This window comes from Lissotriton vulgaris, chromosome 5 (assembly GCF_964263255.1).
Source record: "Lissotriton vulgaris chromosome 5, aLisVul1.2, whole genome shotgun sequence".
Taxonomy (NCBI): Eukaryota; Metazoa; Chordata; class Amphibia; order Caudata; family Salamandridae; genus Lissotriton; species Lissotriton vulgaris.
This window is the reverse complement of record NC_141693.1, coordinates 1,000,682,190-1,000,754,278: the sequence shown is the minus strand read 5'-3', so window position 1 is coordinate 1,000,754,278 and position 72,089 is coordinate 1,000,682,190.

Here is a 72,089-nt window from a genome sequence, read left to right as displayed (position 1 = left end):
TCTTTTGAGGCGAGATATGAGAACACGTGGCCTCCAGCTGTGACTATTCGAGGATGGGTGGTATGTTTGCCGGTGAGAGTCTGGCTGTGCAGAGTTGATCGGGAGGTGTGTGGAAGTGTATGCGGTTATTTAAGTATGAAGGGATGGTATTGTGTGGTGGTTTGTATATGTGATGAGCAGTTTGAGTTGGGTATGTTTGTGGATTGGGAACCCATGCAGTTCTCTGAGGTGTGGGGTGATGTGGGTGTGACTTTACTACATTTACTTGGGTGGACAGGTCGATCTTATCTTCCAGGATAATTCACAGATTTCTTGGGGTAGGTTGAGTATGAGTCTGAGATATGTTGTACAACTATATTTTTTACATCAATATGTTTTTGTAAATATTTTTGTATTTACCTATTTAAGTATAGGGAGTCGATATTTTTGTAGTTCGACAACACAAGGGTAAAAAAAGAGTACGGCACCAGAAGGGTGAGAAAAAGTGTGAACAAGCAGAAGTGCAAAACAAACAAAAGAAGGGCGAGAGGGATTGTGGGAGAAGAGCAAAAGGCAACAGAAGGGTGAGAAGGAGTGTGAGAAAAGAGCAAAAGGCAATATGACAAGCAAAAGGCAAGAAAGGCAAAAGGTCAAAGTCCAAGAGGGGTGAGGTCAACGATAGATGCAGCACAGGCAACGAGAGAGAGCATGCACAGGAGAGGAGGTGGGAGCCTCAAGGCTATGAGGGCCTTGACCTCTTAGAGGACTGGTCCATTTACGTCAGTGGTCTGGGCACTTGCTCTATCTTTGGCCGAGAGTTTTGGGGCTCACATCTGAGCACACTGATTGCACTTACGGAGTTTCACTGAGAAGAAGGAAAAGGTGAAGGGTGGAATGCTTGCATCAATTTCAGTCCCTTATAATTAATGTAGTATGCATTCCAGGCCATCATTGTTTTGTTCAATGAGCTACAGATGTTGAGCAACCATATGCAAATCAACCTTAAGCCTTCTGAAGAAAACAGAAAAATACTGTCTTTTGCTCCTTTAACCATAAAATGCAGGCCAACACAAGAAGGCTGGGCTCCCTCCCCTGTGAATGGCAGCCTTAGACCTGCATTGTGAGACTGGAGGAAAAGGGTCTGCTAGAGAGCCAGGCTCGCAGCATCATTTAATTGCATTTGAATGTGTACCTTCCTCGTGTGCTGCAAATTTGGGGAAAATCATTGTCCACAGGAAAAGGTATAATTCAAAACTATTGATTGAATTGACATCCCGTTAATTAATTAAAGAAAATGTACTTTATAATTGCCTATGTTTGTATCAGTAATAATTCATTTTAGAACTTTTAAAGGCTGTAGATGGGGTTGATAGGGATCTTGCAGCCATGACTCAAGGCAAACACCATTGATCTCTTTTAGCCTACATCTCATTACATTGCAGAATTGTACATTTAACAATGTAAATCTGGATTGAAAAATCCCAGAATGCTAATCACTGCCAGAGAAAACTTTAAGTAATAATGCTTTGTTAGTGCAGGAGTCTGCTGTCCCTTTCATAGGTTGACCGGTGGTTTATAATCATTCAAATAAAAAGGGAAACATATCAGAAATCAGATTTATCTAACTAGATCTGATTATTTAAATCTGCAGTGGTTTGAGTGATGCCTTTAATAGCAGTAAAGTTGTTTTCAACTGTTTTACTTGCTTTATACAGCGGCGGTTCCTCCGTGGGAGCGGAGAAGCATTGCCCACACACTGCTGGGCAGAAAGCATAAAAAATGAAATGGTAATACAATGAAAGGGTTTGAAGGGGAGGAGCAAAGCTTTGCACACATTTCCAACCACATTTCTTCCCCATTTTTCAACTCCTGAAAGCAGGAGGAAAACGTAAGTGGAAATGGGCTCAGAATTTGGAAACTATTTTTGGGAAAGGGATCTGTAATTTTTTGATCTACCTGTTAGTACCCATTCCAAAAAATGAATGAGGGATGGACTGTAACTTGGTGACAAGGCCAAAATTGGCCTCATGTTTCAGTCCTCAGAATGAGGCCTTTAGGTGGTTTACTTGGTGTTAGCTGGGATGTAAGTCAGTAGAAACTTAAATATTTGCAACCTACTGGCCTAGTCCTCAATAACATCATTCCATCTTTATTAAATGATATAATCTTAAGCAAAACACTTGGGGCAGATTTACTGTGGACCTGCGTTCTCCTCGTGTGATGTAAGTTTTCGCACGGCAATGCTTTGCATGGTTCAGTAAATACAAAATAACATAAAGCAGCACATAGCGATTCCGTACATTACTTTGAGTCAGGCAGGCAGGCATTTGATGGGTGGAGAATGAGGGTCCCAATGTTCACCCATGTATTTTGATGCAAACCCAGATTTACAAAGACTTGCAAGCCTGAGTTTGAGCCAAAATAGTGCGCGTACCCAATAGAGGTGTAATAAGGAGAAGTATCTTTATTTGTCCTCGTTATGTCCTCTTTCTACATGTGCTGATTTCTGCAGCACATATAGAAAGAGGAATATACACCTAAGGATTTTTTTGTGTGCAGGAAGGTGTTCATTCAAAGAGAGAAAGAGAGGGAGGGAGGAGGAAGGTAAAGAGAAAGCAATCAGAAACGGAGGAGAGAAGAAAAGAGAATAGATGAGTGCAAAAAGGGTGCTTGGAGATGAAGGGAGCAAGGCTGATGTGAACATTATTACCAGGATTGCTGTTGTTTCCCAGTCTCAATCTGGCGATGATTACCCCATGCTACAGTTACCTATGAAATGCATGAAATAATCTCAGCCCTGGTAATTACTCGGGCCACATCCCAGTCTATTGTTATTTTAGACACCATGTCGCCTCAGTTTGGACCCAATCATATGCAAATCAGTCTTGATTCTAATCCAAAGGTAAATGTCCAGCCCGAACGCCCAGACCAGGTCCTCCCTGAACCGGAACACAAGCAACCTAGGAATTGTTTCACCCTAGCTAGGGGTCATCAGCCAGGTATAGCTTGCTTCCAGTGACACAAGGTGCGTAGGATACACGCTCTGGGCTTACCTGTCCCACTTAGGGTAACACACTAAAGCAGTAACGTAACACTGCTTCAGCCATTGCCCTGACACTGCTTCATCCATCCCCAGGCCTAGACTCTATATCATGGGTACTCATAAACATTTAAAGAACGGCCTGTGGTGTGATCAAGGGCGGCTCTGATACCAGCAGGGTGGCAGTAGGGGGTCCAGGTGGTATAAGGGGGTCATAAGGGAAGCAAAGCATGTACATCTAGTGGCTGAATTGCACAATGTAAAACTAGAAAATCATCAAACCCTGCTTTTCCCTTGACCAAACTCTGTGATCCTAGTCATTTTTTACCACTTTGCGTCTTTTTTTTCTTCATTATGGCATGTAGGAGGACCCCAAAATGCACAAGTTAAGACTGATTACTCTGCAAAACCTTCTCCTGTGTTTGATTATAATGTTGTCCATGTGTATTTGTAACTTAGGCCACCCACAGGACACCTGAGTTGCCTCCTGGTTCACTATTGCCATTCTTATCGGGGTGGGGAGGGGTGGGGTGAGGAAACATGAATATTTCTATGTTCATTGTTTGAAAACTATCACCTAAAAAAATTCTATCACTGCAGTGTATGGTAATATACTTCTGCATGTCAATGAAATACACTTTTGGGAATTTTGTTGAAACATAATCCTATATTTATACATTTGTTACAAGATGTCTTTAAAAATAAAGATGGCAATGTGTGAGTTATTCACAGTGCAAATCTAAAATGTAGCTATACAGGTGACTGGTGCAACTGTGTATTTGTTACATTTGTTTGGACTCCAGTACTCAGTACTCTCAGTGTAAAAACCATAAATTTTTTAAATAAATAAAGGTGTTCATAAAGTTAAGAGGTGCAGAACACCATCATACTTAATGCATAACTTCAGTTAATTTGCACATAAATGCTTGCCTGTTTATTTAACATTTTTTTCTTTATATTAGTGCTCAGCAAATAAACAGGGCCTCATGTAAAGGTGAAGAGGGCGCAAGCAGCCCCCAGCCCTACTTAGAGTATCACTGCCCTGTGCTGATGTCTACCAACTTCTCAAAACCACTTGTATCTTCCCAAGATATTGAAACAAAAGATAAGCGGGATCGGGGGCGCACCGATGGGCGAGTCTTGCTCTACTCGGACTGCAAACGCAGCAGAGAGAAGATGGGTGCGTAAAAAGTAATGGCTGCCCTCCTACTTGGCAGGAGGGGGAAGGTCGCCCGTGTCGCTGCTCACGCTGCTGTTCTGTAGAGTTTATAAATCTGCACTCCTTCACCACGGTTTATCTTTAATAGGCTCAGCTCTCAACTGCTGATGACTCCCTTGAACTCGTAAATCATTTTCTAATTTATAACATGAATAATTGATTTTGCCTCTGTAGCCACAACAATAAATCTCTCTATCACACGAGCATAAAAAATCATAATAATAAAACAGATCAGGATGTTCAGACATCGATTAGCCATGATGATGCCCAGTTTTCTTTTAATTCATGTTATAAGCTTCGCAGGCGGAAAGATAAGCCCATTTTCAGAAAAGTAATTTCCTGACTCGCCGCCACACCTTGACAAACTTTAAAAAACAGAACACTCGGGTTAAAGCGCTGGTTATATCCTAGCCCGGTACTTTATTTTGTTTAAGTCAATGCAATGACATGCCATATTTCATTTTTCAAATAATGAACTGAAAGTTTGGTTTTGGCATACAGCAGAATAGAGGAAAGGGTACTTTAATGTCTCAAAACGGCGGTATACGCAACATTTTTTTTCTTAACTACACTGGGACCAGAGTCGGCTTTAGTGCTGGTACGGTGGCGCCCCGTGCGCCATTCTTTTTTTGCACACCTCATGACTTCTTGAACGAATTCGCTCACAACCACACTCCAACAGCGCTTCTCATGCATTTCATTTGTTTTATAGAGCTACTCACACCAGTGTAGAGTGTCAGAGCACTTTACATCACACACATTACACATGTACAATGAAACATACAAGTGTAATTCAGTCTATTGGAAATGTTACATAAGACAATGTTGGTTACAAGGTGTAGTTGAGAAATAAAAGGAGGACCCCACACAAGTTAATTGGGGACTGGGGGGATAGTAACTTTAGAAAAGACTTAGGTGTCCCCTCAAGAAAGAAACCACACAGGTTGAGTATTTTACCCACGAACTAGCATGCCGTTATTTCGGCGGGAAAGGTAAAGTTACAAGGTTCAAGATAATAATCTCTAAAAGTAAACTACAACTGGGGAGGCAGAGTCTATGAGTCAACAATGTAATATTTCGGCAGTGACCAAGTTTTCAGTGAATAGCGTATATGGGATAGTATTTCTTAAAAGCATTTTTAAACATAAATATTTTAAATTCAAACATAAACATTTAATTTTTACGAAAATGAATTACCCAAACAACAACGTTTTGATTTTTAAAAACAAGAATCACAAGTCTCTGACTTTAAAAATCTTTTTTATGAAATGTATAATGGTGTTTTTTTAAAGATTTTGTATATTGTATGAAAATTGATTGTGAATATGTAATAAATGCATAACAGAGGTTAACGAAATTCTTGGTGTGGAAAATATCTTTTTAAATATTTCTTAGATTCACTACAAACGTTGTTGTTTGGGTAATTCATTTTCGTAAAAATTAAATGTTTATGTTTGAATTTAAAATATTTATGTTTAAAAATGCTTTTAAGAAATACTATCCCATATACGCTATTCACTGAAAACTTGGTCACTGCCGAAATATTACATTGTTGACTCATAGACTCTGCCTCCCCAGTTGTAGTTTACTTTAAGAGAATATTATCTTGAACCTTGTAACTTTACCTTTCCCGCCGAAATAACGGCATGCTAGTTCGTGGGTAAAATACTCAACCTGTGTGGTTTCTTTCTTGAGGGGACACCTAAGTCTTTTCTAAGGTTACAAGGTGTAGACATCGCATTTCATCCATACTAGTAGGCAGCATATTTTAAGAGTTTTTCGTCTGAAGAAGCAAAAAGTCAGGATTTAAAACTTACCCCAGTGATCAGGTTGGCTTTACTAATAAGAATATATTTCTACCCTTTTTAGCAACACTATGAAAGACGGGGGAAAACACATAACAATAAATCCCCCCACCCTGGCTCGCACCTGCGGTCGTCACAGGGCAGCATATGCGTGGGAATCGCCAGCCCCCCTTACCTGCAGCTGTTGCGGGAATCTGCCGGCACCCCCTGCATCCCCCCGGACTTACATATAGGCCGCCGTGGACGGCAAACACCGGGCCCGCCATTGGCGGGCGACGGTCTAGCTACGCCACTGATAATATTCTACCTATACCATGCAGTTTGCACTCATCTCTTCCTTGACAGTTTATAGGTCACTGTGCTATATTAGGAAAATAGCTTATAAAATGCAAGTAACAAAAGCATCTCTTTGACAAAAACAGTAGCCTACTGAGCTATGCATATAAAATACAGTTCTGTGATCTGCATGGTACTCTCTTTGCAAAAGGCATATTAACCCTCTGCGCTACTTTATGATGAGTCACAACTGCCACTAGACAAAACCCCAATCTCTGTCCCGCAGGAAAATTAATCACCATTTATCTTTACATTTTATTATTGCCTGAAAACGGTTGGACACACAAGAAACTCTGCAGCAGATGATTTAAAACCCATAAGTTATTTCTAAACACAGACCCCTGAGCTCAGCGCCTGGTACAGCAGCACCAGTTGCCCCTCCCTAAAGCCAGCCCTGACTGGGGTTAATTCACAATAGCATTGAGTCGCATGGAAAGAAGTATTACAGAATTATTCTTTTAAGCACTTTTGTGTGTCTTTGTGAATCGTCCCCAAACTTCCAACTCCCTATCAGTATAAATAATAATAATCCACATTTGTAAAGCGCACAATCACCCGTAAGGGTCTCTAGGTGCTGGGGGCCGTCGGGAAGATTAAGCAAGCTATTGCCCAGAGTCACATGGTACTCGGCTAATCTTCCGCCGGTGCCGGGGATCGAACCGTGATCCCCAGATTCCAGAGTCAGTCGCCCTAAGTGCATTGAGTGTTGGGGTTCAGGGGGGGCGGGTGCCTTTTGTCTAGACCCCGTTCACTGGGTTTTAGTGATGTTGCCAAGTGCATGTACGAATTTATGGACGCTCCCTTGGGCTCGCTTTAAATGGGCCTGCCCCCTGGAAATCGGTGCTTGGTTTCTTTGATGGTCCCTTGCCTTGTGATTTCCTGTTCCTGTTTCCCTACCTTGTTCCTTCTCTGTTGCAGTTCACGGCTGTGGGCCTCTAGAGGGCTGGGTTTGGACATCCCTTCCCTTTTTTCTGCGAACCTTGTTTCTTTTGACACTTGGTGTTCCTGTGCACCGTCAGTGGGGACCTGTTTCGTTACAAGAGACGCCCAGGAATACGCGGCTGCATTTCCCTTGAGAGCAGGGCGTTCCGACTTCCTTGTTTTTTGTAGCCAAACCACCTTGTTGTGTATCTTGTGGGTGGTTTCACGAAGGAGCTGAATAACAGCCGTTTTTTGCGCTACCTTCGTGTTTTTAGATATAGGTTTTTTTTGGGTGTCTTCTTAGTTTGTTGGACACCTTTTTGCCCCTATCCTACCCTATTCCTTACTACTTCTTGTTGGGTCCACCCCCTTCGCTATTCTCGGTGTCTTCCGAGGGGGCGTGGGTGGTCTGGGGGGACAAATGAAACATCCATGACGAAAAGCAAACAATTGTTTCCTGTTTGAGCTACTCCTGAGTTGTGACTGGGGTAAGCTGGGAGGTTGGTGAGTTCATGTGTGTACTTGGCACGTATTGGGTTGGTAGGGTGTGTCTAATCTTGTCCCTCTTTTCTTTTCTGAAGGTTTCGACTGGGGTCAAGCAGTCCGCAACCAGGGGATCCGAAGAGACGCGCTGAATTCCCCCTGACCTTGTTTTTCCCTGTTTTGTTTACCCACCCTCTCCCGGTGTCGTAGTCTCCATCACCCGGAATATGGTTGTGGGTGTTGGGGAGTCACAGCGAGGGTAGGGGATTGGGGCATTCTTCACTCCTGCGGTGTTTGGCTGGTTGGCAGGCGGAACAGAAAACCAAGCCCACGAATTGATACACCACCCGAGTGAACAATGGACGAAGAGGCAACAGGAGGGGTGTCTTCTGTGCAGGATCTTATGCAGGCCTTAGCTATTATGCAGGGTGAGGTTCAAACTCTTAGACAAGAGAACCATGAGTAACGGGTGGCATTGAGTAGTGTTAGCACTAAGGAGAACACTAGGGGCAAAGGGAGGGATCCCTCGGGAAAAATCAAGACCCCAGTGATACAGCCTGCTACCTTTCAGTATGAGAGAGGTGGGGGTCAGAGTGGGCCTCCTTTGTCTGTTACCGTTAACACTCCTGTGCCGGTGCCTCTCGCTGCTCCTGAGAGATTTTCCGGGGATAGCAGTAGATATGCCATTTTCATGAATCAGTGTCATTTGCACTTTATGTGTCGACCGGCTGCATTTCCCGATGACACCACGAAGGTAGCGTTTGTGATTTCATATCTCTCGGGTACTGCAGCTGGTTGGGCGGTCCCCTTAGTTGAGGGTAACGACGCCGTGTTGAGTAATTTTTCGGCGTTTAAGCTCCAAATGCATAGTTTGTTTGCTAAGCATGCGTTCATGCAAGCAAGCGATGCAGAGTTATTAAAGCTAAGGCAGGGAAAGCAGGAAATTCTGGTGTATGTGGCCACCTTTAACCGCTTAGTAGCGGAAACTCAATGGCCCGTTGCTAAAAGAACATCCTTGTTTTATCAGGGCCTGTGCGAGGAATTAAAGTATATAGTCTCGCAGGTAGTGGACCCCCCCCAAGGATTGTGTCGAGTTCATTGATCTGGTTGTAAAGCTCAACCATAGGTTGCACGAGAGGAAGGGGAGAGGACTAGAGAGTTCCTCACCATTTCACTGTGTCAGCTTGCTTTGCGTTTTCGTCTAGTAGTAGAGCATCTCTGTCAGTGTTATTGGACTGCGGAGCCACAGGGAACTTTATGGATATCAGTTTGGCTGAGAGGTTGATGGTTCCGTGTGTGATGAAGAGACAACCTGAACCAGTGAGGGTCATAGATGGGACAGAACTGTCCTCAGGGTCAATTGTTCGGCAGACAGAACCTTTGTTGATGACCTTTGATAACGGGCATTCTGAGACCGTTTGTTTCGATCTCATAGCTGCACCAGCGTTTGGAGTGGTGCTTGGGGTGCCGTGGCTACAGGCTCATAATCCTAGGATAGATTGGGCACGGAGACTGGTCACGCTAGATTCGGAGTTTTGTCTTCTGCACTGTTATCGTGAAGCGACCGATTAGGTGACTCCGTTGTCTTGTGCAGCGAGTGGAGGTGATCTGATTAAGCTGCCTTCTTCCTTTGTTGCTTATAAGGAGGTATTTGATAAGGACCAGGCTTGTGTCCTGCCTCCTCACAGGGTTTTTGATTGCCGTATCGATTTGGTACCGGGGGCTGTATTGCCCTGTAGTAGGGTGCATGCGCTGTCGGAGCCGGAGGAGAAGCACTTACGGCAGTACTTGGACGAAATGTTGAAGTATGGGTTCATTCGATCTTCTTCTTCGCCTGTATCTTCCTCCATCTTTTTCATACCTAAGAAGGAGGAAGATCTCCGCCCTTGCGTGGACTACAGGGTGTTGAATAAAGTAACGATTAAAAACAAGTACCCATTGGCTCTCATACCGGTGTTGTTAGACTAGCTGCGACATGCTAGGGTTTTTACGAAGCTTAACTTGAGAGGTGCTTACCATCTCATTCGCGTCCGTGAGGGCGACGAATGGAAAACGGCGTTCCGTACTAAGTTTGGTTTATTTGAGTACTGTATTATGCCTTTTGGTTTATGTAATGCCCCGCTGCTTTTCAGTTCTTTATAAATGAGGTTTTGCGTGAATTTTTGGATATCAGTGTGATCGTTTACATTGACGATATTTCGGTTTTTTCCCAGTCCCTTGAGGATCATGATACCCATGTTTCACAGGTGTTGTCTAAGTTATTGGAACACCGTTTATTTGTTAAGTTGGACAAGTGCACGTTTGGTACAACACACGTTGAGTTTTCGGGTTTCTTGATTTCGGTGGATGGTATAAAGATGGATCCCCGGAAAATTGAAGCCATTATCAACTGGCCCATCCCTGCATGTGTCAAGGATATACAGGTTCTTCTTGGATTTGTCAACTTCTATAGGCGTTTTATCAGCCATTTTTCGGAAATTGTATCGCCTATGACTTCTTTGTTGAAGAAGGGAGTGGTTTTTGATTGGACGCCTGCGGCACAGTCAGCGTTGGAATGCTTGATTGGGCAATTTGCATCTGCACCAATGTTAATGCATCCTGATCCGGCCCTCCTGTTTTACGTTGAGGCGGATGCATCTCAGTTGGCAGTTGGGGGTGTGCTGTCTCAGTGCGATGGCGTGACAGGGTTGATGCATCCCATCGCGTTTTTCTCGAAAAAGTTGTTACCTGCTGAGCAGAACTTCACCGTGGCCGAGAGGGAGCTGTTGGCTATAAAGTTATCTTTTGAAGAATGGCATCACTATCTTTGGGGGGCTCGGCACCCCATTACGATCTATACTGATCATAAGAACTTGGAGTTTTTTCGTTCTGCCAGGGCTTTGACACCAAGGCAGATGAGGTGGGTGTTGTTTTTTAACGAATACGATTTCACCATCACGTATAGACCCGCAGCCCAACAGGGGAAATCTGATGCTTTGTCCCGGATTTATGCAAATCCGCCAGAGGGAGGGCGGGTTGATGAGACCCATTATATGATACCAAAAGAAAAGATCGTTGGTTGTGCCTCCATGGACGAATTTTTGGTTAAATTTCAGGATGAGATGAGACAGTTGGATCTGTCTCCGTGGTTGTCTGAACCAGGGTTTACGTTACGGAACAGGTTGTTGTATCAGGCAAGCAAGCTGTTTGTGCCCCCTGAGTTGCGTACACTGGTTCTTACCTATTGTCATTCTTCATCTTTGGTTAGACATCCTGGGGTCAATAAGACCAAGGAGTTGTGTTTGTGTTGGTTCTGGTGGAAGTCCTTAGCCCAGGACGTGCAGGTATTTGTGGCCTCATGTCCGGTGTGTGCTATAAGTAAGTCCTCGCACATGTCCCCGTCTGGGTTGTTGCATCCTTTGCCAGTGCCTCCCACTCCCTGGCATACCATCAGTATGGATTTTGTGACCGATTTGCCACCTGATTCGGGGTTTATGACCATATTGGTAGTAGTTGATTTATTCACAAAGACCGCACATTTTATTCCCTTACTTAAGCTGCCTACGTCAAGAGAGCTGGCTGATGTGTTCATCGCGCAAGTGATAAGACTACATGGAGTGCCTTCTGCCATTGTTTCGGATAGAGGGGCACAGTTTGTGTCACACTTTTGGACGGCCTTATGCCTGTCTCTCAAAATGGATGTAAGGCTGTCATCAGCCTATCATCCACAAAGTGATGGGCAAATGGAACGTACCAACCAAACCATGGAACAGTATCTGCGATGTTTGTTAGCGTCGTTGACGGGCAGTTGGGTACATGCCCTTTCTGTGGCTGAGTTCGCCTATAATAACAGTATGCACTCAGCCTTAGGTATGTCGCCGTTTTACTGTTCCATGGGGTTCCATCCTAAAACGATTCCCATTCAACAATCTGAGAGGGTACCTGCTGTGGACTCCCATAGCAGGGATTTAGTTGCCATCTGGAAGAAAGCTCAACAGCAATTGTTTGAGTCTAAGAGGGCCATGAAGGTACAGGCAGATAGGTATAGAAGGCCAGCTCCCCTGTATGCAGTGGGTGATAGGGTTTGGCTCGCATCGGAAAATCTGAGATTGCCGGGACCGAGGAAATTACAGCCTCAGTTCGTCGGTCCCTTTGTTGTCCAGAAGGTGGTGAATCCTGTTGCAATTAGGCTGACTCAGCTGGATGATTATTGCATCCATCCGGTGTTTCATACATCTTTATTGAAGCCTTATGTCACAACCACTCAAGATTTGCCACCTCCCCCTCCTCTCTTGATTGATGATAATGAGGAGTATGAGGTTAATGCTGTTTTGGACTCTAGGAGGAGAAGGGGACCGTTGTATTACCTTATCGACTGGAAGGTGTATGCCCCCGAGGATCGCTCCTGGGAACCTGCGAGTCAGGTGCATGCAGCCCAGTTGGTGCGTTTGTTTCATCGTCAGCACCCTGGGAAGCCTAGGCCAGTGGGAAGGCTTTTGGGGGGGTACTGTTGGGGTTCAGGGGGGGGCCTGGTGCCTTCTGTCTAGACCCCGTTCACTGGGTTTTAGTGATGTTGCCAAGTGCATGTACGAATTTATGGACGCTCCCTTGGGCTCGCTTTAAATGGGCCTGCACCCTGGAAATCGGTGCTTGGTTTCTTTGATGGTCTCTTGCCTTGTGATTTCCTGTTCCTGTTTCCCTACCTTGTTCCTTCTCTGTTGCGGTTCACGGCTGTGGGCCTCTAGAGGGCTGGGTGTGGACATCCCTTCCATTTTTTCTGCGAACCTTGTTTCTTTTGACCTTTGGTGTTCCTGTGCACCGTTAGTGGGGACCTGTTTCGTTACAAGAGACGCCCAGGAATATGCCGCTGCGTCTCCCTTGAGAGCAGGGCGTTCCGACTTCCTTGTTTTTTGTAACCAAACCACCTTGTTGTGTATCTTGTGGGTGGTTTCACGAAGGACCTGAATAACGGCCGTTTTTTGCGCTACCTTCGTGTTTTTAGATATAGGTTTTTTTTTGATGTCTTCTTAGTTTGTTGGACACCTTTTTTCCCCTATCCTACCCTATTCCTTACTGTTTCTTGTTGGGTCCACCCCCTTCATTATTCTCGGTGTCTTCCGAGGGGGCGTGGTTGGTCTGGGGGGACAAATGAAACATCCATGACGAAAAGCAAACGATTGTTTCCTGTTTGAGCTACTCCTGAGTTGTGACTGGGGTAAGCTGGGAGGTTGGTGAGTTTGTGTGTGTACTTGGCACGTATTGGGTTGGTAGGGTGTGTCTAATCTTGTCCTTCTTTTCTTTTCTGAAGGTTTCGACTGGGGTCAAGCAGTCCGCAACCAGGGGATCCGAAGAGACACGCTGAATTCCCCCAGACCTTGTTTTTCCCTGTTTTGTTTACCCACCCTCTCCCGGTGTCGTGGTCTCCATCACCCGAAATATAGTTGTGGGTGTTGGGGAGTCACGGCGAGGGTAGGGGATTAGGGCATTCTTCATTCCTGCGGTGTTTGGCTGGTTGGCAAGCGGAACATTGAGGGCCTAGTCCTTCCTCTTTTGACTAATTGTGTCTGACAATTCCAATGTTATTCCCATTGTAGATGTTTTGGGGCCTAGCAGGACATGTAGACATGTAAGACTACATAAAGAGTGCTACTTTGTATACTCCAAAATTTCTTTGTGAATAGGCTCCAGAATCCTTTTGAATATACCACAAACTCCTCAAATTTTCTTGTACAAGCACTTTAATACATACATGCATGCTTGTCAGGCTTTTTTCTACACCTTTGAATGTCTCCAACTGCTTGCTTTAGCATATGTACCATGTATGTAGTTCAGCTTTGGTATTCCGGCACGTTTTACATTTCTGCAGATGGGGGCACTTTTAATGGCACTTTGTTGTTGGAAGAGGAAAACAAAAATCAAACTTCACAATTGTAAAACTGCAGTGGAACTTCATCAAAGTAGGTTTCCAAAATAAGGCAGGTTCAGCGACCAGGCAAGCAACATCTGTTGTCATTGTTTAGTTTATTGGGTAATGCAACAAGTGGCATGAGGAATTATCCATTAGCAACATACTGCCCTTTAAAAATCCCAAAATAGGTAACCATTAGATGCAATCAAAATGAGGTAGTCTTTCACACTTTGACATGGTTAGAAGATTATTTTGTTGTAAGAATTGTGTGTCAACTTGAATTTCAGCAGTACCTTCAGATATATGCATTATATTGCTTAGATCTCTCACCCACATGGAAGGTTGAACCAGAAGCCCGTTGGCCCTCCCATACCCTTAAAAGTAATTATTGATTAAATGTATTTTGTTGATAAGAAAAATATCAAGAATTGAATTGATTTTCACAGTTCATTGTCTATTGGATTACTCTCTCTCTCTCTCTCTCTCTCTCATGAATCAATTTATGTTGATCTTTAGACAGACAGATGTACCCCGGCACTCAACAATATTACTTTTTACAATTGAAACACAAGATCTATGTATTCTATTGATCGCTCAAATCACAAGATACGACAATATTTGGATTTGTACTGGGGTTCTCTCAAATTTGATAATCAGTGTGACATTTAGTCAAAACATACTGGACATATATTCATACAAGAAAAAGATTTTTGCATAAACATTTCATATTCATACAGTTATATTTTCAAGGTCCAGTTCTTGTTGCTGGAAGAACAGAATAGCATAGTGAAATAGAAACTTGACAGCCGACACGTGTTTCGTTACATTTGTAACTTCTTCAAGGCTGCAATAATAGCAATAGCATTCATGATAATTGATTTTATGGGACATTTAGTAAATACATATGAATCAACCCAATACCGTTTTATACAAAATAAGTAAAGGCGAAGTCCCAAGTGAAGAAGATCTCAGAGTGATGTGGGAGAGTACAAAAAAGCTGTAGCCTTAGTGAAACGTGTGCTTATCAATGGATAGGCCATTAAATATTTCTCAATAGGGATAGTAGGACTGGTGGAAAAATAGAACTTAAGTGTAGTAAAATCTAGTAAGGGAAAGTAGATGTATTCAGAAGGCAACATGCAGAGCAAGCTACACCAGAAAGTGAGTACTATTCATGGTAAAAAGCTATTCTTTTAATAGAGCGTGCTGGAACCCAAGCCCAATATTATACGGTAAGGAGGGTCCTAACCTTAGCTACGTAAGGAGTGCGATCCTCAAATGTTCATAGAGAATCCACCAATGTTGTGTGGTCTTTTTAACGAAAGAGAGTAGCCAAGAAATAAGTCCTAAGACATAAAGGTAAATAGTGACATGTAGCTGGTATGTCCTTAATGACTAATTAAGAGAATATATGGTGTAAATAAGCACCTTATATGTGCTGTTTGAAATCGTTAATGTTTTTCAAAAGTTGTGGATGAGCCACAGGGAGAAACCGTTTTAGCAGTTCATGTGGTCTTGACTTCTCAACTGAGATTATAAACACATAAGTAAAATACAACAGTGAGTAAAAGAAGAAGAAAAGAACCTTCAGGCATTCTACTATTTAGTACAGTTCAATTTAAATTACTGTGAAAAGTCACTCACACATTAAAGTGCTAGGCAGAGCTAGCGTAGGCTATGGGCATGAACTCGTCAAAATGTATGCGTCAATTCGCCAAATAGGTAATCCTCCATTCCTAATCTGTGCACAGGTTGTCCTGATAATCAAAATATGAGACATATGTGCAAAATGATATCTCAAAGTTTGCGATTGGTGCTCGAAAAGACATTAGTGCTAATGTGTCACTTATGTCAAAATGCTTTGTATGCCTGTAGGTTGCATGATTAAAAAAGTAGAGGTGCACACAATGTGCAACTGAAGGGCAGTGATAGGTCCTTCTAGATAAAAGGAAATTCCATAAGTTAGATGCGTACATTTTACATTGTATAGATATGTTACTTCATTATCTATTTAGTTCAGTTTAACAAATGCGAGTACCAAAGTATAAATGCCCCAGTATCTGTAGGGGTACAAAAGGGGGTGGTGATGGACGGAGCATCTGAATCAATCAAACACTCACACCCAGTCAAAAGATATGGGTTTAATCCATCACCGTTCTTTAGCCCACTCTACCACCCCAGTTCAGACATTGCTATATGCAAATCAGTCTGACCCTGTGCCTCATGGGAACAGTCCAGCCCGAACTGCCAAGCCATGTCTTCCCTGGACCAGAAACAAGCTTCAGAGGACCGGTTTCTGGCATTCCAGCCGTCTTCAGCCCGGCTTGCTTGAATCCAGTGGCAAAGTGAGCAAGGGACTCACGTCTGAGCATACTCTGCCACACTTATGGCAGCCAAAAGCGGTACAAAAGGGGACATTTAGGAGAATTCACCAAATATGGTGCAATCGTTATCTGTTTAATATGGTTTGAAAGCCTGTAACAAGGTATGAAGCACCCAAGTATCTAAATGAACATCATAAGAGTTTGCCAAGTAAGATAAGGTTGATCATACTATGTTTATTTTATTTATTTATTTAGAGTTTTATATAGCGCGAACAAGATCTTTGCAGATATCAGAGCGCTTTACAGAAACAGTAGGTAGGAAAACAAACTTTTGAAAACAGTGTAATATACGGTAGGGAGTGAGTTGCAAAGTAGGGTAGTACTTGCACAAGAGTATGCACACTAATAACAATCTAGAAGCAATAATATTGAAGCCGTGCAATGACGATTCGAGTAAGATTATAGCACCCCAGAGGGTGAGTAAACACACTGTTGAGAACGGAATAATAGGCAGTAGTGAATGGATTGCAAGTTAGTAGAGCACTCAGGTCACAGTGTACATCCCTAGTAAACAATCTGGAAACAAATATTAAGGCATCCGTGCTATGATTTTAGTCCAGTAGCAGTCGTATAAGAGTCTAATATAGAAAAGCAATCAGGTAGCCGGTAGACTAGGAGCCCTGTACTGTCATTGATCCAGTAGCAATAGGGTTCAGGTGAACTTAGCCATAAGGATGGCTTTTACCTCTTTCTTGAAAAGTACAGAGGAGGGGATAAGCCTAGTTTCTGGCGGGAGTGCATTCCAGATCCTGGGTGCCATTCCTGAGAAGGAGCGTTTGTATGTTTTTTCCTTCCGGACTCTGCGAGGTTTCAGGAGGAGATTCTTTGTGCTTCTGTTGGATCTTGAGCCTCCTGATATAGTCAGTTTGTGAGTGAGGTAGTTGGGTGCCTTGTGGTGTACGGCCGAATGTGTCATACAGGCAATTTTCAGCTGTACTCTGGCTTCAAACGGCAGCCAGTTCAGGGCTTTTAGGTCAGGGGATATGTGCGAGTGTTTTCTTGAACCAGTGATGAGCCTTGCGGCCGCGTTCAAGGAGGCTCGTAGGGGCGCCGTTGTTGTTAGGGGGAGCCCGCTGAGAGCCACAATTCCGTAGTCTATGCGAGGAATGACTAGGGCTTGTACAACAGTTCGGAAGTCCTTGGGTGGTAGGAAGGGTTTGAGTTTTCTCAGCGTGTTGATTTGGAAGTTGGCACCCTTGGTTGCTTTGCTAATATGCTGCTGCGTGTCGAGATTGGAGTCAAGTGTGATGCCAAGGGATTTCGCCGAGTCCACGATGGTGGGGTGGACATTTAGTGCGGTTAGATGATTGAGCCAGGTTTGGGTGATGGCCTTTTTCGCAGGAGGTGAGATCAGAAGGAACTCAGTTTTCAGAGCATTTAGTTTAAGGTGATTGTCGGCCAGCCATGCTTGAGTGTTTCTTAGTGTGGCATTCAGAAGTTTGATGTCTTCAGGGGATTGAAGTTTGAGGTAGAGCTGAGTGTCATCTGCGTACATATGGAAGTGTACATTTGATGCTTGAAGCAAGGTGGTGAGTGGTTCCATGACGAGGTTGAACAGTGTGGGCGATAGGGAGGAGCCTTGTGGGACGCCTAGTGTTACGGGCACAGGCGAGGACAATGCATTGTTGATCTTGAACTTCTGAGACCGGTTGTGCAGAAAGGAAGTGAACCATTTGAGAACCGTCCCAGATATGCCCATTCTGTTGTTTAACAGCTCCAGTAGATTCTCGTGTTTGACCGTATCAAATGCGGAGGAGAGGTCAAGGAGGATGAGGAGGCAGGACTCGTTGTGATCAAGGATTTGGAGGGCGTCATCAATTATGTGTGTCATAGCCGTTTCCGTGCTATGTTTTGCTCTGAATCCTGATTGGTGAGGGTTGAGGAGGTCAAACTGCTCAATGTGTTTTGTCAGTTGGAGTTGTACACATTTTTCTAGCAATTTGGCCAGAGTGGGGATGTTGGTGATAGGTCGGTAATTGTTTAGGTCGGCCGGGTCGGCTGTGGGTTTCTTGAGTATAGGCGTGACCTGCCCTATTTTGAGGGATTCTGGGATGACTCCTTGTTGCAAGGAACAGTTGATGATCTTAGTCCAGAGTGTTAACCCTAGGCCTCAGAAGGCGGCCAACCCATTTAAGGGGTGGGCCCAAAAAGAAGAATGTAATATCCCTGAAACGTGAAAAAAACGTACTTATAAGTCTATTGTTTGTCGACTCTGGGCTGAAGTATGCCCCTGTAAATAAAGATGAAATACCTGAATGTAGTAACAAAACCGTCCCCAAAGTCGGACTGTTCGAGCTATAATTAGATAAAACATTTCAGCGGAAAGTGTTTCCCCTAATGGCAGCGCAAACACTTACCCGTAACTATTCAGATGAGTCCGGTTTCTCATGGCACACCTTTCCAAGTAAGGAACCGAGTGCGAGTGAAGCCTTCATATTTAAAGGTGCGTGGCAAGTGTGGAGGGTCATCCGACCCAGGAAGTAAATAAATGGCAGACAGGTATCGATCCTAAAAATAGAGAAGAGACTACTGAGTCCATGTTGGGTGCATGATGGCCGTTTTGAAGTGGGTCCCCATGCTTATAGGAACTATGAGGAACTATAACGTAGCACTAAGAAGGGATGTTAGTTTAAAACTGCCATCGAGATATAAATTAATTATTTGCTCAGTTATTTGGAAGTTAAAAATAGCAAACAGGCATCGATTTTAGAAATAGAAAAGAGACTAGTAAGTCCATGTTAGATGCATGGCAGCCATTTTGGAGTTGCAAACAGGCATTGATGTCAGAAAAAGAAAAGAAACTAGTAAGTCCATGTTGGATGAATTACAGCCATTTTGGAGTGGGTCCCCATGACCAGTAGTTATTATGAGGAACTTAAACGTACCAGTAAGTAGGGATATAGTTATAAAGCTGCAAGAGAAATCTATATCCATTATTCTCTCATTTATTTAGACATATGAGACTCCAGAAATAAAGGTACCAACAGGAAACTTGAAAAATAGTAAAAGCGGGACTCATGCGCTCTTATCGAGTACATGGCCGCAATTCAGAGTGGATACCCGATCACAGTGGATAGACCAAGGAATTTATGAGTGATGGAAAATGCGATATTAGAACACTGCCAGAGTGCTAATATCCAAGGTCAAAGGTCAAAAGTCCATAGTTATATACAGATTAAAAAATATAAGGCACCAAGTGTATCAATAGGTCCAATAACAGTGGTCATAAACAAATAGTCCCCTAGTCCGTTGTTTAGTGCCAGCTATGCATCTGTAGATATAGATGTGGAATAGGATAAATGTGACAGACGACATCAAGTGTATTCCTAAGCCCATTTGTAAGAGGTACACAGTGGTAGGTTGCACAGTCCGACTATGGGGACTCTTTTGTAACTACATTCAGGTATTTCATCTTTATTTACAAGGGCATACTTCAGCCCAGGGTCGACAAACAATAGGCTTATAAGTAAGTTTTTTTTTTAATTTCAGACCTATTACCTTCTTCTCTTTGGCACCACCTCTTACATGGGTTGTCTGCCCTCTGGGACCTCAGCTTAACAGAGTATGATCAACCTTATCTTACTTGGCAAATTCTTCTAATGTTCACTATAGATACTTGGATGCTTCATAATTTGGTAAAGGCTTTCAAGCCATATTAAACAGATACTGATTATACCTTATTTGGGGAATTCTCTTAAATATCCCTACAGATACTGGGGCATTCATACTGGCATTTGTTATACTAAACTAAATAGATAATGAAGTAACACATCTATACAATGTAACATTTTTGCTTCTAACTTAGGGAATTTCCTTTTATCTAGAAGAACGTATCACTGCCCTTCAGTTGCATATTGAGTGCACCTCTACTTTTTTAATCATGAAACTTACAGGCATACAATGTATTTTGACATAAGTGACACATTAGCACTAATGTATTTTTGAGCACCAAGAGCAAACTTTGATATATCATTTTGCACATATTTCTTCGATTTTGATTATCAGGACAACCCGTGTACAGATTAGGAATGGAGGATTACTATTTGGAGAATTGACTCATGAATTTTGACAAGTTCATGCCCATATCCTACGCTCTCTCTGCCTAGCACTTTAATGCGTGAGTGACTTTTTACAGTAATTTAAATTGGACTATACTAAATTGAAGTATGCCTGCAGCTTCTTTTCTTCTTTATTTATGCACCGTTGTATTTTGTTTATGTGTTTATGATCTCAGTTGAGAAGTCTAGACCACATGAACTGCTGAAACGGTTTCTCCCAGTGGCTCATCCACGACGTCCGAAAAACATCAACAGATTTCAAACAGCACTTATAATGTGCTTATTTATACCATATCTTCTCTTAACTAGTCATTTAGGACATACCGACTACATATAACTATTTACCTTTAAGTCTTAGGACTTATGTCTTGGCTACTCTCTTTCGTTATAAAGATGAAACAACATTGGGGAATTCTCTATGAACATTTGAGGGTCGCCCCCCCCTTACATAGCTAAGGTTAGAACCCTCCTTACCATATGATATTGGGCTTGGGTTCCAGCACGCTCTATTAAAAAATGTAATTTTACGATGAATAGTACTCACTTTCGGGTGTTGCTTGCTCCGCATGTTGCCATCTGAGTACATCTACTTTTCCTTACTAGATTTTACTACACTAAAGTTATATTTTCCCACCTGTCCTACTATCCCTATTGAGAATGATTTAATGGCCTATTCATTGATATGCGCATGTTTCACTAATGCTACGGCTTTTGTGTTCTCTCCCACATCACTCTGAGATCTTCTTCATTTGGGCCTTTGCCTTTCCTTTCTTTGTATAAAACGGTACTGGGTTGATTCACATGTATTTACTAAATATCCTTTAAATCAATTATTGATGAATGCTATTACTATTATTGCAGCCTTGAAGAAGTTACGTATGTAATGAAACACGTGTCGGCTGTCATGCTTCTATTTCACCGCGCTATTCTGTTCTTCCATCAACAAGAACTGGAGCATGAAAAAATAACTATAAAGATGAAATGTTTCTGAAAAAAAACCTTTTTCTTGTATAAATATATGTCCAGTATGTATTGACTAAATGTCACACTGATTATTACATTTGAGAGAACTCCAGTACAAATCCAAATATTGTCGTATCCTGTGATTTAAGTGGTCGATAGAATACATAGATCGTGTGTTTCAATTGTAAAAAAATCAATGTTGAAGTAATGTTGAGTGCCGGGGGTACATCTGTCTGTCTAAAGTTTAGTATGGCAATCTTTCCTTACCTTTCATCAACAACCAAGGTAGTGGGGTATTTTTGTTACCCTGAGTGGTTCCTAAAGTAATTCTTTTTCATACTTGGTATTTGCCAACACACTGCCCACCTTCACACTTCTTTGTTCTTCTGATGTGCGACTGTCTGTGCCACCACTACACCCTGTCTAGTTTATACAATTTATGTTGATGTAAATATGGTATTGGATTCCGTGTCTGTTGTTTTCTTCTCCTTGCCAATAAAAGCAATTGTTTCTTGTATTGTATCTCAGGAAGTCAGATAGCCACCTTGCAAGATGCGACAAAATTTCCCAGCCTCTCAAGATAACCACCATCATGCAACACCCGGAAGAACCTACTGGTCCTTTGTCTGAGAGTGCTGGCTGCCCTGCTACCCATGCAATTGAGCGCAAATGCGGTCGCAATGTGCAGGGGACAGGTGGGAGAGTTGGTAATTGGTATCATATATTGCCAGAGCGTTCTCTGTGCCTGGAACAGGGAGAGAAGACAACACATTTACTAACTGAACAACAGTACAAGGCGAGTGGCATAGGGTCATGCTTATCAAGAGTGTAGCAGATGCAGTGTCACCGGAGCTGAACGGCATGAGGAGCCCATTGCACCTCAATCAACTACCAAGTCAGGATAGAAAGTATGTATTGACAAAATGCGAAGAGCGTTGTGCGTGCCTGGAACATCGAAAGGACACCACACATATAAAGTAAATGAAACAAAAATCAATTTGCAAAAGAGTGACAGCTATGACACTGGGGTCCCGTTATTTCTTCATACATGTTACTTATGTAGCACTGAAATGATAGCCCACAGCCCATTTTTTGAAGGAGAGACTCTTTTTATTTCTACTTATTTTAGAACATTTGTAAAATGCCATTAACCCGGCATTTCAACTCTTTCCTTTTCAGTAAAAAATCATAAAATGTTGTTCTCTCTAATTTATATACGCATGTCAAGAGGTACATGTTGGTGCCCCTTTTTCTGGCCCCCTCCCTCCCAGCCCTCTGGCTGTTTCCACATGTTGGAGTTCATGTAATATATCATAGCTTCTTTCATACAGCTTTTATACCCAATGCCGGGCCTCTAAGTGCATTATCTGACTCTGCATTTTGGAGGAGTGCTCGGTTGAAAGGTGTTGTATTTGCTGTGCATTTAATGCCCTCTTCTCTCCCCAATTGCAATCCTCTCACTTCTCCCTCCTTCCCAACCCCTCTGTCCCATCACCTTCCTTTAATTTGTATACCCTCGCTGTTGTATGGCTTGTACCAAAGTGTGGTAAAACTATGTGTTTCTCAGACAACATAAGCATTGGGGTGGTGAAAGTCTGATTTGCCACACCCCCTCAGGAGATGCTGACCTATAGTCCTACTAGCTCAACGTGCACCATCCGAACCCCTAACCTTACAGGGTAACAAATGAGTGTGCAACCTCAGAACATGACAACTCTGGTCCCCAAGGAAAGCATGGAAACAGACCTAAATTTTCGTTTGGAATCTCGTGCATACCCAAATAGTCAGCAAGGCGTTACAATATTTATTGTAACATTGCGATTCTTGAATATAATATGTGCACTGTGATTATGAGTAGAATGAAACAGATTTGCAAAATTAGCATTACAACAACAGTTAAAAGAATAAACATTTCCACCATTGTGCTAAGACAGTGTATATATGCAGGCATATAAGTGCTGGGTATGTGTGTACTCCTAACAAGCCCTGACTAACCCAGTCTTTGCCTAAGGAGGGTCATCTGCCAAATCCCTGCTGGGGTGAACTAACTCCCCATTGCCTATGGGTACGTGTCGTGAGGCTGTCCGTCTTGATGTAGAGCTGAACATCCCTCATGTTGTTATGCAGTAATCAACTGAGCTGGAATTTCAACATGTGGTAACCCCACAGTGTCAGCTGAGTGCTCCACTGCCTAGAATAGGAAGTGGTTGTGTATTTATAACAATAGGACCTATGTGGTCAAGTCACAACCCCTGTTTAGGCCACAGTTGTTTATTCTAGTTGGATGGCTGTGTCACCAGCTGTACAAATAACAAATATGACATTAGCACAGTGAACTTTATATCTTGTACTAAATGTTCAAGGTGTCATGATAATGTACCTACAAAGCAGAATTGTAAGCAATGCAGATTCAGAGAATGTTATCCTACATTGGCACTCATGCAAATCTATGTCAAAAGTCATTGTGTGTAAAAGAGAAGGCACCTTAAGAAATGTGAGCATGTAAATGTTAGTGTTTCTTCCAGGGCTATCATTATCAAGTGACATACGCTCCTTGGACAAAAGTCGAGAAAGCTGTCCCTAGACAAATGCTAAATTAATAGGGTAAATCAATGTCAAAGAACTCTAGTAAAATCTAAAAAAACATTATGTTTCTTTAAAAACAAAGAGTACACTGAAAGTCATTAAAATCGTTAAATTGATAAAAGCAAACGTAAAACAAGTTAAAGAGCAATTTTTTTTTTAAAACTAAAAAGTCAAATAAAAAATTGTCCCACGACTTTAAACTGCCAGATAGTTTGTGTGTTCTGAGAGATAGATGAAAAATTGTTGTTCCCAGCAACTGCAGATGATGATCCCAGAGGCACCCATCAAATGAGATCCATGGAGCAAACATGTTCCCATCCATCCACTGCAGCGCTGCCGAAGGAGGAGTTGCTAGTGCAAGATCTGCAGAAGCTGAGCCAAGATCCAGATCACTAGGAGCAGAAGCATCCCAGGAGGGTTCATACAGTGTGTTTAGAAACAACGGCAGGTGCAATGGACAACAGTACAAGGGGGCCGTAAACTGTTTTATCAGTCGGTAAATGTACAAAGACTGACCCAGTTGTATTCCTAGGCATAAATCCAGTGCACACTCAAAACTGCACAGAAGACAGCTGAATATGGGCTGCATGCAGTGTAGCTATACAGACTAAAAGGCCAAGAACCAATGTTCATTTCATTTTTCGTTGCTCCAAATCACTGTATCATGTATTCATGACACAGGAGCACATGTGGAAGTGCTAGTTCCATTTGACCTCTTAATGGGACATCCATTGCGGAGCAGAAACAGTAGAAAGCAAAGTCCCGACAATTAGGAACAGGACCAGTGGAAGACCTCTGTTAGACCTGGCACCCTTGGTGTGGGTCTCCCTTCCCTTTCATGTGTTTTTGCTGGTGTTATATGCTTTGGGCACTGTGCCACTGCTATTCAGTGCCACAGTGCAAGTGCTCCCTGTTGTAAATTGATGTATGAATCAGTGGTTCCATGTTTGGCTATTTGGTTTACTTGTCAGACCCTAGTCTAGTGCACTGATTGTGCCCAGGGCGTGTAAATCCAAATGCTGCTGGTGGGCTTGCAGCACTGGTTGTGCCACCCACAGAAGCAGCCTTGTAAAATGTGTCTAAGGTCTGCCATTGCAGAGCCTGCATGCAGTCTAGTACTGTCATGCACACAAGGCCCTCTGCAATCTAGGACCCGAATGCCTCAACACTCGACTGTCCTTCTACAAACCCACCCGCCAATCAAGCCCTCGCCGCAGTCCCGCACATCCGGAAATCCACCATGGGTGGCAGATCCTTCTCCTTCCTGGCTGCCAAGACCTGGAACTCACTCCCCACCCACCTTCGCCTTACTCAGAACCACATCTCCTTCAGAAAAGAACTGAAAACCTGGCTATTCGACAAATAATATATCCCTTCCCCTAGCGCCTTGAGACCCTCTGGGTGAGTAGTGCGCTATACAAATGCCCGAACTTGAACTTGAACTTGAACTGGGCAAGTGCACCCACTTGCCAGTCCCTAAACCTTCCCTTTTCTTCATATCAGTCACCCCTATGGTAGGCCCAAGGGCAGGGCGCTTTGTAAGTATAAGGTAAGATAAGCCCTGGTGTGTGTGGCATGTCCTAATAGTGAATTTTACAGCCATTTTCCTTTTTCACTATTGCAAGGCTACCTGTTCTCCATAGGCCATAATGGGCTGTTAGATTATTACATGTTTATAATCCTAACTGTCTCAGAGAACGTGGTAGAAATTCGAGTTTAGTATGCCTGAACTCAGAATGATCAAATACATATTTCAGTGAAGTTTGTTGTAACATTCTGTGTTTGCAAATACCACTTTTAGAAATTAGGTATTTTTTTTATCTAACCTTTCAAACCTGCCTCGGCTAGGTTGTGTATTCCTTTGTCTGGTTTTGTGAGTGACAGGGCTTGGGGATTCCAAGAGACAGACTGAGTCACCCAGTGGTCAATAGAGAGATCTGCATCTAGATGGGAGGGAGGAGTTGCACCTGAACCTTGAATTTGGCTGTGCCTGCCTTCCACAATGCTGGCTCCACCTACTGGGGAGCGGCTGATGTCTCTGTTCTGCACACTGAAAGAAGAGAAGGAGTCCTGTAAACAAAGTGCAATCTGAAGCAACCTCTTGTCCAACCTATCTTATTTAACTATTGATCATAACTCTACTTATAATGTTATAGTATACAGCACAGATACATGAAAAAAAACAGAATTGACTTTCATTTGTATTTTGTTTTATTTATCTAAAAACATTGTCTCTTTTTTTTGTTTCTTTTTTTTGTATATAAAAATGTTATTTCAAAGGACACAAACATGACATTTATTTCCAATACCATTCAAAGATAAGGAATAAAAATCACTTTCTATTAATTCATAAATATGTGTATCAATTAATAACCCCCATAGAAAAAGAACCGAAGTGAAATCAAACTCATTCCCTCATTCAACCTATCTCACCATTCATTCCTCTCAAACATACCAACTCTCATACTGTGCAAATATATTCACAAAGAAACACATCTGAGACAGTGATCTGTTTGTCTAATAAATGTACATTCAAAATGGCGTCAGTCCATCATTTTAGTGTTGAAAAAATCCTTTCCTTGTCATGGATCTTTGGATGGAATTCTCAGATGTGTATAGCTGGTCTACGTACGTTTCGGTGAAAGCAAGATGTTATCACCTTCATCAGGGCCGAATGAGGTACAATTTCCAAGAAAGAAATGTGGTTTCTTAGTATATGTTATCAGAAAATTTTGGTAGGCAAATTAAGTGTATCTCTGGGTCGGTAGGAAGCCGTCGTGTATAAGATCAGTCGAACTATGGCAGAAATGGGTTTGCGACAAAGAATTAGAGGTCATTCTGTCTTGAATCTTGAAGACATAATTATGACTGAAGTGTCCACATAGGAACTAGGTCAAGGTATTCAGTGTTGCCTATTTATAAACTCAGGCTTATATGTTGTGTTGTTTAAAATCCTATATCGGTATTCGTCTTTACTCTTTGTGCCCGGCACCGCAACTATTGATTAAAGGTAGACAGTCTAAGTGAACAGCTGTGGTTCCCTCATAGTGCTCCATCTTTCGAAACCCAGTACAGCAGAGTAAACAAAGTGCTCCAGGACTTTACTTGTCTTCCACAATGCTGGCTGCACCTCCTGTGGGGCGTCTGATGTGCCTGCCCTGCACTGTGAACGGAAAGGAGAAGTCTGGTATACAGAGCGCTTCAGAACTGGTTTGGACTGGGCAAAGGCCCCTCTAGTTCAGAGAACAAAGGATTTTGGGGTATAAATATTGGGACCCTGATCCCAAGAAATTAGATCACTTTTGGACTACAAGAAGAAATCTTTATTAAAGAGAGGAACCTGAAGAAACTGAGGAGAGACTATTCCCAAGCTGAAGTGCTGCTTGGGGGATTGGCCTGCAGTGGTTGCCTTACTGCCAACGGAAAGAGAAAGGAACTTTGTGTACTTTTCTTTCAACTTGTGAAGGATCTCCAAGGGCTTGGAAATGAGCTTGCCTCCTACTGAAGTCGTCAACCCCCAGCTCCCCAGAGCCCTTTGGAAGTGCCTGCTGCTGTTTTGGGCTTTCTGAGGAACTGGGTGTCGCCAGAAGTTGGAAGCACGACTCAACGAGAAGAAGCTTGTCGCCGTCGCTGTGTCTGCCATTGCAACTCCGAAGGAGGGTGTCGCCGCTAGAACTGTCGCACTGCACCGCATCGGAGAGAAGCGTGCCGCAACCAAGAGGAAGCGTGTCGCAGTCGCTGCTGCTGCCGTCGCAAATCCAAAGGAGGGTGTCGCCGCTGTAGTTGTGTCACTGGTCCGCATCAGGAGAAGAATCTTGCAACGAGGTTGGAGCATGTCGCCATGCCTGCCATCGCAACTCCGAAGGAGGGTGTCACCGTTGGAACTGTCGCACTGCACCGCATCGAAGAAAAGCATCTTGCATCCCCAAGAAGCGCGCCACCATCGGAGCTGCTGCCGTCGCATCGTAGATGACGCGGCTGTAGTTGTCGCATCGAGCGGAAGCTTCACACATCGTGGGAGAAGAGTGTCACTGCTGGAGCTGCTGCCATCGCATCGTCAGGGTGTCGCTGCTGCAGTCCACGCATTGAACCAAGAACTTCTTGCATCCCCGAGAAGCGTGCCACATCTGGAAGATCTTCATGTCTTTATTTCTTTGTATCTGAACTTTCCCATTGCTGCGACATTGCTTGCCGTGGATGCGCAATGCAACCAAAGGTGCATTGACACAGAGTGACGCATCTAAGAAACTGAACTGAACTAAACTTAAATCTACCATCTTAAAGTAATAGTGGTGTGTATTTTTGTCGTTTATGGTCTTGTGGTAACTCTACATAAAGTCTACTTGATATAAAACCTGTGTGGTGTCCATTTGTAGTGTTGTCACTGGGTTACTGTATGTGGTCACAAATGCTTAACACACAACGCCTCAGAGATAAAGCCTGTCTGCTCGTGCCAAGCTACCAAGGGGGTGAGCAGGGGTTATTTAGAAGTGTAATCCCCTTATCCTGAATAGAGGCGAGGGTCCCTATTTGTCACACATACCTACATGAACCAACTAGAGACCCCCAAATCTAACATTGTTGTTCAGCGGAAGAGATTCTGGATTTGCATTTGTGACTCATGTACAGTGACTGGTGAACACCTGGAGAGGTGTGGCTCAATGATTAGAGTGGCAGACCCTGATGCAGAGGTCTAGCCCGGGACCAGGGTTCAATTCCCCGCCTCGGCGGGTCTTGGGCTCAAAATTCCACAGACCTGATAATTCTCGCCTTGGTGCCTATTCCAATCATGGAGTCCCACTCTGCAACTCTGGGCAATAGCTTGCTTAATCTCCACAACGGCCCCCACAACGCTAAGGATGCCTGGCCTCCACCTTGGGGGTGCCCAGGAGTGGACGCCTCACAGGGAAAGCCAGGATGGGTTCCACAGCGGTATTCGTACAAGCGCCTTGAGACCCTTGCGGGTGAGTAGTGCACTATACAAGTATCAATTTACATATCAATTTACATTTACACTACTTTCAGACCATAAAGATACCACGTACTTTTTGGTAGATTCCTTTTTTGGTTTTTGTTCTATTTCTGAGAGATGCCTAATTCAGTTGAAGTAGAGAGAGCAGAATCTGTAGCCTCTATTGATCTTGAATGGGAAGAAGAGAAATTGGAAAGCTACAAAGTAAAGCATCTGCGAGAAATTCAAGGTTGCCACTTTTGAGTGCAAAAAGAAAGAAGAATTCTACAAGGCACTGAGGGCCTGGGTAGAAGCAAGGAAAACCCCTGAAATTGAGGAGGGGGATGACCAGACAGTTGTACAACAGGAAGAGCCATTTGGCTTAGGAGGAAGGAGAACACCTTCCCCTGCATGTGGAAATACTTTTAACAAACGTCTGTCTCCAGAGGAGTTGGAGGATAGAGAGAGATCAAGAAGGCATGAAATGGAGATGACCTAGTTCAAGGTGAATAGGCAACTGGAATTAGAAAATAGAAGGTTAGACATAGAGGAAAAGAAAATGCAGTTTGAGCATGAAAAAGTTTTGAGGGAGTCGTAGTTTAAAACCAAAAGTTTAGAAGTTACTCCCTCTGGTGGCAGTATACCGTCAGTACATACAGAAAGTAGAGTGCATATTCCCAAGGATGTGTTGAAAGAGTTTTACAAAAATGATGATATTGGTCAGTGGTTCAGAGCCTATGAGGTAGCCATGTCTTCCCACCGGGTCCCTGAGAGAGATTGAGGAGCAGGGTTGTGGGGAAGGTTCCTTAGTGAGGGGCCAGACACATTGTTAGACTTGCCTTCTGAAGTCCACAATTCATACAGCCACATGAAAGATGCATGGATGTCTAGATATGGTTTGACACCTGAGCTCTATAGGGAGAGGTTCAGGAAATGCAAAAAATTAGAAAACTACTTGGGTTGTATATGTCACTTTCTTTTGCAGAGCATTGGATGGCTGGGTAAAGGGCAGCAAGGTTAATGATTGTCAAGGTCTCTTTGATTTGATTGCATGGGAGCACTTGTCTGATAATTATTTTCCAGAGCTGCACCAGCATCAGATGATAGCAAGCTGACTAACCCTAGGAAGCTTGCTGAGGAGGTGGACCGCTGGGTGAGCATGCCTGTTGACTGTTTGTTGGGGAACGATTTGGCAAAAGGTGGTGAAAACAGCTGACTTTGATGGTTGGACTGCCTGACTGGGCGTGCGTGACCACCCGGTCAATGACAGCCAGTAGGGGTTCACAAGAGGACCTGGAGCCTGAGAGGGAGGCCCAGGAACCTGCCAAAGAGAGAAGTGGCGGGCGCGGGAAACCGGCCCCCGAAGTTCCCACGGCCCAGGAGGAGGTAGGCCCTGAGGGGGATGCCCTGGAGCCTACAGGGGAGCAAGTAGCTGAACTGGGGGACCTGCCTGAGCTGACCCATTTGCATAAAACAACAATATCTCAAGTGTATTCACTAAAGAAGCAGATATATTTGTAAATACAAGATGTTAATAAGAACCTGGGCGAAAAAGGAGGAGAGACTCAGAATTGCAGTTTTTAGAAGTGCGTATAGCATCATATATTTAAGGACATATTTTATATCCAAAACAGTCAAAAAGCAGCACTGGAGGCATAGAATGCGGTGGCAACCCAAAAGTGGCTTTGTGCACCAAGTGATAGTGAGGAAAAAAGGGGTGGGAAACCCAATATACCCTTTCAGGCTTGGGCAAACTTAGAAATTTGAAAAAAGGTGCCAGGAAGGGATTTTGCTTAAGAATATAAATAACAGATAACAGATTTATAACTTATTGTCTATATTTTTCTGTTTCAACCCAATTAGTATCTAAGCATTTCAAATGTTAAGTCTAACCATTAGACAGAAAAAACGTTTCAATAAGATAAAAGCAACACAGGAAAACTTTTTTATCAAAAATATCACTTTTATATATTTTTAGAGCAGAAATTCATAGGGTACATTTTAACAGTGAAAACTGATCATAATGCTTTCAAATGAATAGGAACGTAAGAAATTATTCATACAATTCATTTGAATAAAATTCCAAACCAGTGCATACATAGACAAATGACTCCTATTTAACATAAAGTAAAGGTCACTTGTGTAGTGAAAAGCAGATGAAGTAATGGACCCAGTAGTTGATGTTTCGGTCTTTAATGGTATAACTCCTTCAGACGTTCCTCAGGACAAAAAATAAACGCATATAGATGTGACCCCTTTTTGAATCTATCCTGTCGTGACTTCAGGTTCAATATGATCTTAATAGACTCTAAGCAGTAGTCTTGTTAATCTGAAAGATCTGTATTTCATAGGTAGATCGACGCTCAAAACTTTCTTTTTTGCACAAGCAGTCGTTTGTCTTACTGCTTTAGGTATGTTGACCTTCGTTACTGTGGCCAATCTGTGAAAATATGATGCCTGCACCAAAGTGGAGACGCTAACATCTTCCCAAGGAAAAAACACGAGTCTGGCAGAATCATGTGAAACCCGGCATCGAATTTTCTAAGTGATAGTGAAGCAAAGAGTGACGGCGCGAGTGACATGTGGGTGAACACAGTGAGGGACGCAAGGTAACACAGTGAAAAAAAATAATATATACAAAATTGATGGTTCATCGTCAGAAGATGAGTATTTGATGTTTGATTGGGAGCCAAAGTAGATGGTGCGCCATGAGTCGCGCTGTATTGAGGGTCGATGGCGTTTTGATCCTATCTATTAAGGATCTTCATCAAGACCGGGTTGCCGAATTGGATGAGTGGGAAAGGTGATGGCTCAGAAACGGAGCCCCGTTCTGTTTCAAGAGGCAATAAATGGTTGGAAGCTTGCCAGGGTAAATTGGTCAGCTGAATGCGTCCACTCGAAGATTTGTGTGTTTAGACACTTGGTTAATTGCTAGCGAGGGTAAGTTGGTCCGTTGAATGTGTCCCCTTGAAATGTCGTGTGTTTCGACACTTGGCACAGAAACGGAGTCCCGTTCTTGCCCGTTAGGCGATTGGACGCAGTAATGAGGGAAAACATAGCAGGGTCGAAGGATCCACTGTCTGGGTCCCAGCGTGGATACCAGAATTGTGGAGCAGGGCCACAGTCTGAGTCCAGGGCATGAAAGGCGGTGTGTGATCTAATCACGGTCCACGACTGGCGATGCAGTGATGCTGACCCATTGGCAGCAAGAAGGAGGCCCCTCCAGGGAAGAATTCTGAAAGGAGCAGAGAGAGCGCCCTTCTCTTGTGGGCTTGCAGCAACAGGCTGCAAGCTAGGCAGCAGGTGATCAGTCAGGGTCACACTTGATTTACTGGGAGAATGGTCTCCTGTATAGTGAGCCTAAGGTTGCTGAACCTGGGTCAGCCCGTGTGCTGGTGGTACCCCAGAAGTTCAGAGCCTACCTACTGGGGCTGGCGCATGATGTGCCATTAGCAGGACATTTGGGGCAGGACAAGACCTTTGAAAGGCTTGCTGCCCACTTTCATTACTTGTCAGACTTGCCAGGCAAGTGGAAAGAGTGGGAGGAAGCACAAGGCTCCTCTCCTGCCATTCCCTGTGGTCAGTACCCCCTTTGAGCGGGTGGGGATTTACATTGTGGGGCCCCTGGACCCAAAGACAGCCATGGGCAACAGGTTCATCCTGGTCTTGGTCGACCATGCCACCCGGTACCCGGAAGCCATACCTCTGAGGACAGTGACGGCCCCCGTGGTGGGACGAGCACTGATGGGAAATTTCTCACGAGTAGGATTCCCTCGAGAGGTAGTGTCTGACCGGGGACCCAACTTCATTTCCAAGTATATGATGTCCCTGTGGCAGGAGTGTGGTGTGACTTACAAGTTCACCACTCCTTACCACCCCCAAGGAAATGGGCTGGTTGAAAGGTTCATCCGGACCCTAAATGGCATGATAATGGGTCTTGAGGAACCCATGAGGCATAAGTGGTACGTCCTCTTACCATGCCTGTTTTTTGCATACCATGAGGTGCCAAAGGAACCACAATGGTTCAGTCCCTTTGAGCTTCTCTATGGACACCCAGTCAGAGGACCTCTGAGTCTGGTTAAAGAAGGCTGGGAGCAATCTCCCAGGATGTATACAGCTTCATGCTGGCCTTTAGGAACCAGACTAGGCGCTTTAGGCAACTCGCTGAGGCAAATCTGGAAGTCAGTCAAGAGGAGATGAAGCGATGGTGTGACCAGAATGCCACTCTGGTAGAGCTTTAACCTGAACAAAAGGTGTGAGTCATGGTCCCAGTGGAGCCATGTGCGCTCCAAGATAATTGGACCGGACCATTTGAGGTTGTGGAGTCTAGTTACCTACTTAGTGGACTTGCGGTCTCCTAGGAACCCCTTGAGGGTACTGCATGTCAAGCACCTTAAGCCCCACTTGGAGAGGTCTGAAGTGGGCATGCTCTTGGTAATAGATGCTGGGATGGAAGAGGAGACTGAGCCTCTTCCTGACCTTCTGTCAGCCTCAGAGCAAGATGGTGTTAACCTCTCTTCCACCCTGACCCATGAGCAACAGAATGACTGTCGCCAGTTGCTGGGACAGTTTTCTGATCTGTTCTCCCTTGTTCCTGGTGTCACAGATTGGAGTGTCCATAATGTGGACACAGGACACAGCTTACCTGTGAAGCATAAAACTTACAGGGTAACTGACAGGGTGAGGGCTTGCATCAAAGAGGAGGTCTCAAAGATGCTTGCGCTAGGGTTGATTGAGTCATCTAGCAGTCCTTGGGCCAGCCCAGTGGTCTTGGTCCCGAAGGCTGCAGCGCCGGGTGCCACACCCGAACTCTGGTTCTGTGTGGACTACAGAGGGCTCAATTCAGTCACGAAGACTGACACGCACCCTATTCCCAGAGCTGATGAGATCATTGATTGGCTAGGGGCTGCACGGTACCTCAGCACGTTTGACGTAACGTATGGGTACTGGCTTATCACCTTGACTGATGGGGCAAAGGAGAGGTCAGCATTCTCCACACCAGATAGGCATTTCCAGTTCAGTGTTATGCCCTTTGGGATGAAGAATGCCCCTACCAACTTTCAGAGGTTGGTCAACCAGGTGTTGGTTGGACTGGACGAGTTCAGTGCCGCCTACCTGGATGACATTGCAGTGTGCAGTGCCAGTTGGGAGGAACATCTGTGCCACCTCTGGGAAGTGTTGATGGCACTGTGGAAGGCAAACCTCACTATCAAGGCGATTAAGTGCCATATCGGGCAGGATTCCATGTTGTACTTGGGACACCAAGTTGGGAGCGGCCAGGTGGCGCTCCTCCAACCGGAGATTGAAACCATCCTGGTTTGGGAGTCACCCGAAACCCAGACAGAGGTGAGAGCCTTCTTAGGTCTCACAGGGTATTACAGGAGGTTTGTCAAGGGGTATGGCAACATTGTTGTTGCCCCCTTGACAGAGCTGACTTCCAGGAAGCAGCCCAAGAAGGTGATCTGGACTGACACCTGTCAGAAGGCTATTGAGGCCCTGAAAGCTGCCATGTGCACTGCGCCCTTGATCATGGTACCCAAATTTTCAAAAGAGTTTATTGTTCAAACAGACGCTTCAGAGCATGGTGTGGGGGCTGTTCTATCACAGATGAATGAGGAGGGCCTATATCAACCTGTAGCCTTTATCAGTAGAAGGGTACTTCCACGGGAATAGAGGTGGAGTGCGATTGAGCATGAGGCATTTGCTGTGGTATGGGCACTGCAGAAGTTGAGACCATACCTGTTTGGGACTCACTTCCGGGTTCAGACAGACCAGAGGCCCCTCAGATGGTTGATGCAGATGAGGGGTGAGAATCCAAAGCTGTTGGTCTATTTCCCTACAGGGTGTGGACTTTACGGTGGAACAACGCCCTGGTACAGAACACGCCAACGCTAATGGTCTGTCCAGATTTTTCTGCATTAGTGATGAGCACTCCCAGGAGTTAGGGTTGGTCTCCCCACATTTCAGCTGGATGGGACACATGTTAGACCTGGCACTTTTGGCGTGGGTCTCCCTTCCATTTTTTTGCTCTTGCCTCATGTGTTTTTGCTGGTGTTATATGCTTTGGGCACAGTGCCACTGCTATTCAGTGCCACAGTGCAAGTGCTTCCTATTGTAAATTGATGTATGAATCAGTGGTTCCATGTTTGGCTATTTGGTTTACTTGTCAGACCCTAGTCTAGTGCACTAAGTGTGCCCAGAGTGTGTAAATCCAAATGCTGCTGGTGGGCTTGCAGCACTGGTTGTGCCACCCACAGAAGCAGCCTTGTAAAATGTGTCTAAGGTCTGCCATTGCAGAGCCTGCGTGCAGTCTGGTACTGTCATGCTGACTGGGCAAGTGTACCCACTTACCAGTCCCTAAACCTTCCCTTTTCTTCATATCAGTCACCCCCATGGTAGGCACAAGGGCAGGGTGAATTGTAAGAATAAGGTAGGACAAGCCCTGGTGTGTGCGGCATGTCCTAATAGTGAATTGCAGCCATTTTCATTTTTCATTTTTCACTATTGCAAGGCTACCTGTTCTCCATAGGCCAGAATGGGCTGTTAGATTATTACATGTTTATAATCCTAACTGTCTCAGAGAACATGGTAGAAATTCGAGTTTAGTATCCCTGAACTCAGAATGATAAAATACATCTTTCAGTGAAGTTGGTTTTAACATTCTGTGTTCGCAAATACCACTTTTAAAAAGTAGGTATTTGCTTGTCTAACCATTCAAACCTGCCTCTGCTAGGTTGTGTATTCCTTTGCCTGGTTTTGTGAGTGACAGGGGTGGGGCATTCCAAGAGACAGGCTGAGTCACCCAGTGGTGAATAGAGAGATCTGCATCTAGATGGGAGGGAGGAGTTGCACCTGAACCTTGAATAGGGCTGTGGTTGCCTTCCACAATGCTGTCTCCTGGGGAGCGGCTGATGTGTCTGCCCTGCACACTGTAAGAAGAGAAGGAGTCCTGTAAACAAAGTGCTCCAGGACTGTACTTGCCTTCCACAATGCTGGCTCCACCTCCTGTGGGGCGTCTGATGTGCCTGCCCTGCACTGTGAAAGGAAAGGAGAAGTCTGGTAAACAGAGTACTTCAGAACTGGTTTGGACTCCCCTCAGAGAACAAAGAATTTTGGGGTATACATTTTGGGACCCTGATCCAAGAAACTAGATCACTTTTGGACTACAAGAAGAAGCCTTTACTGTGGAGAGGAACCGAAAGAAACTGAGGAGAGACTATTCCCAGCTGAACTGCTGCTTGGGGGATTGGCCTGCAGTGGTTGCCTTACTGCCAAAGGAAGGAGAAAGGAACTTTGTGTACTTTGCTTTCAACTTGTGAAAGATCTCCAAGGCCTTGGAAAAGAGCTTGCCTCCTGCTGAAGTCTTGGGGACAACAGACCTCAGCCCCCAGCTCCCCAGAGTTCTTTGTAGGTGCCTGCTGCTGTTTTGGGCCTTCTGAGGAACTGCGTGTCGCAAGGAGCTGGAAGCGTGACTCAACGAGAAGAAGCGTGTTGCCGTCACTGTGCCTTCCGTCGCAACTCCAAAGGAGGGTGTCGCCGCTGGAACTGTCGCACTGCACTGCATCGGAGAGAAGCGTGCCACAACGAAGAGGAAGCGTGTCGCTGCTGCTGCCGACGCAACTCTGAAGGAGGATGTCACCGCTTTAGTTGTCACATTGCACCGCATCAGGAGAAGAATCTCGCAACAAGGTCGGAGTGTGTTGCCATCGCTGTGCCTGCCGTCGCAACTCCGAAGGAGGGTGTCGCCGCTGGAACTGTCACACTGTACCGCATCGAAGAAGAGCACCTCGCATCCCTGAGAAGCGCGCCACCGTCGGAGCTGCTGCCGTCGCATCCTAGATGACGCCACTGTAGTTGTCGCATCGAGCGGAAGCTTCACGCATCATGGGAGAAGAGTGTCGCCGCTGGAGTTGCTGTCGTCCCATCGTCAGGGTGTCGCTGCTGCAGTCCATACATCAAACCAAGAAATTCTCACATCCCGAGAAGCGTGCTGCATCTGGAAAATCTTCACGTCTTTATTTCTTTGTATCTGAACTTTGCCACATTTCCCATCGCTGCGACATTGCTTGTCGTGGAAGCGTAACGCAACCAAAAGTACATTGACGCAGAGTGTCGTATCTAAGAAACTGAACTAAACTAAACTTAAATTTACCATCTTAAAGTAATAGTTTTGTGTATTTTTGTTGGTTATGGTCTTGTGGTAACTCTATATAAAGTCTATTTATTTTTTATATAAAACCTGTGTGGTGTCCATTTGAAGTGTTGTCACTGGGCTACTTCATTTGGTCACAAATGCTTAACACACAACTCCTCTGAGATAAAGACTGTCTGCTACCACGGGGTGAGCAGGGATTATTTTAGAAGTGTAATCCCCTTATCCTGAATAGAGGCGAGGGTCCCGATTTGTTACACGTACCTACCTGGGCCAATTAGAGACCCCCCAAATCTAGCAACCTCCAAAAATGCTTCACAGCACAGAGTGTATAAAAGATAGAATAACTCTGAAGACTGTCTGGAAGGAACTAACCAAGCCAGAGCCCGTCTTAAAAAAGTGTGCTACTCCTGCGGTAGTAGACTTGTTCAAAATGCGGTGCACAGGCTCCCTAAAATGTACAGGGAATTTGGTATGAAGCAGAGAGTGTATCTCAAAAGAAGGTCTCACAACTTGAATATCAAATGACTCCTTTGCATATGTTAAGGCCACATCCTTCTGAACAGTAAGGCTTTCAGTCTGCTCAGAGCATCAAAGTGCATGTTTAAAAGTTTTACTGAAGGCCAAAGCGTTGCCTCAATAACTGTGTGGGCAGGTAGAAACAATACTTGTGTGCAACAAGTCACAACTGCAGGAATCATCACCAAATAGGCAATTTCCAGTGAATTCTGCAACAGCCTTGATTGTTTTAACATAAAATAACTCCCATTCGAGAACAATCTGAAAGCCAGACATATCACAGCTGCTGGGGAACCCATTAGATAGCAACACAAATTTGCCATTGATGCATTACATGCGCCATAAAGCAAAACTTCTCTGCATTCCAAGGAATGTTGGAAAATATTCAGCAGTTTGACCTACTAAGAAAAACCCCAGTTTTACCATTCCTACAGTGATATCAAAAAGGTAAATCCCATGATTCGTGCACATATCTTTCTCCTAGCACTTGATATCTACCTACTTGTCAGTATTGCAAGCAGTATTGAAAGTGGAATGTCGATGTCGGCAGAGAAATAAACCTGTTGATTATCCAATCTGCTGAAGATATTTCTGCAAAAACAACAATTGATGGACAGAATGCAGAACAATGTCATACATTCATCCGAGTACATAGAACTGGACCTAAATCCATAGTTTTTTTGCTCACCATGCCATTGCAGTTTGAAGCCAGCCATTTGCAAATCAGTCTTGACCCTGTGCCCAATGGGAAAAGTCCAACCCGAACTGCCAGGTCAGGTCCTTCCTGGACTCGAAACAAGCATCCTAGAACTGGTTTCGGGGTTTCACTCCTCATCAGCCAGGATAGCTTGACTCCAGTGGCATGGAGAGCACGGGAGCCACGTCTGGGCATACCCGTCCCACACGGGGTGACAAATGCAAAAACAACTATTGATGGACAAAATACAGAACAATGTCATACATTCACCCCAGTACAGAGATCTGAGCTTAAATCCATCGGTTTTTTTGCTCACAATGCCATTCCAGTTTGAACCAAGCAATATGCAAATTAGTCTTGACCCTGCACCCAATGGGAACAGTCCAGCCCAAACTGCCAGTCCAGGTCCTCCCTGGACTGGAAAACGCATCCTGTGACCGGTTTTGGGGTTTCGCCCCTCATCAGCCAGAATAGCTTGACTCCAGTGGTATGGGGAACACGGGACCCACGTCTGGGCATACCCATCCCAGTTGGGGTGACAAATCCAAAAATAATTGATGGACAGAAAGCAGAACAATGTCATAAATTCACCCCAGTACAGAGATCTGAGCCTAAATCCATTGTTTTTTTGCTCACCATGCCATTCCAATTTGAGCCCAGCCGTATGCAAATAAGACTTGACCCTGTGCCCAATGGGAACAGTCCAACCTGAACTGCAAGGCCCGGTCCTCCCTGGACTGTAAACAAGCATCCTTGGACCGGTTTCGGGGTTTCACCCCTCATAAATCAGGATAGCTTGACTCCAGTGGCATGGAGAGCATGGGACCCACGTCTGGGCATACCGGTCCCACTCTGGGTGACAATGCAGAAACAACAAGATATTTCTGCAACAGTACATGGTAATTTCTCTAGCCTCTTTATGTGTAAAATGGTGTTTGTTGTGTTGGATACCGGGCAGGACTCTTTTCAATTACGGCTCACTGTGCACCGCAATTAAAAAGAGTCCTGCCCGGTATTCCTGCAACCAAACAAGGATTTTAATCAATTGAACATTTGGCAAAAGGAACCCACTTAGGGTTGTGAATGAACTGCTTCTGGACCAAATATCCCATAAGGCTGCATAACTAACATTGCACCAAGCGAGCCACACGAGGGGCAAGCAACCAATCAAGTCATGCCTTTCAAATGCAATAAAAATGAAGCATCCAAAGCACCTTTGTTTGTATACTGCCTTTAAAGAAGCTACGGAAAGTCGCGAAATGCGTCAGGCAACTAAATGAAGTGCGGGGAGTACGTGGCTGGCTGATAATTAGCACCGCATGGTGGGCAAACTGTAGAGTGCTTCCCAGGAGCTCACAGGAATTTGTTGAAGAATATATTTATTAATTGTACGATTTTGAACAATATAAGTATTGTATAAATATGTTAGAAAAAAGTTTTCATGTATTTTGATTTTATTTTCTTGATGGATTTTCTTTTGATTGTTGATGTTTATCCATTTTTTTTACTGTTGCTTTAAAAGCAAAATGTTATTGTTAATAAAGTGTTACATTTTATTGGGTTATGTTATTTATTTAGCTTCCATTTTTATTTAGTTCAGAAAAAAAATACTATTTTTAATTGATTATGTTTTTTTTGATGATTCTGTTGTAGGTTATAATTTGTAAAAGCTGGCAAGAGAAAAATATTTGTTAGTTATATTTGCTTTTTAATTTATTTTAATTTTGTTAATTAGTTTGTTGTATTTGTTGGTTAATTTATATACTTACATTTATCTTTTTCTGCAATGTTACTTTTGTCTGTGTTTTTTTATTTAATTTTTGCTTTGTTGTTTTAAGGTGGACCTTCTTTGAAGTGTAATCTGTGAAATATTAAATAAAAGGTTATAGTTTTAGTTTATTTGTTTGTTTCGCTTTTTTAGTCTATTCATTTGATTGAAGAAAAAAAAATACTTACTGAATGCAGTTGGTGAAGTTTCTTTTGTTGATGTTGTTTTTTGTTGAATTTTGTAGAAGCTGTTAAGAGAAAAGTATTAGTAATAATTTGTTTATTAATAAATGTATCATATTTTAATAGTTAGGTCTAATTGTTGGCTATTTTATATACTTACTTTGTATGATAATTTTTTATGACCTTGATTTTGTTTTTCTTTTCAAACATAATGTTTGTTTTGAGATTTTTGGGTGGAGTTGGTGTGAATTCTGTGAAAATTAAAACATTACACTGTAATTCTAGTTAATTTGATTATTTATATTATGATGTGTTTATTTTTTTTATTTGTAATTAAATAAATATACTTACTCTTTTTAGTTGATGGAGTGTTCTTGGTAGATGTTCTGGTTATGTCGATTTTTGTAGAAGCTGTTAAAAACTTAAATAACCTTTGTTAGCTATGTTTTGCTATTCTAGTCAGTTTAGTTCTTTTAAGTAATTTACTTTGGTTTTTGGTGAAGTATGTATGTATGTATGTTAGACTTTATTGTTGTTCTGTACGTAAATCTTTGTGTTGAATTTTCTAGATGCAATTTTAGTGATGTTGAATCTGTTACATATAATGGAAATAATGTTAAATTATTTTAATAGTTTTTTAAAATGTATTTAGTTAAATAGTTTTGTGTTTATCTTCATTGTTGCATGTTTGGAATAGTTTTTGGTGTAGTTGTTTTTTGTTTTGTCTTCTCTCTCTCAAAGGTTCGCTATTCCTCCGTGGTCATCCATTATACGGTAAATTATATGTTAATTATTAGATTGTTTTTCAAATTGTTTGTTTAATTAGTTAGAGTTTTCTATTGGTTTGTGTTTGTGTGCTTTACATTTTTTGATTGAGCTGGCGTTTTTGATTTTTTTAGTGGTTATCTTATAATTTATTTAATGTTTATTATGTTTATTTATTGTTTGTTTTTAATTTGTTTATTGTATTTAATTTTATATGTAGATAACTGTTTTATATCTTTTTATATATTCAATATATATTTATGTTTATTTATTTTTGTTACTTTTCATTTATTTTCATGTTATATTGTTTGTTTATTAATTTGTTTTATAGTTTATTGCTTATTTAAAATATTTGGTATATGTTATTTTATTGTATTATCGTAAATAGTTTTTTATGTTTATATATTTTTTATATGGTTTCTATGTTTCTTTTCTTTTTTTTTTTTATTGAAGCCAAGGTTTGTCTACATAAACATTTGCATAGGCCATCAGTATATCATAGCAAAAAAGCTGAATGGCGAAAAACAAAACAGAATCATCAATATCGGTCATTATCCCAAGTCATAAACTTATTATACATTCGATATCAGAGAATTGAACATGTATAAAAAGTACAAAACTCCAGTAGAAAAGATCCCCTGAAAGTATTCACACAATACATAAATAGATGAATAAATAGAAAATTGACCCAATCTTAAATCTTAAATCTCATTCCCACCCGCAACCAAGCAAACTGGGGACTGCATCTTCACCCTCTGATTTAATCAAATCTCGAGCCCCATGTTTTAGTGAATTTATTGAGTCCCCCATTTCTAGCTGCGAAGGAGTATTCACTTTTCTTAACCCTTCTCATCTTATGCCCCCATGCCAAGGCTGACGGAGTTTGGTCGGAGCGCCAATTTTGAAGAACCAGTGATCTTGCGATCACCATAGCTATGTACAAAAATCTATTCACTGAGTGTACAAAATGGAGACCCGGGTCAAAGCCAAAAAGAATTAACCTTTCATTAAATTCCAACTGTAAATTACATTCTTTTTCGAGATAGACAAATACCTCTACCCAGTATACATTAATTTTAGGACAACATAACATAATATGTGACCAGTTAGCAGCTGGAAAGTTCAAACATCGGAAGCACTGGGAAGACTGATTGGGATACATTTTGGCCAGGGCTGCTGGGGTTCGATACAGCAGCCATTTGCTAAAAAAAAACATCCTGCGCCAATTTGCCCCTCTTAAGGAACTGAAATTTAACCTATTATTAGTGGACCAAATAAAGGGGGAGATTTCACAATTTTCCTGTTCTGACCACTTCCTTAAAGCTTCAGATTCAACATCCATCCCCCTTACAGAGGTCAAATATTTCTTCCAAGCACCGGGCTTTCTGTCTAAAACCTTAACTAAGAGATCCTCCACCAACTGATCTGAGTCAAAAGAGAATTCACGCTAATTTTGGTCAGATATTTGAATAAGGTGCCATAAGAATTCATTAAAATAAAATCATTGGTCAATAATTGACGCATATCAACCATAGACACCCAGTTGCCATCTCGTATAAAATCTGAGATTTTCACAAAACCTGCTTCCGCCCATTTTACAGCCAGGTGTCTAGGTTGTCTAACACCTATGGAGGGGAGGATTTCTTCTAATAGGGAAGCAGAGTTAATTGTAGGAATGGAATATTTTTTTTTTAAAAAGCCTGCCTTCTTTTAAAAAGCCACTGCAGGCTCTTGTAGCGGACCAGTTTTGGAGATCTGAACATTAACAGGGGGAATGAATTTGGGTATCCTGACACATAAGATTAATAAAAAAGTTGGTAAAGCAATGTATTTGTGGTGCGGGCTTAAACCTCGATAAGTATTGTGCAAAATACACATCATAATAGCATTTAAGATTGGGAAGTGCTAGACCGCCCTGATTCAAGTCTTCATATAAAGTGCAAAGTGCAAGGCGTGGGACTTTCTTTGCCCATATAAAGGCTGTAAACATTCACTCAATCTGGAAAAAGAAGGAATTTGATAAAATGCATGGGATTGAGGCAAACAAAAAATTAAATAATGGTAAAACAGGCATTTTAATCAGGGCCACTCGACAATGGAAGTAGATTTGTACGGGGGAGAGCAGCCTTTTAACTTTCTTTATTAGGGGAACAAAGTTTAATTTATATAGATCATCAATTAAATTAGAGAAATATATTCCCAAATATCTCTTTGGATTCGAGTTAGCCGAGCCCAGAATGTCAGGGTGAAGATTTATAGCATCACTCCCACACAGAATGACTTCTGTCTTGCCCTTATTAATGCGGTATCCTCCCAAAGCTTCGAAGTCCTTAAACAAGTTGAAGACCTTGGATTGCACCTCTACTGTGGGCTTAATTAAAAGCATAATGTCATCAGCATGCAGCTTTATTTTGGGCATTGCTGTAATTGGAGGGCAAATACCGACACAGTTCAATAAAGAATGCGAATAGCACGGGTGATAAAGGGCAACCTTGCCTCGTGCCTCGTGCCTCGCTTAATTTTAATAGACCCTACAACTTCAGAGTTAATGATTATATTGGCCATCACGTTCTCATATAGGGTCTGAATTAAAAATATCAATGACCTTGGGATATTAAAATAGTGTAAAATTGTAAATAATGTCTCCCAGACCACAAGGTCAAAGACCTTTTCAGCATCTAATAATAAGATGAGAGCCGGGATCTTCTGACCCTCAAAATAATCCAGGGCTACTGCGAGAAAATGAGTGTTAATGGACAATTGTCTACCAGCTGGAAACCCGTTCTGGTCAGGGTGGATCAACTGTGCTGCGAATGTATTGAACCTAAAGGATAGAAGTTTTGTGACAATTTTGTAGTCCAAATTCAGCAGCGTGATCGGACGATAAGAGCTAGGTTCCAACTTATCCTTACCTTTCTTAGGGAAGCTAGCAATGTTCCCCTGCCTAAAAGATTCCGGGACTGGTCCTCCTTCTAATAAAGAGTTAATAAAAAATAAAAGAAAATCTGAAAATTCTCCGAAAAAGACCTTAAAAATTTCTGTGGGTAATCCATCTGGACCACAGGCCTTGCCGTTCGCCAGACTTTTTACAACCTCCTCCAGTTCTAACAGAGAGAAAGGGCTCGCCATAGACTGATTATCTATTTCGGACAGGGTTGGGGATGGATTTTCTTGTAGGAATTTAACAAGCAGTTGGTCATCAACCCTTTGTGATTTACCATAGATAGAGTCATAATGGGCCATCATAATATCCCCAATTTTCCCTGGATCTTATGTGGGGGCTGCTTTCAGAGGGCATTTTCATGCTTTAATTTGCTTTGCTGCGGCCTGCCACGCCAATAGCTTACCAGTGAAATTGCTTTCTTCATAAACCTTCTGTTGAAAACGTTGAAAAAAGATTTCACTTTGAATATTATAGGCAGAGCAGAGCTCACGTTTAGCCTGGTCAAGAAGTTTTTTATTAGACACTGTAGGATCTTTCAAAAATATCTTGTTTAAGGCATGGATCTTATCTTCAAACTGTGATATTTCCTGCCTGGCTTTCTTGGACATGGCTGCATCTTTGCCTATCAGTAGCCCCCGCACAAATGCTTTAAGAGCATCCCAAACAATATGCGGTGCCGCAGAGGTAGTGTTCTGAATCAAAAATTGTCTAATCTCTGACTTCATGGAGTTTACCCATTCTTCATCATTTAAATACTGCTTATTGAAAGCCCACCTTTTCGGGAGTCTCAAGCCTTCTCCCAGATGGATTTCCAATATAAGCATTGCGTGATCTGAAAATGCATTGAAAATAAATTTTTGTTGTGAAAACTGTAGCCCCTGGGAGATCAAAAAAAATCAATACGGGAGGAGGAACAGAAACGACCAGATCCGCAAGTATATCTCATTTGAGATGGAAACGCTGAACGCCATGGATCATGTAAGTTCAGTACAGATTCGTAATTTTTCAAAACTTTAAAAGATCTGGGCTTTGTCTGCATCTTTCCCTGTACTGTGGAATCTAGCCGTGGATCCATCAAAATATTGAAATCCCCTCCGAGAAATAAATCCCCTGGGATCCTGATCAAAGTTAGAAAAAGTTCCTCATAGGGTTTCATATTGTCCTCCACAGGTGCATAGAAACTCACAAATGTGAGAGGGCGAGGTTTCGATCTGAACGAAAAGGAGGCCCAGCACCACCTTCCTAATGGATCACTTCCAGAGTTTATAAACTCTGCGTGTACATTTTTATAACAAAGATGGCAGTCCCTCTATGGGATGCTGAGGAAGATGAGAACTCCCCATAACCTGTCCAAGATCTACATAGAGAATTCAGAGATCTTAAAGGTCGCAATATGGGTCTCCTGTAGAAGAATTACCCCTGGGTTTTCTGTTTTTACCCATGCTTCAATGGCACGCATCTTTCTCTTATTATTGAGTCCGTTGCCATTAAACGACACAACCTTCAAAATTGACATTTTAGCCATATACCGGCAGTAATACCTTTTCTAATAACATTGATGAAACAAATAAGCAAAAAACAACTGAATAAGAACAAATAGCTGGCTTAATTTTTTCCCCTTTGCAAACCCCACCCTACCCCCCAAAAGTGGACTTCCCACCCTCCACCACACCTTCCACTTTCCCCAACCCCCAACTCAATTCGGGTGTCATGTTGCTACACCCTGGTGCGCTTCACTACCAGCACCCCCAGCAATGTGAATCACAATTCCACTCCCCCATCTTATGGCGTACCATCAAAATTTAATCAGGATTAACCTAATTAACCTATACATCCTACTTAACTTAATGTGCAATCTCTCCCTAACTATACACTGGGTTGTGTGCAACCATTTTAAGAGACTCTGCTGGGTTTAAGAGCCGACTTTCCCTCTAACACCAAAACAATTGGGCTTGACCTTTAAATCTGTTGTTTTATCCAGCCTAATTAAAGAGTTTAGGCTATCTTATCTGATCTGGCACAAAATGTTTAGGGGACCATGGCCACGTTGACGGGCCCTGCATCTTAACTATACGGTTTGAAATTTTAGGCTAATTGCCTGACATCATCACACTAGGCATTAGGCATTAGACACTTCCATCATTAGATGTTGAAGAGATCCCCTCCAGAAACCCCTGAGCTTCGTCTACATCAGTAAACAAAAAGAACTTTCCTTTAACTAGGACTCCTAGCTTTGATTGCTGGGCAATGGACGCGTGTGCCCCTTTTGCCTTAAATAATTGCAGCATTTTAACAAACTCATTCCTGCGGCGAGCTGCGACCGCTGACATGTCAGAGAAAATACAACATTTTGTAGTCTCATTAACAGGAAATTGCCTTTGTTGTAAAGCTTTTGTTAAGACTGCTTCCTTTACTCGAAAATCAGAGAAGTTGATCAAAATCGTGCGCAGGAGTGACGAGTTAGGGAATGGGTGAGCGGGGACACGATGAGCTCTAGTAATCGTAAGATCCCCTTGAAAGTCCGGCATGACCTTTTGTTTGATAAAGGTATTCACCCAGCTTAAGGTCTGAGAGCCTTCCAATCCCTCGGGCACTCCAACTAAATGAAGATTAGATCTGCGGGAATGGTTTTCCAATTCTTCAACCTTGGTTTCCAGAGCCTGTTTACCCTTCGCGACAGTTTTAACCTCTTTCATGACAGTAGAAAGCTGATCCTCTAATACGATATTCTTTCCTCTGCCTCTAGGTGTTTAATAGGGAGGCCCCCCATTGTATTCTCAATTTTATCCAGACATAGACTGAGGGCGGCCAGTTCAACCTTCTGTGTCTTTTTTAGATCACAAACCTCCTCCAAAATCAAATTGAGCATGTCTTTGATGTTCATTCGGAAGACCCCAGTTGTCTCCACCCTTGGGTCAATACCGGCCTCAGAACTTAAATCAGTCTGCAAAGAGAACAAAGCTGTTGGAGAGATTGTGACAGTGGTGGAGCTTCTCAGCTGAGCCTCTTCCACCTCCTCCAGGTGATGGAGGGGTGTCTGAACCCCCGCTCTCGAGTCTGGTCCATGATACTTCAAAAGATCCACTTGTTGTGCGCTATCTTTCTCCTTCCCTGGGTTAAATGAATTGGCAACAGACAGAGTAATAGGGATAGTAGAGATTTCCTCATTGCCAACATTCAGGCTGCTTGGAATCTGTGAACCAGGGGAGGTTGAAGTAGCTGGGCTGCTTGTATTTAATAACAGACTTTGCGGCGCTTGAGATACTTCTTGAGATGCTTCTTGGATTTCAAAATTCTCTGGTCTCATCACCTCTACTCTGGTATCGGAGGGCTGCTGTGCAGTAGATTGAGGGGCAGAAGGGCCGAGAGGGCCAGTACGGGAGGCCTGCACTATGGGTACAGTAGGCATTGCAGTTTTTGTCCTAAAGAGAGCAAACTGCTTCGTCTCCTTCTGAGGCACCTCTTTCTTCTGAGTCTCTTTCGTCTGAGCCTCTGAGACACGATTGCCTTCCTGTATAGTATCCTGGGAGTGTTAGGGGATAGGAGTAGTTATTAGACACGATCTTGAACCCTCACTGGGGCTTTCTCCCGATAGTGCAAGCTGCTGAATAATTAGGTTCCAATATTCTAATTCCCCCTCTGAGCTTTCAGCTGTTTCAACTGTAGAGTCATGCAAGTGAGAGGGGGGAGCGTTTTCTATCCCCAGTGAGTGTGCTGCCTTCTTGGCCCCTCTAGCGTCTCTCTTTTCTTTCGCCAACAATCGGCAGGCTTTGGCTTTAGCGATACGAGAACTTTTCTTCATCTCAGGGAGGTCAGACATGACGCCTAACAAGAAAAAATACTCAGAAGGGATTTCCACTATAAATGACTTTGTCCTAGTCGACCCCTGACACGCATCAGAATTAAATTGCTAATAGAGGAGAAATGGGGAGAAAAAAATAAAATAAAGGGGGAATTTTCCCCCTCCTAGCACTTCCTTCGTTTTTAGCCCTTTGCCCTTTGCCCCCTCTTACTTCCAATTCCAGTTAATCCTGGGCTGCAGGAGTCCTCATCACCTCTGTACACAAGGTTTTCTGCCACTTTAAAAGTCCGCTTGTGAGTCTTACTCGGTCTCGTATCCTCGATCTGTGCCTCTGTGCCTCTGTGCCTGCATGCTGCTTGCTGCCGCTGAACCTCCGGAATCACTTGCCATGCAGCATGTAAGCATGCGAGCTAGAGGGTGGCTCACCCGGCGTACGGAGCATCACTGGCATCGTGGCATCATGAAAAACGGCCAGACGGCAAAAAACGGCAAAGATGGGAAGGAAAGATCCGCAACTGCCGCCGATCGTTAGACGCCGCTGCTCGCCATTGCTTAGGGGTGGAGTGAAGCGTCACCTGGCTACTCGGAGGCGTGGTACTCCGTAGCCATCCCCAAACCTTGATCGGTTTTATATGGTTTCTATGTTTCTTATCAATGTTTGTATTGTCCATATTGTTTGTATCAATATTTTTGATGTGTTTAATTTCATTTTGATGTTATCAATATTTTTGTGTTCTATATTTTTGTCCTCTTCTTCAACTAAAAATAGAAAACACTAAATCTACTTCGGAGAGGTGGTATTTTAGGTGGTAGTGGCTCAGACTCAGGCAGATGAGAAGTCATAAAAGTTGAACAAGTAGCCGGAGGCTGTTCTTCCTATCTTTGGCAGCTGTGCATTTTGTGTGAAACTAAGAGTAGACTCAAATTGTGGTACATGTACATAAACACCGTCCGTGTAAGGTTTCCGAATAGAAATCTATGTATGTTTGCAAGCTGTTTGTATGCTTGTTGTAGATGTAGCAGAAAGAAGAGATACGTCATTGTTTGTTATCCCCAGTCAAGGTGTAGAAGCTTCATCGCTGATCAAAACTTCCAATGGGACTTCCTGGATAGTGGTTAGAGGAGACAGGTAACTACTGAGGAACCCATATGGCCTACAGCGTAGAACCGGCCACATGATGTGGTTTGATGAGCTCTTTGCACACAAAACTCTTATTTTTGCAACCAGCCAGGGGCAGTAAAAGTATAGTTCTGGTACCTTTAATAGTCAGTCTTTTTTGTTCACAATTTTCTCTGACCAGTTCACCAATCTTGGGGATCCAGCCAGAGGCTACTGATGCTTCCTTCACTTCTCCAATGTTGGTGCATTTTATTTGGACGTTGCTCCACGCATCCCAGAAACTGTTCAGTTCCTGTAAAATACCAAATCATTCATTTATATCAAATGGTGTTTCTGCAGCTACTATGCTTGGACTGTCGAGGTCAGGTATCCATATCTTAACCCCAAACACGATCTCATAGGGAGCCCGTCCACAGAGGGATTTTATAGGCCTATTGCTTAATGCTCTTTGGACCCTATATAGGTGATGGACCGAACTGCCACCTTAGCCTAACACCCTTGCTGTTAAAGACTGCTTTAAGTCTTGGTTCTTCCTTTCCCCTACTGCCTTTCCCTTGGGATGGTGGGGGAGGAGTACTGTATGGTCACACACAATTTCCCATGGTGTCTTTGTAAGCCTTGGTGGTGAACAACAGCCACTGGTCCGAATGCAATGTGGCAACTGCATATGTCCTGATGAATGCCTGAACTGTTATGCAAGTCTGTGATAACAGTTCAGGCATCAGCTGATCGCTGTGCCCAAACCCATAGGAATCAAGAGCAGGAGTTTACTTCAACCAAGATGTATTTGTAAGCCCCATCTGGTTGAAAGGAGCTGCAGTGGTCCAGATAAATACAAGCCAGAGGCCTATCTGAAATTAAAAGAGGTGTTTTTGGTGGTCGTGCTATCATGGAGCCCTTTATCTGCTGGCAGATGCCGCATTTAAGGACAAAGTACCTAGTCTGTGTAAAGACCTGGCCACCAATAGCGTAGCTGCAATAGTAAAATTGCATCCGCCACCCCTGCATGTGCAGATGCTAAGCCTTCATGTACACCTATGAATAAACCTAACTTGCTATTTGAATTTGGTATTACTCTATCCCCCACTCTGGGAATATAAGCAAATGGTATGTTTTGCACACTTAACTGGTAGGAGTATTTAGCTGGAAAGCCTTTCAGCATATGTGTGTCTTCGTGTTCAGTGTTGACAGCAATCTTGATGTCTCTATCTACTCTTGCACTTGAACAACTAATCGTAAGGACTGCAGCAGTTGGCATTGTTGCTTTTGCAGCTTCGTCAGCCTTTGTATTCCCTACAACATGTATTCCTACACATTGAGGATTCAAAGTGTGAATCTCATGAGTCTGCTTGAAGCATTCTTTCAGCTTAGCCACCTGCCACCCCAAAGCATTTTATGTTTGATGGTGTACCGTTTGGAATCTCTGAATCTGTTCTGGCTCCAATAGTGTGAACACTCATTTTAAGACTGGACCCAATAATGTGAATCACACACAATGAGTGTGGGTAATTCAGGATCCACATTCTTTAGTGCCAGTATAAGCGCCCTTAGTTCTGCCAACTGCACTGTGCTTAATTGCATGTAGGTTTTCTCCTGGTGGCATTCACCATCCTGCATTTGCCCTTTTACAGTTGGGCATACTGACAGATATTGTTGCCTTGACCCTACTGCAGGTTGGGCAGAGATATCAGTATAAATTACAGTACTCATACTGATCAAGAGGCATGACTTCATAAGGTAGACAATGTCATAAGCCACCTACCTGGATCCCAGATGATTCCAGTGGGGTGGCAACTCTAGTTCCCAAATCTTCCTGAGACTTGCCCTCGAATTACAGGAGGTGATACTGCTCTGGTTGCTAATCCCAGACGGAAGGGGGTTGGGATGGAGTTGAAGATGCTTTGGCTCGCCTACTCAACAGCAACACTGCAGCAGGCATTCACAACAGTCCGATGAATGGTACCCGCAGATATAGAACCTATATACAACCAAATAATAAATCTTTTGTCTAGTATTAACTTTATCTCTTAAGGTATCCTCTCACTAAAGCTTTTCAAATCTCAACAAACCTTTAGTTTAGTTGTTGTTTTGTTTTCCTTTACATTGTCCATAAGGCACTAACAAGCCTAAATGAGTTGACTCAATCTGAGCTGTTATTATCCCTTTAACCGACAGTCTTATTACACATGAGTACCAGATGTTTGCATTTTTGCAACAGCACATAAATGTAATTCTCGTTATTAACTGCTTAGATCATGTTGAAACAAACTGTTTATGAAACATAGGGCGATGAACTACGTTACCCAAAATGCATTGCGGCGGACAATTTCGTCCCGTCGATGCAATTTTATTATGATCTGAGTTCTTTTACAGACCGAGTGCATATCTTTCAGACTTATTTTTTGTTTCATTACATTGGGATTGAGACTATGTATTTTACATTTACTCATGACTCGAGTCTCTACACTGCATGATGGCGCCTGTCTTTACTTTTCAGTCCGCTTTCTATGATTGCACTTTTGTTGGCACAGGCACGAAAATTGTTAAAATGGAGTAACTTTATGTGTCCAAACTGTGTGAACAAGCGCTCTTGAAGTGCGAAACGCGTCACGTTTGGTTTATTACTTTAATAAACCAGGATTATTTGACTTAAGTGACGGCCTTTTGTGTGTTATTTGACATGAGCGCTCGATGGAACCCCATGTTTTTTGTGATATTTAATACCGGCTGCTCCACCGGCAACGAGCTACCCCTGTGAAGACGAGGGATCCCCCTGAGGAGCACCTAGCTTGCGTGATATTTATACATATATATATATATTTTCGAAAGGGCTGACAGCTAACATCCGCGCTGCAGTCACACAAAAAGACTCGCACTCCAGGGTCTGTGTTTTAAAGATGTTTAATGGCGACGCGTTTCGACCAAACGGTCTTCTTCCAAAGCCAACCAAAATCAAATGTGTTCACCATTTTATGCATGAAGTGTTTCACATAATTACCAAGAAATAGAGGTAGGACTGCTATATTCACAAGAACTACAAATGATAAGACCTACCATGAAGGTAGACGACAGACTTTACCGTAAAAGTTTTTCAAAACATAGGTTAAGTCCTGTTTTTGACATATTCGCCGTATACACATGCAAATTCATAAAATATACATTAAATTAAATTCAGTCATTGTGTTTTAAATTATAGTTATGCACTATACAGTGTAAAGTGGAATTCCTATTCACAAATTTAGTAAACAGGATCTTCAAGATTTTACATAATATCTTGTCATGTTATCACGGCCAAGTGGCCACATTTTCCACAACATAAAAGAATTTTGAGAATTTTTATGAATTAAACGTCACGGCCAAGTGGCCAAATCAAAATGTCAATATTCCTCATTTGACTGTCTGGGTAGTTCTTAACAAGTTAGGCAGCATGACCTACTCCCTAGCTAAGGTAAGAACAGGCAATGTCTCAATAATATAACCGGAGTATCCGACACTATATAAGAGAAAAATGCCAACTCAACTTAACAAGTAAACCAAAATAAAGGGTGAGGGACTGAAATATCTCTTTCAGCCCTGTGGTGATAGTGAAAGTGAACCCTGTGTTGTCTAAAATCTACCTAGCCAGGTACGACATGAACAAGCACAATGGTGTGAGTGTGAGAAAAATTAAAATCATTGGTATTATCATCAGTACCCACATTTGGACAAGGGACAGATCAGTATATATGATGGGTTCGTAACACAATACAGAACCAGACATTTCAGACAGATTGGGATTGGTAAAGAGGCTCTGCGCCCATGAGTTTTAGGGGTACAGATGTTGTTTACCGACCTGTGTCAGAGAGAGCCCTCTCTGAACAGGTTTAGTGAGGGAGGGGAAGACAAACACATGTACCAGAAAGGGGGGGAAAAAGACAGGGTAACAGGGGGGGGACAGGATCATTTAAGAACTTGTGCATAGTAGGAAATGGTATACCGGCTCAACATATGGTCTTAGCCAATATGCACATGCAGTTCTTCGTCTTCGTTCAGACCAAAGGGGTTCATAGAGTCGAGGTGAATGATATATCGGGATTCCAGGATACGTAGCTGTTTAAGACGGTTTCCCCCTCTGGGGTTTGCTGGGATCCTGTCAATGCCAAAAAAGGAAAACTGGTTAACATCACTGTTATGAACTCGAAGCCAGTGTCTAGCAGTTGCATAGGATAGATCTACATTTCTGATAGCACGCATGTGCTCAAGGATCCTCTTCTTTATAGGAAAGATGGTACTGCCTACATAGAATTTCGAGCATGGACACACAATTACATACACACAGTGATCAGTGTTACAGTTCATAAATTTCGTGATACTCTCCGTTCTACCCGTGGGCAGTACATAGGTTTTCACATTGCGACTGGTTGCACAGGCTTTGCATTTTCCACGTTCCTTCATCTAGCTTCACCCGCTAATAATGGGGCCAATTCATTCCCTTTTTTAAAAAATGCATTATGTTCCCACGCACTTGTCTCCGGGGACACAACCTGCATAATCTAAGGTGGCTTCCCACATCTAGCTCCATCCACTATTAGTGGCCCCCTTTTTTCATGCGCTTAAAACATTCTAAGCACTCCTCTCCGGCACGCGTTTTTGTTTACCAACATACGCGTTTTTCGCGTCACCAAGTCCGGGGATTCACATCTAAATACTAATGCCCACTTAATCATAGTATCCAGTGACCCTAATCCCCTAACCATCTCTTACGATGCCTAGCGAACGGGACGCGTTTTGTTTACCAACACACGCGTTTACCGCGTCATCAGGTCCCGCCCTGTAACTCCTCCCCCTCCGGCGCACGGCACCACGCCCTTCCCGGAAGAGAGTATCTGATTTAACGGAAGAACTCCCGCACGGCACAACTAGCCGAGCAGAGGAGGATAGGAGTAGGTGAATGGCCGCTTAATTCTCCCGCAAACTGTAAGTAAAATGCAACTGGTTTTTCCAAACAGAGATGGAACCCAAAACCTAGAACTAGTTCGATCCCTAACGGGCACTTCGCTCGATTTACTCACTCCACTATTATCTTTCGCGCCATTTCAGAACTAGGTTTGGCGGTTAGAAGAACCTACCCCCTGCCCGTTGAAGTAATCTAGAGGCTTATAACAAGTAAGCCCCCTGTTCGAACCATGAAAACCTACGTGTACTCCTACATGTTATATGTTTGTGTGTTTTGTTTGTAATTATGAATAACTCTTGGCACAACCTAGTATAATTCTTGGCACTACCTAGTATCATTGTACATACGAGGACACGCCACAACCTGCCACACCTACCTAGAGACGCCCATATAAATTCACTGGGCACAATAGAAGGTTGAATGAGACGAATGATAAATCAAGTATGTATGCATTTGAAATGAAGTGCATGCACGTATATATCTCTATGAAGGCAACAATTATGTACTGCATGACAAACACGAGCACCTATTGATAAGAGTGCCCACTCGGATAATACTTCCCTGCCAACCACCCGTATTGAACACAATATTTGATCACTCGGAGGGCACGCCCCTTGGCATGATTAATCATATCACAGAGACACTTCACGACGTTACAGGAAAGTATAGAAATTCTACTGAAATCAGTATTCTTTTGCTTTTCCCCACAGGTCTCTTTTCTTTCTTTTTTTCTTTTTTTGCAACCAGACGGCTCTCTTTATTGTAAAAGAGCACATCTACCACTGGTTATTTTTCCAGTTGGTTTACAGGGGATCAGGAGAGGGTGTACCTTTTAGGGGGCACACACCTCCCATCCACCTGTTTTTGGTCCTGAAGAATACCGGGCTACTGCCCTGAAGGTAGAAACATGTCGACCAAGCCACTCAAACACATATAGAGATACCTTGGCCGTAACTCACCAAGGAGTATCTCGCCAGCAATTTTTAACATTGTTCTGATTACTTTGTAATAAAGATTGATTTTAAGACTACCAGGACAATTTTTAACACCTTTTTTGCACAGACAGTCACAACCTGCTCCACTGTAACCCAGGTGTCGAAGCACATCCTGGTGACGCTAGGTCACCAGGGTGGACCCCGATGATGAAGCAAGTCACCACCAGGTGGTGAGTGAGGGGTTTCCTATCAAAAAGGTTGACTTTTTTCCTTTTTTTGCCAAACAACTCACCCTCCGAAAGTTTTTTCCTTCAAAAACCTGACGTTGGGGATACTCCTTCTTTTTGTTTGCATAAATATTCCTATCAGGGGAATAGGAGGTATCTCTTGTTACTTTCTAGTGACAATATCCCTTGCTCTCTCTTTTGATTTCAAATCCTTGGCAGCGCACAGCTGTGAGAGTCAATCACACTGACATTGGCATAACGGAGTACGTACATAGACAACATGGCAGAGAACACAGGCTTAACTTATTCTACGGAAGAAATAGACTCGATCATGAGTGACTTAAATGTTTTTGCGGACGCCAACATCAGCAACACCATCTCTCAAACATCTGAGTGGGAAAAACTGACAGAAATGAAGCGGAACCGGATCAGAACCATATTACATGGCACAATCATGAAAGAGTATGTCACCAATAATATAGCTCCAAAGGGCCTGTTGGTCACCAACGCACCACGCATCTTTTTGGATGATCCAGAATTTAGAAAAGATTGGGCCCTAATTGCGTGGCACTGCACGCATGACTGGATTATATTGATCCTCAAAACTGCCATACGTCTGTCTGAGAAAATCCAGATAGAGATTCAAGTAACAGAAACTCAAATAAAAGCTAGCATCAAAGGCTACAAGCAAAAATTGGATGACTTAAATAAGGAAGTTAATGAATACAAAGACAACCTACTACAACAAAAAACATTGAAATTCCAAAAAGATCTGAAAAAATTTTCTTTTGTGAAGGTCTATCCTTACTCAGACCCGGACTATAAAACATCGGGCCCACAAGAGCAAGACTCTGATACCGCGAGTAACTCCTCCAGTTCAAATAGCAGCACTGGATCCAGTAATGGGACCCCGAGAAGGGGACAGAGAGGTGGATATAGAGGGAACAACCAATGGCCCCAATACAACCATCCCCTCCAGAACCCCTATCAACAACCTCCACCAAACCCATACCAAATACCACCACATTTCCAAATGTACGGATGGCAACCGCCCTTCCAGCAATTCCCCTTTCCACAGAACCAATTCCGCCCTCCTTTTCACAACAGAGGCAGGCGCGGAAGGGGACGCAACAGGAGAGGCAACAACGTCCACTGGGAGGAAGAGGACAACACGGGCAGCATCACCAGGAGCAAATCAGGAGCGAACAAGGCCGGCCCCAGCAATGCGAGGAGCTAGTCACGAACTTATCATCCCGCACACTAACCATCACGGAATCAAACGTGCTTAATAAGGGACTAGGGTTTGTACCAACTGCATCCCTAGATAAGTTCAAGTTACATTGCGAGTTGGCTTCCTTTTTCCGCAAACTCAAATTGAAAGCCTTCTTCGAAAGAAACCCTACCAATGATAACACAAGTGATGACCCAACAGACACCCCCAATGAAACAGGTCTCAAGTTACGGTCAACCTTCATACCTCCACCACACTCGGTTCCAGTCGAGATTAACACTTTTGAACAGGCAGTATTTAATGATGTGGAAAAATTGGAAGCAAAAGGCCAGTTCCATAACAACACCAAAACTGAAAGTAAAGCCATATCTGACCTGAGAAATGATGAAACCATAATCATAAAACCGGCAGATAAAGGCGGAGGACTTGTAGTGATGAATAAGGATGACTACGATGCAGAATGCAGACGCCTACTAGGCGACACAAAAAACTATAAAATACTACCCAGAGATCCAACTGAAGATCTGAGAATTGAAATAACCAACATGGTGGAAACAGCTGAAGCCCGAGGTAACATCTCAAAACAAGAAGCAGACTATCTGAGCAAAACCGACAATAAGATTCCCTACTTCTATGTGGTGCCTAAAATGCACAAGGGCAAGATCCCCCCACCAGGCAGACCTATTGTCTCAGGTATCGGCTCACTTCTTGAACCATTATCAAGATTCAGTGACTTCTTTCTGAAACCTGTTGTACAGGGAACATCCACGTACTTACGTGACACCAAAAGCTTATTGAGAATGTTGGAGGACATCAAAATGGAACAAGATTACATTCTCCTCAGCTTTGACATCGAAAGCCTTTACACGAACATCCCACAAGACGCCACCATCAATGTGTTGGAAAGAACCCTGGAAAACACCACCTGGAACTACCACACACCAAAACAGTTCGTCATGCAATGTGCCACCCTGGCCCTGAAAAGGAACTACTTTGAATATGAGGGCACCCTATACCTACAAATAGGGGGGACATCTATGGGCAGTGATTTTGCCCCTAGTGTGGCGGGGCTCTACGTATATGACTTCGAACTGAAATACGTCCTGGCAGAGAATAACCCATTTGGCAGCCACATAAAATTTTGGCGACGATACATAGATGACGTCTTCTCCATATGGCAAGGCTCAGAAGAAACCCTTATGGAATTCATAACCTGGCTGAACACCTGTGACAGGAATCTACGGTTCACCCACTGCATAGACAGGAACAAGATGGTCTTTTTGGACATCGAAATACAAAGGGAAAATGAGAATCTAATAACCAAAACACATTTCAAACCAACGGCAAAGAACAACTTGCTTAGATACGAGAGTTTCCATCCTCGCCCCCTACGGGAAAACCTTCCCTATGGACAATATCTCCGCCTCAGAAGGAATTGCAGTAAACTGTCGGATTACAAGAGCCAGGCAGATGACCTAACACAAAAACTTTCCTCACGTGGCTATCCCAAGAAAATTACTAACAAATGCCAGAAAAGAGCTCGCAACCAGCCACGACAAGCTCTATTGGAAGACACAACCAAAAACGAGGATGAGGTTCCACTAGCCTGTGTCACGACATACAATGCTATATCCAATCAGGTGAGCAAAAGCATAAAGAAACACTGGTCCATACTCCATACAGGAAACTACAAATGGAAAAAACCCCTGTTTTCTTACAAAAAGGCACGCAGTCTAAAAGACACTCTGGTGAACACTAGACCGAAACCCACCTTGACCATTACCAACCCCACAATCACGGAAATATGGGGGCTCCCACGTGTCACAGGACATTCAAGATGCGGGGATTGCAGTGTCTGCCATTTGACCACCAACACCAAAACATTGAACCTTGAGGAAGGCAAAATTTGGGAACAGAGGTCACACACAAACTGCAATAGCCAAAATGTCGTATATCTGATCAAATGTTCCTGTGATATACCATACATTGGAATGACCACCCGTAAAGTGAAACAACGGATATCTGAACATCGTAGCACAATCAGGTGCAAGAAAAACAACACAAGACTCACGGACCATTTTTTGGCAATGGGACATACCCCAAACGACATGTGGTGGACTGTTATTGAGCAAATACAGCAGGGTCCCAACATACAGTCACGCCTCTATGAGAAAGAGCAGAGGTGGATTTACAGACTTTCCATGCACAAAGTTGGACTCAATGACAATATTCCATGGGCCAGTGTGCTCAAATGACCCATGAACCTTGTTCCTGCAACACACGATGAGAACCTGCACAACTGTAGTTGTGTTCCTTCATCTAGCTTCACCCGCTAATAATGGGGCCAATTCATTCCCTTTTTTAAAAAATGCATTATGTTCCCACGCACTTGTCTCCGGGGACACAACCTGCATAATCTAAGGTGGCTTCCCACATCTAGCTCCATCCACTATTAGTGGCCCCCTTTTTTCATGCGCTTAAAACATTCTAAGCACTCCTCTCCGGCACGCGTTTTTGTTTACCAACATACGCGTTTTTCGCGTCACCAAGTCCGGGGATTCACATCTAAATACTAATGCCCACTTAATCATAGTATCCAGTGACCCTAATCCCCTAACCATCTCTTACGATGCCTAGCGAACGGGACGCGTTTTGTTTACCAACACACGCGTTTACCGCGTCATCAGGTCCCGCCCTGTAACTCCTCCCCCTCCGGCGCACGGCACCACGCCCTTCCCGGAAGAGAGTATCTGATTTAACGGAAGAACTCCCGCACGGCACCACTAGCCGAGCAGAGGAGGATAGGAGTAGGTGAATGGCCGCTTAATTCTCCCGCAAACTGTAAGTAAAATGCAACTGGTTTTTCCAAACAGAGATGGAACCCAAAACCTAGAACTAGTTCGATCCCTAACGGGCACTTCGCTCGATTTACTCACTCCACTATTATCTTTCGCGCCATTTCAGAACTAGGTTTGGCGGTTAGAAGAACCTACCCCCTGCCCGTTGAAGTAATCTAGAGGCTTATAACAAGTAAGCCCCCTGTTCGAACCATGAAAACCTACGTGTACTCCTACATGTTATATGTTTGTGTGTTTTGTTTGTAATTATGAATAACTCTTGGCACAACCTAGTATAATTCTTGGCACTACCTAGTATCATTGTACATACGAGGACACGCCACAACCTGCCACACCTACCTAGAGACGCCCATATAAATTCACTGGGCACAATAGAAGGTTGAATGAGACGAATGATAAATCAAGTATGTATGCATTTGAAATGAAGTGCATGCACGTATATATCTCTATGAAGGCAACAATTATGTACTGCATGACAAACACGAGCACCTATTGATAAGAGTGCCCACTCGGATAATACTTCCCTGCCAACCACCCGTATTGAACACAATATTTGATCACTCGGAGGGCACGCCCCTTGGCATGATTAATCATATCACAGAGACACTTCACGACGTTACAGGAAAGTATAGAAATTCTACTGAAATCAGTATTCTTTTGCTTTTCCCCACAGGTCTCTTTTCTTTCTTTTTTTGCAACCAGACGGCTCTCTTTATTGTAAAAGAGCACATCTACCACTGGTTATTTTTCCAGTTGGTTTACAGGGGATCAGGAGAGGGTGTACCTTTTAGGGGGCACACACCTCCCATCCACCTGTTTTTGGTCCTGAAGAATACCGGGCTACTGCCCTGAAGGTAGAAACATGTCGACCAAGCCACTCAAACACATATAGAGATACCTTGGCCGTAACTCACCAAGGAGTATCTCGCCAGCAATTTTTAACATTGTTCTGATTACTTTGTAATAAAGATTGATTTTAAGACTACCAGGACAATTTTTAACACCTTTTTTGCACAGACAGTCACAACCTGCTCCACTGTAACCCAGGTGTCGAAGCACATCCTGGTGACGCTAGGTCACCAGGGTGGACCCCGATGATGAAGCAAGTCACCACCAGGTGGTGAGTGAGGGGTTTCCTATCAAAAAGGTTGACTTTTTTCCTTTTTTTGCCAAACAACTCACCCTCCGAAAGTTTTTTCCTTCAAAAACCTGACGTTGGGGATACTCCTTCTTTTTGTTTGCATAAATATTCCTATCAGGGGAATAGGAGGTATCTCTTGTTACTTTCTAGTGACAATATCCCTTGCTCTCTCTTTTGATTTCAAAAACGACATGAACAAGCACAATGGTGTGAGTGTGAGAAAAATTAAAATCATTGGTATTATCATCAGTACCCACATTTGGACAAGGGACAGATCAGTATATATGATGGGTTCGTAACACAATACAGAACCAGACATTTCAGACAGATTGGGATTGGTAAAGAGGCTCTGCGCCCATGAGTTTTAGGGGTACAGATGTTGTTTACCGACCTGTGTCAGAGAGAGCCCTCTCTGAACAGGTTTAGTGAGGGAGGGGAAGACAAACACATGTACCAGAAAGGGGGGGAAAAAGACAGGGTAACAGGGGGGGGACAGGATCATTTAAGAACTTGTGCATAGTAGGAAATGGTATACTGGCTCAACATATGGTCTTAGCCAATATGCACATGCAGTTCTTCGTCTTCGTTCAGACCAAAGGGGTTCATAGAGTCGAGGTGAATGATATATCGGGATTCCAGGATACGTAGCTGTTTAAGACGGTTTCCCCCTCTGGGGTTTGCTGGGATCCTGTCAATGCCAAAAAAGGAAAACTGGTTAACATCACTGTTATGAACTCGAAGCCAGTGTCTAGCAGTTGCATAGGATAGATCTACATTTCTGATAGCACGCATGTGCTCAAGGATCCTCTTCTTTATAGGAAAGATGGTACTGCCTACATAGAATTTCGAGCATGGACACACAATTACATACACACAGTGATCAGTGTTACAGTTCATAAATTTCGTGATACTCTCCGTTCTACCCGTGGGCAGTACATAGGTTTTCACATTGCGACTGGTTGCACAGGCTTTGCATTTTCCACATTTATAAAAGCCTTTTTGCTCTTTAAGCCACTGTTTACTCTTCCCTGGGCTCTCAAAGTTACTTCTGACCAGCATATTTTGCAGGGAACGTGCCTTTCTGTAAGTAACCTGCGGTGAACTGTTAGTCAATTTCCCAATTACTGGATCACTTTGTACTATGTGCCAATGTTTCTCTAGGATACCTCGTACGCTAGCTGCCTCAACATTGAAAGATGTTATCATCCTGACATTGCTGGAGCCAGAAGACTCAAGTGGTTTGCTAACCTTTTTGGTTAAAAGTGATGCCCTGTTTCTAGTTTTCACCTGATTTTTGGCTTTCATGAGTGTCTGTTCTGAATAGCCCCTGGCTCTGAACCTCTGGATCATGCTCCCTTGTGCCTTTTCGAAGTTTTCATCGTTGCTACAATTTCTCCTGGCCCTTAGGATCTCGCCATATGGGATGCTATCCTTCAAACTGTTAGGGTGGTGGCTCTTAGCATGCAGGATGCTATTTCCTGAGGTGGGTTTCCTGTATAGGTCTGTAACCATTTCCCCTTCTTTCACCCTGACTGTGACATCTAGGAAGTCCATCTCCACAGGATCTATCTTGCTCGTAAATCTAAGATTCACGTCATTCTTGTTGTTGTCTAGGAGAAATCTGTTCAGGTCTGTTCTTGACCCATCCCAGATCATAAAGATATCATCTATATATCTGGTATAGAACACAATGTGACGGGTTGTATCAACATTGTGTTCAGACCACAGGATCTGTTCCTCCCACCATCCCATTAGCATACAGGCAAAGCTAGGAGCAAAGCAACTCCCCATAGCAGTCCCAACTTGTTGTTTGTACCAGATGTTGTCGAACAAAAAGAAATTGTTAGTTAAGCAAAATTCCAACATATCTAAAAGCATTTCAGTTTGGTTCAAATAGAAAATCGACCGGTCCCTCATGTAGTGTCTACAAGCATTGAGACCATCACTGTGTTTAATACACGTGTACAGAGAAACCACGTCAATGGTGACCATGCAGTAACTGTCCTCCCATCTGATACCCTCAATCTTAGAAATGAAATCAGTACTATCTCTGCAGTAGGAGGGGAGATTTAAGACATAAGGAGAAAGAAACGTGTCGAGAAAAATAGAAGTGTTTTCAAGAAGGCTCCCGTTTGCAGATACTATTGGCCTTCCTGGGGGTTCACTTCTGTCCTTGTGGACCTTAGGTAACATGTAAAAACAGGGTGCAATGGGATGAGGTACATGCAGGAATCTAAACTCTGATTCTGACAACAGGTCTCTGTCCCTCCAGGCCCTCAGCTTATCATGATATATTGAAATACTAAGGGTGTATTCCTCCCTATTCGCCTTCCTGTAGTTACCTGACAGCTCAAGTTGTTTGCGGGCTTCCTGTTTGTATAGGTTAATGTCCCACAAAACAACATTGCCTCCCTTGTCTGAGGGTTTGATTATATAGCTCTTATCGCTGTTTAATGTTTTTAGAGCTTCCCTCTGCTGTGGGCTAAGGTTGTGGGCATGTCTATTCTCGGTTTTCTCCCATAGGATAAGTAAGTCCCTGTTCACCACATCATGAAAGGTTTCCAGGTTGTCATGGGGTGTGATGGGGTTAAAAGTGGATTTGGGCCTGTGCTTAGTAGTATTCCTGCCACTCAATGTTAGCCCCATCCTGTTAAGAATTTCTTCATCATCCAAACCATTTACATCTTCCCCACATAGTTCAAATGCACTCGCTAAGCTGTCAACATCTCGTATTTGTAATGTTTTAGACAATTGTGTGCTACAAATGTTACCATTACTTCTCTGTTCTAATGCACGTTTCTTTTTCATTTCAAACATTTTCATAAGTTTCAACTTACGGACAAAGAGGAACATATCAATCCTCGTTTGGCTGTAATCGAAGTTGGCTGTGGGGCAAAAAGTCAAGCCCAACTCCAAAACCGATTTTTCAGCCTCAGTTAGGGTGTGGGGGGAGATGTTTATAATGGTCAAGTTTTGCTCACCCATCATTGCTGCTTGTTGTGTCGCTGCATTTTCCCACGCGACGTTCCTCCTCTTGTGTTGCTTCCCCCCACGCCTTGTTGCTTTCCTCTTGCGCTTCCTCCTCGTCCTCTTCCGTAAACCAGGTTTGGTGGTCTCCCCCTCAATATATATATATATATATATGTATATATATATATATATATATACATATATATATATATATATATATTCCTCCGAGATAATCCAACCTTTGCTCCCAATCTACTGGGTGGCGTGAAACCGGCGGAGTCAGCCGGTAATTAATATTCCGAAAAACCGTAGTAGCATTCACGCTCTCAGACACAGATTGACACAGCAGACAGGATTCTGTGCATCAAAGTTGGGGATTTATTCAAGTCATAAACCCGCCGTGACGCGTTTCGCCACCGTACAAGCCACTACGGTGGCGAAACTCATCACAGCGGGTTTATGACTTGAATAAACCCCCAACTTTGCTGCACAGAATCCTGCCTGCTGTGTCTATCTGTGTCTGAGAGCGTGAATGCTACTACGGTTTTTCGGAATATATATATATATATATATATATATATATACACACACACACACACACAAGATTAATATACAAATTTGAATTAAAAATTACAAACATTTAAAAACCTGAAGATTTTTGAAATCCATAGTTAATTTCACAGTTATTAATTCATATTACATAAAACCAGTTCCCTTAAGTATTGGTGACTATTTCACACAATGTCCAGCAAAGTAGCGTGCCGTCCGTATTCGTGCAGATGCAGTGTTCTGCAATCAGTTTAAATAGCCCGCTCAGAACTGTCAAATCGCTTTACCTGGGCGTCAACTACGTGAAAGCTCGAATGTTCGATGCTTTACGGACACCGTATTGGACTTGCGCCAAAACATCAGCAACCACTACATTTTGGAAGGGTACATGGTGGCTCACTGGATAGAAGGGGCATACCCTGAAGCAGAGATCAGGCCTGGGACCAGGGTTCAATTCCCGACGCAGCAGGGTCTTCAGCTCAATGTCCGCGGACTCGATAATTCTCGCCTCAGCGCCTACTCTTACCATTGGTCCCACGCTGCAACTCTGGGCAATAGCTTGCTTAATCTCCACAATGCCCCAACAATGCTGGGATGCCTGGCTTCACCTTGGGGGTGCCCAGGAGGGGCATCTCACAGGGAGAGCCAGGAAGGGTTCCACAGTGTTATACAGCGCCGGGACGCCCCGTTGCTGGGGAAGCTGTGCGCTTTACAAGTATATTACATTTACATTTACATTATCACTCCTAATCTCACATCTTCGTTCTTAAAATACATGTGAGATTTGCTTCACGTTTAGTCACCTATTTTGTTTGATTCGCTCCCACAATGAAGAAATTCTATGTTTCAAAGCGCGACGGACGTTCGTTACACAGTAACTGGGATTTTGTACAATAATAAATGGGGTAAATACGTTTTTTTCATATTTATCAGGCTTTTACTTTATATGCATTTGCGATATAAGATATTTCTACCACATAGACATATTTATAATTATTCTCATTGTCATTTTGTATTTAAAAATATTATGAGTAAAGAATAAAATTAGCACTCGAGGGTGGAAGATACAGTAAGCGCCTACAGATTCTATTTTCTTTTAACTGTACAGCATTAGCATTATGGTATCCACACAATAGCTCCATTTGTAGCTGTAGGGACACATTGCATTTTATACACTTTAACATAAGGGGAAATAGTAGACCTACTGTCCTTGTGCACCTGTGGTGCTATAAACACCCCGAAACGTGGGATTACTCTTTTTACTCACATGTACATAACTGCTACTGCTGCATAGATTATACCTTTGCCACTCATGCCCTCCTCCGTCATTTAGACATAGTGGACCTCTCTGACATCTATATCTCTGACCACACACACCTAGAGCTGTCATGGACGGACAGTACATTCTCGCCCGGGTATCACCGCGCTGGCGCCTACCCCCTCACCTCCTTCGTGACCCAGTAGATGTAGCTGAGATATGCAGAGGTATTGCTGACTACTTCACTCTCACGCACTTCCTGAAACCACCTCCACACTATCTGGGATGGGTTTACGGTCACCATCCAGGGAACGATCAGATCCATTACTATTGTGCATGGACGTGAGGCCAGACTGGTAGAATCCAACTTGACTGCGGAAATTAAACAGTTAGAACAATTGGACAACGCCACCCTCTTCTGCCGAACCAAATGGCAGTTGGCCATGCTGCGTGGCAAACTGTGAACCCATCGGATGGGAACGTCTGAATGGGTGCTCCTCGAGCTACAACAATGTAACTACGAGGGAGGAGACAAGGTGGGCAGGCTTCTAGCTTACAAAATTCATCATGCGCGGACTGAGACACACATTGTTAAGCATAAGACGGGTGACACATGGAGGGCGATTGCAGAATGGTAAAAACTCAAGGCCTTTCATGATTATTAAATGTTGTACTCTCAGGATGATCCGATTCCTCCCCCTGAGCTGACCAAATCTTACCTAGATTCTTGCGAATAGGAACCTCTACTCCCATGTCATGCAGATCTTCTTAATGAGCCAATCACTCTTGAGGAAATGTGTGCCGCCATTTGGGCCCTACCCCTGGGTAAGACGCTGGAACCTGATGGCCTCTTGGTCTACTTGTATCAGCTTTTCCTACCTCAGTTACAAGGCCACCTATTGTGGCTCTCTAATTCCTTCACGCAAGATACAGGTCTTACACCTATAAATGGCTGCTGCTGAATTTCTCACATACCTAACCTCTTGCTCCTCCTATCGCCGTAGCCCTACTCAATAAGGATGCTAAGCTTTCCACTAAAATACTGGCTTCCAAGATTGAACCCTATCTACCGGGCCTCGTTAAACTGGACCAAGTGGGCTTCATCCTCCATAGACAGGGAGCGGACAATGTCCACTGTGTAGCACATTTGGCGGAAAAGTTGCACCACTATGATATCTCATGATGCCTTCTCTTGCTTGATGCAGAGAAGACCTGATAGGGTGAATTGGTCCTTCCTCCGAACAATGCTGAATAAAATATGGCCTGGGACAAGGTTTGAGCTCCAAGACAATGACCTTGTATGTGGCACCGTGGCCAATGTCTGTGTCAATAGACAAACCACAAGGCTCGTAAATATCCTTCGGGGCACGTGTCAAGGGTGTCCACTATCGCCTTACCATTTGTCCTGGCTGTTGAACCTCTTGCTATCACAATCCATAATACATACACGGTAAAAAGCAGACCCTTCGGTGGCCAGCCACACAAGATCAGCCTGTCTGCAGACAATCTCCTCCTTACGCTCTCCCAGCCTGATGCTGTCCTACAAAGCAGTCTTTGGCTTTAATATCAATATGGTGAAGATCTGCCGACCCTGCAACGCCTTGCACCCTTTCAGTGGTCATGGGACACCATCGAAATACCTGGGCCTCAATATCACCCCTACGCTGTCCTCCTGGTCCCAAGCTTACTGGTCTCATCTTCGCCGCTCCATCTTAGCTGATTTTTTCAGAGGTGGAAGCCCCTTCATATCTCCTGGCTGGGGCGCATGAACATCATAAAAATGAACGCGCTCCCTCAGGTCCTTTATCTGTTCCAGACTCTGCCTATGTCGATCCCACAGGACGATTTACTGTGCCTACAACGTGACATCCGAAACTTCATATAAAATGGGATGCGACCACAGGTAGTCAATGCATGGCTGATGCTTCCACAAGATAGGGGTGGCAGAGCATGCCTTAATCTTCTCGAGTATTACTTGGCAGCCCATCTGCAATATGTTTCCGAATGGGTGGTTTGGGAAAGCGAGAAGCACAAGTTCCACATGGACAGTGCAATGGCGTATCGGGCCCCTGTGGGACCTGCTTGGCTGCCCAAGCATGCCTGGCAGAGCAGCACTAACATTGCCACCACTATTAGGATGGTACTTGATATCTGGGACAAGGTGGCCCTCAAGAAAGGTCTAACTAACTTCCTTTCTCCTAACACACCTATTGCTCATAACCCGGACCTTCTCTCAGGGTATTACCCCTTTCTTTCCGCTGTTGGAGCAACAAGACTGTCAGACACTTTGAGAACTCTTTACAGAGGTTGTCATGAAGACTTTTATCCAATGTAATGCAGATTTCCAGCATCCGGATGCCACACAGCTCCAATGTTGCCAACTGCGCCATTGGGTGTTGCATCCCTTGGCATATTGGTTGTTATTCATCCTTACACCCTCTTTGAAAAGCTTGTGCAAACCAATGATGGGTCTAGAGGCCTAATACTTCAACACTCCACACCAGCACACACTCATACCTATCAATCAACATGTCACAACATCACCTAGGAAGCTATAACGCCAAAACAATAGGAGACACTGTGGCGGTACATACCCAAGACCTACTGCAGTCTCTCTCTTAGGGTGACAGCACATAAGATGATGTTCCAATAGTATTATACAACGGCCCGTCTCTCCACTATCTACTCTGGTACCTCCCCCTTTTGCTAGCGCTGTAGGGAGGAGGTGGGGTACGTTTTCCATATTTGGTGGTCATGTAGACTGGGAGCCAGTGCCTGCTCTCCCCAACCTGGCAATGCAGCTCGGTTTGGAGAGAGCTTCAGTGCGCATGATGGTTTGGCCGGTCTGTACGTCTCCAAGTCAAAAGGGAATCTGCTATGCTCTACTTACAACTGTGAGAACACCAATTTAAAAGAAACTAGAGATTTACAACATTCTTATCTCCCTCACACCAAAAAAGACCAATCAGATAACTGCGTGGGTGCATCTGCAACATCAATTCAGGTTCACAATGTATCAGACTGCAGCTTTGGTTCTTAACCTTGAACATTCTGCCATCCGGGTACTTGATGAACAGAAGGCCTCTTTCGACCATTGTTTCTCCACGTTCACTGCCATGTTTCTTTCTCAGGCCTCTCTATCAGTTCTTCTAATACAGACAATAAGCCTTTCTCTTGCTAATGAATATCAGGATAATACATTTTCAAGGAAAAAATAAATCCTGCTGGCGAAGCAAAATGCATTTCAACTAAGGTCTGTAGTCAGGCTAACTTTAGTTTAGCATTTTATTGTGCAGTTCAAATATGGGTTATACATGCACATGTAACTTTAAAAGTAAATGTAAAACATGAATAAATGAGTACATGTTTACATAAATGAAGATACTTCACTTCTTTTCATAAAATCTTTTCATAAAATATCCATATATTCCTTTTATGAGTTTCCAATGCCGACTACGCCAGTGAAGTATCTTCATTAATAAATCCAAGATACAGAAAGGTATATTAAATGAAGTTTAATCCAGGAATATAAGATCCCATCCACATACAATGCCAGAAGACATCCACTGACTGAAATTAGAACTTTCCTATGTCAACCTAATGCCTGACATAGCTAATGACATCTTTAAAGTTCTATTAAAGATACAGTGTTAAATATCACAATAAGCAAATGCATTTTCAGCATAAATGCAATATAACTTGAAACGCAAGTCTAAATGTAAATGAGACTTGCAACTCTTCATTTTAAAACGTAAAATTAGTGCACATGCATATAAATCTCCAGTTTAAGACACACAGTGAATATAATGTCAAGCGCACATACATAGTCTGCACATCTGTGACATATAAGGGTGAGTCTAAATTGCGCTGCTCTACAAAATACCATGCTTCGAATGACCACATTCATCTCAGATATGTTCTTACGTTTCAAAAATGGCGGAAAAATCTTTTGTGGATCCCAAATGAGGAGACCAGTGACATTTAGAACATAAGGTTGTAATCTCATGTGCCCCCGCCTGTACAATCCCCAGTTTCTAGGTTTATGAATGTGTCTTATATCAAATCGTGCTAGCTTATTCATGTGCATGACAAGTAAACAATTTTCTCTTAGGCACACAAATGATTCAGCGTTGTGAAGAAATAGTGTTCCTGGGTGTTATGACAGGTTGAATTAATAGAACATCTCAAAAGATGACCTTAAGAAAAGCCTGTAAAATCTTTTCTGCTCTGCCTAACATCTTTTAAAACTTGTGTTGCAAAATGCACATTTGGCCACAATTTTCCCAAACATTATATGGACCAGAGAGGTAGAGAATCGCTCAAACTGCACCCAATAAGGTCTGATCTTTCTGTGCACGCTAGCTCCATGTCATATAGTGCTGGTTTATATTTATTTTTACCAGTACTGCCTTTCGATTCAATCCAGGCCTCTGAAGAGGTCCCATGAACCACAAGTCTCTAATCCAAATTTACACTAAGAGGTCAGTATCTATCTTCTCTAGTTGCAGATTTCCAGACAAAGGCCTTTTTTTATGGAAGTTCACAAACTGTGGAAGCAACGTGGGTCTTTTTTCAATCAAAAGGCAAATACTCAAACAACAACGATGCAAAACTCTAAAATGCCTAGGCTAGACTTTTGCTAAGCCTAAAAATCAGAGATCACACACAGTGCTGCCTCCAGATCCATAAACAGGCTGCCCTTTCAAGATTAAGTTTGATTTGCACCAAGTTGTAATGTTTCCAAAGACATTGTGGCACATGGACCACTCTTCTTCCAGAATACTTTTTTTGCCCTACCAGGCAATATGAGCACTTCCCTACAAGAATCTGGAGCTGCTAAAGGTTCAGATATTTAAGAGACCCTATCAGGAGCATTCTTGCTTTAAGAGCTGACCACCTTCCCTGTATGGTTAAAAACATCCTCAAAATGCTTTTGATCTCAGAAAGGCACAGACAACAATTTGTTTCCATGTATAGATTTTGGCCAAAGGATTACATTTATATAATGCAATAAAAGGTATCCTCCATGAATGCTCAATGTTATTTTAGTTCCAGAAGGAAAAAGTTAGTGAACACAAGCGTTAAAAATCCATCATAACATAACATTATTACACATCTACCCGAGTGAAATGTGGAGAAATACTTTGCCCCCCTTTATTTTATTGACATTTCAATCATAGGAACATATATATATATATATTCACAGAAAAAACCATAGGTTATAGACCATATATAGTTAGGAATTTGCATTTACAAAACCTTGAAAATTCACTGAAAAAACCATAGGTTATAGACCATATATAGTTAGGGATTAGCATTTAAAAAACCTTATTTTACTCGCACAAAACCATTGAAATTCCATATATAGTTAGATGCACTAACTATATATCGCGGACCCGCAATCCACTGCTAATGTCACATATTACATCATTCATGACATGGTCAGTGACATCACTGATGACATCACTGATGACATCTCAAATGACATCACTGATGACATCACTGATGACAACACCCAGTGACTGTATGTTTCTGTAAAGTTAAAATATGTCTTACATATTGAAGAATGAGTGGATGTATAAGTGTCTGGATGAAGGATTTAGTAGGTGCATGACTGACTGTATGAGAGAATGATTAAATGTTTCTCACTGAGTGCATGGGTTAGTGATTAAAGTGTCTTAATTTGGCAATCATTATTTATGTTCTTCTGTAAACTGCTGCATGTTTAACACCTTGGCTGCTAAGGCAATTTTCAGCCTGTGCTGGAAATTGCTATTATCCTTTATTCATGACGAGCTGGGCTCGTCATCAGCACACGACCACTGTGCACCATGACGAGCCCAGCTCGTCATCAGCAGCGAAAGGGTTAAATCAGTAGCTATATCAGTAACTATATGGGTTATTGAATGGTTGCCCAAGTATTTGTATGGGAGACTGAGTATGTGTGTGGGTGGCTGGGAGGTGTATAACTCTGTGCATAGATGTGTGAGCAGTTGATTCCCTAGGTGTATGGGTTCAAAAGTGCATGTAGAAACAGCTGTATGGACAGTTGACTGTGTGCATGAGTATATTGGTGAGTGAATGGATATCTCAGTTCTACATGTCAAAGTAAGTACATATGTAAAACACACTCCATGTGAGAGTTGACATATATAAATAACTGAACATAAGAGCCAGTGAATGTGAGAGTGGCTGTATGAATCATTGTGAACTTGTATCAAGGATTGTATAAGAGAGTAAATATGTGTTAGTATATGTTTGAATAAGTAAGGTGTGTATAACTGTATAGTTGAGGAAATGGAGGTGTGATTGATTCTTTGCATGACTGACTAGGTGTGTGGGTAACTCCATGGATGTGTGACAGTCTGTGAGTGCCTGTTTACACTGAGTGTATCTAAGGTTATATTAGAGTCTGAAGATGTATTATCACATAAATGATATCATCAGTGATGTAATCAGTAATGTCAAATGAGATGTCAGTGATGTCATCAGTGATGTCATTTGAGATGTCATCAGTGATGTCATTTGAGATGTCATCAGTGATGTCATCAGTGATGTCACTGACCATGTCATGAATGATGTAATATGTGACATCATTAGCAGTGGATTGCGGGTCCGCGATATATAGTTAGTGCATCTAACTATATATGGAATTTCAATGGTTTTGTGCGAGTAAAATAAGGTTTTTTAAATGCTAATCCCTAACTATATATGGTCTATAACCTATGGTTTTTTCAGTGAATTTTCAAGGTTTTGTAAATGCAAATTCCTAACTATATATGGTCTATAACCTATGGTTTTTTCTGTGAATTTCATTGGTTTTTTAAAAGCTAATATCTATAGCTGTAAAATATATTCTTTATTAAGTGACGTATCACGTAGCCCGTGAGACGCCTCATGATGCATCGCATAACCGTGACGTATCGTCTCTGCAGCGCAAACCAAACCCAAAACGTAAGCGCGCCAGAACACGCTTAAAGATATATATATATTTTTTTAACCTTAATTAGACAAAATCCACACGTGCACATATCACAAACGTTCAAAAAACACAATATGTCGGACTCCCGTTACGCTGCCGGTTAGCTGCCCGGTTAACGTACCAGGAAGCACCTTTACCGCGAAAAATCGCAATTTTTTTTTTCACCCCCCAGGGAACTTTAATAGCCCCCTCATCAATCCTAGGGGTTCAGGAGGGGTTTGCCTTACCCCTTTCATTCATTTACACCTTTTTTTTTTTCCACCTCTTGTCTCTCGATCCCACAGAGAGACAAGATGGCGGCCGCTCCAGACTGTTTACAATGATAACAGCCAATCAGCTTCTCCTCAGACTCCCGTTACACTGCCGGTTAGCTGTCCGGTTAGCTGCCCGGTTCGCGTACCAAGACGCGTCTCTACGGCGAAAAAATCGGAAATTTTTTTT